General features: G+C 44.3%; 1 protein-coding gene across 1 annotated transcript; it reads right to left on the reverse strand.

The window, feature by feature from the left end:
- Positions 1-2,092: 2,092 nt before the first annotated feature.
- LOC141171657 (sialic acid-binding Ig-like lectin 14) lies at positions 2,093-32,386 on the reverse strand. Its single transcript, XM_073655322.1, has 8 exons — positions 32,374-32,386; positions 31,008-31,454; positions 22,148-22,414; positions 16,819-16,854; positions 15,947-16,204; positions 14,095-14,223; positions 4,803-4,852; positions 2,093-3,057 (listed from the first exon to the last, which is right to left on the reverse strand). Exons 1-8 carry the CDS (start codon positions 32,384-32,386, stop codon positions 3,007-3,009), a joined length of 1,251 nt encoding a protein of 416 aa, XP_073511423.1. The 3' UTR covers positions 2,093-3,006.
- Between the last annotated feature and the right edge of the window lie 38,954 nt (positions 32,387-71,340).

Consider the following 71,340-nt stretch of genomic DNA (forward strand, 5'->3'; position numbering starts at 1 on the left):
GATAGAATGTATGCAGTAATATTACAGATATGTATGATATGTATTTTTTTTCCATACAACTTATTTATATTTTAATAGGAGTGGGTGTGATTCACATTTTTATGCTTTTTTTTTAACTTTTTACTTTGTTTTGTAGTCTCCTTTGTAGACTCGAACCTGCAATTGTCTGAATATTTAGTGCTATATATATTTAGTTTATGTTATAGTATTGCAGTATGAATAAATGGTACAGCTTGTCAAGGCAAAAAGTGGATACATTAAAAAAAAAAATGTATATATACAGGGAGGAAAGCTGTCCACCCTATCTCCACTCCAGGGAATGGTTTAGGGGCTGTAAAAAGCCAGTTTTTTGACTCAAGAGGGGGTTCAGTATCTGGAGGCCATCAAGAGAATGCCAAGAGTGTTCAAAGCAGTCATCAAAGCAAAAGGTGGCTACTTTGAAGAACCTAGAATATAAGACATATTTTCAGTTGTTTCACACTTTTTTGTTAAGTATATAATTCCACATGTGTTAATTCATAGTTTTGATGCCTTCAGTGTGAATGTACAATTTTCATAGTCATGAAAATACAGAAAAATCTTTAAATGAGAAGGTGTGTCCAAACTTTTGGTCTGTACTGTATATATATATATATATATATATATATCTGAAAGAAATAAAAAGTTTTTCTGAAAGCAATCTGTAAATAGTTAATACAAGTAATATCTAAAAAACAGAAAAAGTGGATTAGTATAATATGATGAAGGGTTTGTACATTGATATTGTGTGATAAAATATAAGTGGATACAAACCAGCTGGACCTTGAATATAGTAAGAAAGTGGTAGTAATGATGAGCGCATGAGTTTGGACAGCCACAAGGGAGAATCAGGGGAGAAAAGAAAAAAGTGTAAGAGAAAAAGGAGAAAGAAAATCGTTGATTGGAAAAATAGAATAGATACCAATAATTGAGATACTTCCAATAGGTTGCATTGGAGTTCAAGTCCTCTTCTTCTCTGAAGAGGCAATTAGCATATTTAATTTCCCAGAGGAGCATGCATGGCTTATAAGTCTCCTCACCCTGGCATGCCTGGCTTGGCTGGTCAGTTTCCACAAGGAGAAACGTTACCTCTTAGATCCCAAGTCTTCAGCCTTTCACCTAGCCAAATCAGATCTCATACCTTGCACTCATGAGGGGCAAGCACCATGTGTGCAAATTGAGATTCTGGTTTGTCTTTTATCCTATATCATATTGCAAGACTGGATAAAGGGTCAATATTGACTTTTAGGATTGTTACTTCCAATAGGTGGCGCTAGAGTTCAAGTCTTCTTCCTCTCTGAAGAGGCAATTTGCTGAAGTGGTCTTTTTGGCCCCCTAATTTCAATGGGTATTTTATTTAAGTTTGTGAATGCAGCTGTATCTTGTACTTGTGTTTTGTCCTGATGAAGAAGTCGGATGAATTTGAAATGCGTCGATATCAAACAGCATACAAAATTCTTCGGCCCCTTAGATTGCTCTATTGGTCATCATCAGCAATGCAGTTAGCCCACAACTTCCCATTAACTGTTCTTCCTCTGATAACCAATGTGAGCTTACAGCAGATGACATTTTGGAGCTCCTACAGGCGTTGTGTTTGATGCAACCTCATCAGGTGAGAAATTTCTCGCACCCTATTATCCTCCATCACCGGATAAGTATCTATTGCACTTTCTATTGTTTGTCCACATTCGTCACTGAAAGAAAGACTATAGCCATGATTTACAAAGTTCTTAATTTGAACAATTCATATAAAGTCAGTTAAAAATGGGAAAATGCAGAAAGAAAAAAGGGCACCACCCAACAGAGGGATAGACAAAAAGTGCATCTGGTAAAACAGAAAAGGTACAATAGATGAACAAGTATCGCTCCCAGATATATAGAACTATATAAATAAATAATGTACAAAGAAGTAAAACCAAATGAACATGAAAGCTAGCTAAAATACATGGGCACCTTACATACACATAAAATCACATTTTCTAGATACAGTATGACTGACTTTAGTTGTTCAGTAGTTAATTTTTTAATGGTTAACTGAAAAGATGGTAACAAGTTGCAAGATTTCGAGACTACTCAGGTCTCTACATCAGGCATAGCATAACAAAAAATCTGAAGAGTCACATATTTATACACAATAGGACAAAGAAATAATGCAGTAGATGAGACAGGTGACGTAAAGCAGAGCTATTAGTATGGGAGAGAGATAGTTCTGGCTGTAAATATTTTAGCAGCTCATAGATAAGGAGTGTTAAAGTTTTATTGTCCTGTGACTGAGGTCTGGTCCAGGGTTGTGATGACCCCACAGGTCTGAGGACTCTCAAATCTAAATATTTTTTTATCTACTGGCTAACACAGTACAAAAATAAATATTTTCCCTGTATCAGTTGTTAATTAAATTTTTGACCGGTTTTGGTCAATTAGCGATGTTTTTGTTGGGCTTTTGACCCATACATTTTTTTTTAACAATTTTTTAAAATTCTTTACTGTAACAAGATGGCTTCTTTTATTGCCCATATGAACTTAGTTCTGTCGCCCTCTAAATTGTCTATAAGCATTTCCGAACCGTCAACGTTGATATTCGCTCCTCTCCGTCAATGATGGTAATTCTTCGAATAATTGTCTTGGAACAGCTGAAGGGCTAGTTAAAGTCTCATTCAGATGTCTGTGTATCATGGTCCAAGTATGGATCGTGATGAATGGAGCAGCTGTTGGTGTTCTGACCTGAACTTGGCCATCTATTATATGCCTATGAGGCTGTCAAGTTTGGCCAGTTCATGCATCAAGGTCCATAAATGGAATTTTTCTCCTCAAACGTCTGAATGAGGCTTTAGATTGCTCAGGGTTGCATCACATGAAATTAGAATTTAAACGTGGTTGTCAGCATTGTGGTCAAGTGATTCGCAATTTTGTTTTGCAGCACTGCAGTTCCAGCTTCAATTCTGACCAAGAGCAGCTCATGTTCTCATTGCGTTTTGTTGCATTTACTTCTTACTGCATCTTAAAGTTGTGGTAGACATCATTTTTTTGCCCTTTCAATTCCTAAAGAATAAAAATATATTAAAAAAATCATATATACATATATATGTATATACATATATATATATATATATATATATATACACTGCTCAAAAAAATAAAGGGAACACTTAAACAACAGAATATAACTCCAAGTAAATCAAACTTCTGTGAAATCAAACTGTCCACTTGGGAAGCAACACTGATTGACAATCAATTTCACATGCTGTTGTGCAAATGGAATAGACAATAGATTGAAATTATTGGCAATTATCAAGACACCCTCAATAAAGGAGTGGTTCTGCAGGTGGGGACCACAGACCACATCTCAGTACCAATGCTTTCTGGCTGATGTTTTGGTCACTTTTGAATGTTGGTTGTGCTTTCACACTCGTGGTAGCATGAAACAGACTCTACAACCCACAGAAGTTGCTCAGGTAGTGCAGCTCATCCAGGATGGCACATCAATGCGAGCTGTGGAAGAAGGTTTGCTCTGTCTGTCAGCGTAATGTCCAGAGGCTGGAGGCGCTACCAGGAAACAGGCCAGTACACCAGGAGACGTGGAGGGGGCCACAGGAGGGAAAAAACCCAGCAGCAGGACCGCTACCTCCGCCTTTGTGCAAGAAGGAACAGGAGGAGCACTGCCAGAGCCCTGCAAAATGACCTCCAGCAGGCCACAAATGTGCATGTGTCTGCACAAACGGCTAGAAACCGACTCCATGAGGGTGGTATAAGGGCCCGACGTCCACAGATGGGGGTTGTGCTCACAGCCCAACACCGTGCAGGATGCTTGGCATTTGCCACAGAACACCAGGCTTAGCAAAGTCGCCACTGGCACCCTGTGCTCTTCACAAATGAATGCAGGTTCACACTGAACACATGTGACAGACGTGACAGAGTTTGAAGACGCCGTGGAGAGCGATCTGCTGCCTGCAACATCCTTCAGCAGGACCGGTATGGCAGTGGGTCAGTAATGGTGTGGGGTGGCATTTCTTTGGAGGGCCGCACAGCCCTCCATGTGCTCGCCAGAGGTAGCCTGACTGCCATTAGGTACCGAGATGAGATCCTCAGACCCAATGTGAGACCATATGCTGGTGCGGTTGGCCCTGGGTTCCTTCTAATGCAGGACAATGCCAGACCTCATGTGGCTGGAGTGTGTCAGCAGTTTCTGCAAGATGAAGGCATTGAAGCTGTGGACTGGCCCACCCATTCCCCAGACCTGAATCCAATTGAGCACATCTGGGACATCATGTCTCGCTCCATCCACCAACATCACGTTGCACCACAGACTGTCCAGGAGTTGGCGAATGCTTTAGTCCTGGTCTGGGAGGAGATCCCACAGGAGACCATCCGCAACCTCATCAGGAGCATGCCCAGGCGTTGTAGAGAGGTCATACAGGCACGTGGAGGCCACACACAATACTGAGCCTCATTTTGACTTATTTTAAGGACATTACATCAAAGTTGGATCAGCCTGTAGTGGGTTTTTCCACTTTAATTTTGGGGGTGACTCCAAATCCAGGCCTCCATTGATTAATAAATTTGATTTCCATTGTTGATTTTTGTGTGATTTTGTTGTCAGCACATTCAACTTTGTACAGAACAAATTATTCAATGAGAATATTTCATTCATTCAGATCTAGGATGTGTTATTTGAGTGTTCCTTTTATTTTTTTGAACAGTATATATATGTTTTACCTGAACGCAGTGAACAATATACAACTTTAAGGCACTGTAAAAATTAAAAACTAAAGTAAGGTAGCTCATACCTGATATGTGCATTCTGTTCCTTGTGTTCCAGGGTCAGGAGATCGCATTGCTAAAAAACAGAGAATATTTTAGTCATACAGAAGAGCATCAAATGAATAATCTATTTCTAATTATTAGTACTTGAAACGTTTATTCCAACTTAACTAACTCTTTTCAGAAGTAGATAACTCCATATTTTCTCTGCAGTGACCACTATTAGAGAAATCTAGTATTACTAGAGATTGAATCAAGTTCACTTTGAATTTCACAAAAATAATTGTTATACTGTATATCCAAATATAGCAAGTATAACAATTCAGCCCCATGAGGAAACTCAATACTACAGGGCAAAGACAAAGTAGATATTGTATATCAATATATTTATTAACCATAGGATATTCACCTGCCATACAATTTTTTAAATTACTTATTTCAAATCTAGATAATCCAGTAGCACTAAATACAGGTAAAATTACATTCCAAATATCTAGAACAATATCACCACCTAGTGAGCTGAAAAAAGATGACGTGTCAGCTCTTATAAAGTACCAAAGACTAGTGTTGAGCGATACCTTCTGATATCGGGAAATATCGGATCGGATTGGATCGGACCTAAACCCAAAAAGTATCGGATATCGCCAATTCCGATACCGGAAACCAATGCAAGTAAATGGGACACAAATATCGGAATAAAAATAAACCCTTTCTTTCCTTGTAGGTTAATTCTACGTGAAGGAAAACAACTAAGAATAATGTAGAATGACATGAAAAGCCAGCAATTCATCAGCGGCATACACCGGTACCCGACAATTTACAACAGAAAGAATAGAGCTTCATACATAGATTAGATAGATAGAAACATGTCAGTCACATATATAAGAAGTACAGTGACAGTGTTGGTTACTGTACTTGTAATTTAATGTAAAGGATTTATAAAAAAAAAAAATAACAGTGTTTTCATGCACCGTCTCTTTAAAAAAGCCGTCCAGCAATTCAGCAGCGGTACCCGACAATTTAGAATAGAAGGAAGAGAGAATCATACATAGATTAGATAGATAGAAACATGTCAGTCACATATATAATAAGTACAGTGACAGTGTTGATTACTGTACTTGTCATTTAGTGTTAAAATAAAGGATTTATTAAAAAAAAAATTGGCGTGGGGTTTCCCGTAATTTTAGGCTCTAGCGGAGGTTAAGCAGACAGCTGGGGCAGATGTTTGAAGCCTGGCAAGGGGGTAATACCCACAGAGCTTCCCAGGCTACTAATATCAGCCCCAGGCTGAATACCTAGCCTTTACTAGCTATTAAAATGGGGGACCCCCAAAAAAATGGCGTGGGGTCCCCCCTATTTTAATAGCTAGCAAAGGCTAGGCAGACAGCTGGGCGTTGATATTAATAGCCCAGGTAGGGTGCCATGAATATTGGCCCCCTCCCAGGCTAGAAACACTAGCCCTCAGCCACCACAGAAATGGCGCATCCATAGGATGCGCCAATTCTGGCACTTAGCCTTGCTCTTCCCACTGCCCTGTAGCGGTGGCAGTGGGGTAATAGGGCTGGAGTTGATGTCAGCTTATAATGCCAGCTGACATCAAGTCCAGGTTAGTAATGGAGAGGCGTCTATAAGACAGCCCCATTACTAACCCCATAGTCAAAGTTAAAAAAAACCACAAACACCCAGAATAAAGTCCTTTAATTGAAATAAAGACACAATTCTTTATTGTTCTAAATTAGACCATACTTACCGTCACGCCCATTCCAGCTGAAGCCAACGATCTCCTGCAATAAAAATAAAATAATAAAGCAACCTCATCCTTACCTTTCCATGGTTCCCACGATGGCTCCAGCTCTGCTACATTCACATGACAGGCTGGATCGCAGCCGAAAGCTGCCATCCCGCTTGCCATGCTGCAGAGACGGAGAAGCGCAGGCATGCTTGCGCTCCTCAGTGTCTCGCTGTGACGGCATCCAGATGAGCCGAGTTCATGTCCAATGAACTCAGCTCACCTCATGCACGTCACTGACAGCGTGGGAAAATTCTCCTGCTCAAGCGCTGAGCACAGAAGAATTTTCCCACGCTGTCAGTGACGTGCATGATGTGAGCTGAGTTCATTGTACATGAACTCACCTCATGCACGTCACTGACAACGTGGGAGAATTCTCCTGCTCAAGCGCTGAGCACAGGAGAATTTTCCCACGCTGACAGTGACGTGCTTGAGGTGAGCTGAGTTCATTGGACATGAGCTCACCTCATGCACGTCACTGACAGCGTGGGAAAATTCTCCTGCGCTCAGCGCTTGAGCAGGAGAATTTTCCCACGCTGTCAGTGACGTGCATGAGGTGAGCTGAGTTCATTGGACATGAGCTCACCTCATGCACGTCACTGACAGCGTGGGAAAATTCTCCTACGCTCACCGCTTGAGCAGGAGAATTTTCCCACGCTGTCAGTGACATGCATGAGGTGAGCTGAGTTCATTGGACATGAGCTCACCTCATGCACGTCACTGACAGCGTGGGAAAATTCTCCTGCGCTCACCGCTTGAGCAGGAGAATTTTCCCACGCTGTCAGTGACGTGCATGAGGTGAGCTGAGTTCATTGGACTTAAGCTCACCTCATGCACGTCACTGACAGCGTGGGAAAAGGTAAGTAATGAGTTTTTAACCAAATGTTAGTCTTAATAAGAAAAAGTGTCAATAGCTTTGGTACAATCTTTCATATACAAGTGTAAAAATAAAATGTTCACACTTGGCAGCTTAGTACTTAACAGAAATGCTAAGCAGACCTAATGGGTAAAATATTATCTTAGCATATCTAGATCAAAAGGAAAAAGGAAGCAAAGTGATAAATAACATATAAAACTAAGAGTAAGTTTACCACTGATCCCTCTAACGCGCGTTTCCCCAATTGGCTTCTTCAGAAAGGGTGTCCCTGGTATTCGAGATGATCAAATCGATTTGACGTAAATCAAATTCATGTCAAATTTTATGTAATTCTCACCTCCCTTCAAATTTGAACAATTTACAATTAAATTTGCGCAAATTGCCATAGAAAAATCTTATGCAATTTTACACATTGCAGAAGATTGCATTAGTCAGAGGTTTACATGACCTCAGGCACAATTGCATGGGCTTCTCCATAATGCCTTGCAGCTATCACATCACGTCATATGGCACAACCAATTAGGAGGGACTATTACAGTCTGTATAAAAGCTAAGGCAGAGAATGCTGCATCCATTTCATTGTGATTTAGGATAGTGAAAGTATAACACAATTCCCATTTCAACAATTGAGATAGGAAGACAAGTGCTAAAACATTGAACAGATACTCCAGACATTATTTGTTGTACAACTGCAGCAGGGAAGAACATGAGAGTACAAGGCTGCAAATAATACAGAGATTAAATTGAGAAGGGGAAAGACATAGTAGAGGTGCTAGCAGCAGTGCCTGATTCAGTGTGATTTATCAGTGATATTGTGGAGCTGGTATCTGTCCTGCTGCATTTACATCTAAATTACACACTTTAGTTTCTTAATGCAATAGAATGCAGCAGCAAGCCACAGAAAAAAATGAAATCTATGCCAGTCTAAGAAACAGTGCATGCTAGTCACTTGTTTTTGCAAAGGGGGGAATATTTTTTTTTAAAGTACAAAATAAAACTCCCTAAAATCCAGACATTTAAAAGTTGGGCTTCAGGTAATATAACAGCACCTGAACCCGAATCCCAATCATATGAATGTGGTCCTCTGAACATCCATGGATTCCCATGATGTCATCTGCGTAACAGCGCGGGAAACAGAGGCTCTGATCGGCGGTAATGAGGTCAGAGCTCTGCGGTGTCATGTTGTCAGATGTCAGCGTGAGCCCGCAGCTGTGACTGTGATCCATGGTAAAAAGCTTACCATGGGTCACAGGCATCGGGTGATGAGAGTACTAATACTATCATCAGTCTACACCTGCTGTCACTGATAAGGAGCGCAGGTGCCGCTGATAGGAGTGGTCATCAGCCAGCACCTGTGCTTAAAGTAAAAAAAAAAGTTAAAATGAATAAATAAATATTGAAATAAAAGGCACAGTTACACTGGAGAAAAATAGTATTTAGTCATCCACCAACTGCGCAAGTTTTCTTCACTTAAAAAGATGAGATAGGCCTGTAATTGACATCATAGGTAGACCTCAACTATGAGAGACAAAATGAGAAAACAAATCCTGAATATCACATTGTCTGATTTGTAAAGAAATTTTTTTCAAATTTTGGTGGAAAATAAGTATTTGGTCAATTACAAACAAGCAAGATTTCTGGCTCTCACAGACCTGTAACTTCTTCTTTAAGAGGCTCCTCTGTCCTCCACTCATTACCTGTAGTACTGGCTCCTCTTTCCTCCACTCATTACCTTTAGTACTGGCTCCTCTGTCCTCCACTCATTACCTGTAGTACTGGCTCCTCTGTCCTCCACTCATTACCTGTAGTACTTGCACCTGTTTGAACTTGTTATCAGTATAAAAGACACCTGTCCACAATCTCAAACAGTAACACTCCAAACTCCACTATGGTGAAGACCAAACAGCTGTCGAAGGACATCAGAAACAAAATTGCAGCCCTGCACCAGGCTGGGAAGACTGAATCTGTAATAGGCAAGCAGCTTGTTGTGAAGAAATCAACTGTGGGAGTCATAATTAGAAAATGGAAGACATACAAGACCACTGATAACCTCCCTCTATCTGGGGTTCCACACAAGATCTCACCCTGTGGGGTCAAAATGATCTCAAGAATGGTGAGCAAAAATCCCAGAACCACACGGGGGGACCTAGTGAATGACCTGCAGAAAGCTGGGACCAACGTTACACAGGCTACTATCAGTAACACACTACGCCGCCAAGTACTCAGATCCTGCAGTGTCAGATGTGTCCCCCAGCTTAAGCCATTACATGTCCAGTCTGAATTTGCTAGAGAGCATTTGGATGATCCAGAAGAGTTTTGGGAGAATGTCATATGGTCAGATGAAACCAAAGTAGAACTGTTTGGTAGAAACACAGCTCGTTATGTTTGGAGGAGAAAAAATGTTGAGTTGCATCCAAAGAACACTACACCTACTGTGAAGCATGGGGGTGGCCACATCATGCTTTCTCTGCCAAGGCACCAGGACGAATGATCTGTGTACATGAAAGAATGAATGGGGCCATGTATCGTGAGATTTTCAGTGCAAACCTCCTTCCATCAGCAAGGGTATTGAAAATGAAACGTGGCTGGGTCTTTCAGAATGACATTGATCCCAAGCACACCGCCAGGGCAATGAAGGAGTGGCTTCGTAAGAAGAATTTCCTCTATCCATCCCTCCATCTCTCATCCTGTGGCATGGTTATGATGTTTTTCCACATTGCAGCAATGCTTATTCTGTCAGAACTGTGTTCGCAACTTCCTCCTCCACCTCTTCTTTGTTATTCCACTGAGCTACCGCTGTCAGGTGTTAATGCCATTGTCAAGATAAAATATATATATTATAGAAAATCAATTAGTTTCTTTTAATAGATTACCTAATCAGTGTGAATCAAGATAGCGATGATGAAATAATCTATGTGTATGTATGCATGCAAATGTGTATATGCACATGGATTATGTTAATAGTTAATGAATATATAACTAACAGCTTCTGTTCTAATCTGTAGACATGAACAACTAAATGATTTCCTGGGAATGATGTATGCATGTGCATGGCTGATAACAGAGAGATTCATGTCAAGTTAGCAATGATGGCGCTGAGAGGCTAACTCACCCCCTCCATTGGAATTCCTAAGGCGTTACTTAAACCAAGAGATACATAGATGAACGAATTACAGTGTGCCGAGTTATCAGAAAAGAGCAATAAATTTTACTAATCCCACGGAGAAGGAGAATACTATATAACCCCATGTCTATGTAATAAAGTATGCCATTTTGCCTGGTTCAGTTTCTGAGTGAAGTTTTTCAACCAGATTAGCAGATTTGGTTAATTAGCTTCTCTGCATGCACTCAGACATCTTTAATTTGGAGGAGAGCAGTTACCTAGTGTATCTTAAATTGGTGTAACCTTCACACCATCAGTATTTACTGCATAAGCGTCTTCTTGTACTGACGCATTTTTAGATCCCGCACCACTGATGGAAGCAGTGATGGGATGTTGTCCTTGTAATGGGGATCCAGCAGGGTGGTCACCCAATAATCCTCACTGCTGAAAATACGAATACGGGCAACTCGGCTGTCATTGCGCAGGCACCGCAGCATGTATTCACTCATGTTTTTAGCTGCCCAAAGGCTATGACAGGTTGTGTATGGTGGTAGGTGTATAGGCTGGCTAGAATTTAAAGGGAAACCCTACATCAATTATTTTCTGGAGTACCCCTGTAAACTAGCCATTAAACGCTAATATAACAGCTGTGAGCTGTTATTAATAGCCAGGGAATATTTGGGCCTAAAGGCCCCTTTCCCTGGCTAGTAATATCAGCCCACAGCAGCCAGCTTTGTCTCTGCTGGTTATAACTAATTGGCATTAGCCGTAGCTGTTTTTTATTTAATTCTTTATTTTACACGTAATGTACACTGTGAGTGTTGTTTCAGGGAGACCAGGTGACAATGATGTGTGCGGCACTCAGAACCCAGCGCATGTCCAGCACTCGGCACTCCAACATTAAACAGTCTGGCACTACAGCTAACGTGAGACCCGGTGGCTTGAACTCAGGTAACCTTACCAGAGTTCGAAGCCACCGAGTCTCCCGGCAGCTACGAGGCCTCATGGGAAACTTTGAGGGACATTTTAAGGTTACTGAAGTTTTCAGCTGCTGGGACACCTGGAGGCTGTTGTGACGCCTCAAAGTCTTCTGTAAGCCCCTTACCCTGGGAGATGGGGGACTCGGAGTCGGGTCCTGTGATGGAGAGATGGGGTGCAGCCGTGGCCCGGACCCGCTCCGTGCCCAGGGCCATCACATTAAAAAGGATGGTATGGGCTTATCCGGGTTGAGTGGCTGATTACGACTATGCCACCTGTGGCACCTGGTGAAGACCACCAGCGCTGCTGCAGTCTGCCGAGGCATGGTGTTTTGGCAGCCGACGTTGTTACTACTCCCCACAGGCGGAGCAGGGCCTCAGCGCAGAGGAACAGGATGGAGGGGGTAGTAGTCCAGGAGGTCTGGTGCTGCGTAGTGTGGTGTAGTGCAGAATAAAGAGTACGGAGGCCATATGGGTGAACTTCCAAGGCTTTACTCACGGAAGAGATGGCAGTAGGAAGGCGACTCCCTGCTGCTCGCGGGGTTCTGCGGTCACCAGAGACGAAGGGGACCGACAACCTCCAAGTAAGTCCAGTGTTAAGTCAGGACCCTGCACCAGAGTGTTCCTAGACTTCAGACCGGGTCCTTTCCTGTCTGTGTGTGTGTAGATAGGCCAGGTCTCCCTCTGAACTTCACTCAGAAAAAGGGTACGGGTGGCAGCGCCATTCCTTCCGTTACCCGGTGGGACCCTCAGGGCCTACTGGGCCTTCCTGACCAGGACGTGGAGTAGCAAGGTCGGGTGTCGGGGGCCGGTACCCCTCTTGCAGCCAGAATCCCTATGAATAGATCAGGTTGGCGAGGACAGGTGGTGTACACCGCTCCGTCTGCATCCTAACTGGGATCCATTTGCGGTGGAGCTACACTTTAAAGCTCGGGGCCTTCTTGGTCATGGTCCCTGACCGGGCTGAGACACACATTATCTGCAGCCTACCCCTCGACCCAAGGCCAAGGTACGAGGGCTGTGTCTCCATCCGATGCAGGCCCACACAGGATCTGCGTCCAGGATAGGAGGTCACAGTAGAACAGTCAAAGAACCATCAAAAGACAAAAGACCAAAGTCCAAGATGGCTGGGTATTAAATATGAATTATTAAGTGTCACTAAAATGTGAGTCCTCCACCCTCACCCACTAAATGGTTCCCCTATCTCTTGGTTCCCCAGTCTCCCGATAACCAGGAGGGCAGCACCTAGTGCATTCTAGCCCCCTCTGGTGGGAGAAGTGTGGTGTTGGATGTGGAGGAAGGGTCCTGACCATCGCACTGTTCTTACCTCAGAGGAGGAACACTACACTCCATTAGAGAAGTGCAGCATTCCTGTGGCGGTCGAACCCTCAGGGGCGCCACACTGTGAACTAAGGTTACCTTGGGTGTGTATTTTACTGTACTTGTTAATAAAAAGTAACAGGAAAAAAAAGGCGTGGGGTCCCCCATAATTTTCATAATGCACATGGGTAAAGCCATCGGCTGAGGGCTGAGGTTAATATTCTGGGAATGGGCTACAGGTTCCCAGGCAATTAATATCAGCTGATAGGTGTTTGCTTAGCTTTTACTAGTTATTATAGGGGAGACCGCACAAAAAATTACTAGCTAGGGAAGGGGCCATGGACATTAGCCCCCTCTGAGGCTAATAAAATCAGCACTCAGCTGTCTCTCTCAGCTGGCATCCTGCCAGCATAGCTGTGCTCTGCCAACATTACAGTGCAGAGAGTTCATTCCAGTAAGTAGTGTTATGCCTATTTGCTGATAACTATAGTGAAAGATATACTGCAGGATGGGCTGCATACTGGTTACCAAAATAGGATATACTTCAGGATGGGGCTCTGTATACATGGGCTGAGATTAGTTAAGATGTGTTTGTTAATTGCTGCTGAAAGACTGGTGATGATCATCTGCTATCATTGATCTATTTATGGCAGAGGATTATCTTCTGACATATGCATCAACAGAGCAGCATTTGCAGGCTCAAAAAACTGATCTGCCAGCAGCAGACAATAAACACAGTGCTGCACTGTCTTCATGGAGGACAGCAGGGGAGTTGAACTCTTCTATAACCAGATTTAGCTACCAATTATGTAAAACCACACAGGGAGCTATACTGATGTAGATGACAGAAGATACAATTGGTCAGGCAGGGTGCTGTACTGGAGCAGACAGTGTACAGACGCATAAGATGAATTCTACACTTAGATAAACTAGATGATAACGCAGAGAAGTGAAGCTATTTTGCAGCACACAGGAGAGGGGGGGAAGGGTCTGCAGCACTGAGGAGGAGCAAGGGATTGCTGAAAAATGTTGGTTTAACAGATACCAATTGTACTGCCCATTCAGCTAGGTGACACTATGTGCACAGAGCCACAAATAGTGAAGAAAAAGGACACTAAGGTTAAGGAATAACTTTATGCTGGGCTACTTGGTATATTAACAATAAGTTCTCATTTATTGTGCTTTATGAATAATAATATAAATCTAGAAATAAACCTTTATGGAATCAAAATAATATAAAGTATATTCTTACCTAATTGTCTCTTTTCCATTTTTCTCTTCATAAAGAAATTGATTCCCACAAAAATGAGGATGAGGACCACAATATTACTAATTACCATCCCAATAATGATTGTAGAATTCATGGTTATATGAGTAGAATCTATAAAATAATAATGTAACAATTAATGACGTATTATCTCCTACATAATGTAGTTTTGTACTTTCGACACCATGTCCCCTCTAATTCCTCTTTATTCTCCAATGTGTTCACTAAAAATGACTATGTAACAGAAATATCTAATAGATATAGAAAAACAATGGTGTGCTTGGTTTTAACATAACTTTATTCTTTCATGAGTTTTTTACAAGTTTATGACCACTTATAAAATGTGTTCAAAGTGCTGCCCATTGTGTTTGATTGTCAATGCAACCCTCTTCTCCCACTCTTGACACACTGATAGCAACACCGCAGAAGAAATGCTAGCATTTTATAACTGATCATAGACTTGTAAAAAACTCATGAAAGAATAAAGGTACTTTAAAACCAAGCACGCCATTGTTTTACTTATGAAATTCTCAATAAGTATGATGTGTCACATGACCCTCTTCCCATTGAAAAAAATAAAGTTGGATCCAATATGGCTAACTTCAAAATGGCCGCCATGGTCACCACCCATCTGGAAAAGTTTTAACCCTCCCATATACTAATGTACCACAAACAGGAAGTTGATATCACCAACCATTTCCATTTAATGTAGGTGTGTCCATAATAATGGCCCACCCTGTATTATTATTAATTGTTATTATTATTAATTAATATTATAACGCCATTAATTCCATGGCGCTTTACATGCGAAAAAGGGTATACATAGCAAGCAACAAGTACAATAGTTTTAAAAAAAACAAGTCACCGACTGGTACAGGAGGAGAGAGGACCCTGCCAGCGAGGGCTCACAATCTACAAGAGGGGGTGAGGATACAGTAGGTTAGGAACAGCTGGTCGGGCAGCGAGGGCTACTGGAGGTTGTAGGCTTGTTGGAAGAGGTGGGTCTTTAGGTTCCTTTTGAAGGTTTCTACGGTGGGCGAGAGTCTGATGTGTTGGGGTAGAGAGTTCCAGAGTAGGGGGGATGCACGGGAGAAATCTTGTATGCGATTGTGGGAAGAGGAGATAAGAGGGGAATAGAGAAGGAGATCTTGTGAGGATCAGAGGTTCCATGCAGGTAAGTACTGGGAGACTAGATCACAGATGTATGGAGGGAACAGTTTGTGGATATCTTTGTATGCCAAGGTTAGGGTCTTGAACTGGAGTCTCTGGGCAATAGGGAGCCAGTGCAGGGATTGACAGAGGGGAGAGGCCAGGGAACAGTGGGAGGACAGGTGGATTAGTTGGGCAGCAGAGTTTAGGATAGTTTGCAGGGGTGCAAGAGTGGTAGATGTGAGGCCACAGAGCAGGAGGTTGCAGTAGTCGAAGCGGGAGATGATGAGGGCGTGCACTAATGTTTTTGCGGATTCGTGGTTGAGGAATGTGCGGATCTGAGAAATATTTTTGAGTTGGAGTCGGCATGAAGTGGAAAGGGCTTGGATATGAGGTTTGAAGGAGAGATCAGAGTCAAGGGTTACCCTGAAGCAGAAAGCTTGAAGGACTGGGGAGAATGGACAGCCATTGACTTTGAAAGATAGGTCAGATGGGGGGGCTGAGTGAGATGGTGGAAAGATGATTAAATTATTTTTATCCATATTAAGTTATTTCTGTTTCCTCTAACACTCTGCACCACAGGGGCTATTCAGCTAGACTTGATGGTAAAAATAATTATATTTATATAATAATCTATAAAACATAGTTGTATAATATTAATCAATTATTGCATGATAGTAATACTTACATTGCACAATTAAGCTGATATTTGTGCTTTTTATCACATTTACAGTCATAATCGAACACGTGTAAACACCAGTATGTTCCATCGTTATGTTGTCTAGTCTGAGTTCTAGCTCTTTTTCAGTTCCATGCTGGAGAACTTCATTTTTCTTATCAGTCCAGGTTACATTAAGAAATAGGCTACTATCTACTGAGCATTTCAATATCACTGATGATCCTTCTTCAGCTCTGATAGCATTGTCTGGTTTATTTCTTCCCTTTTCTGTAAGAGAAATAAAAACTTTGCAACCTAAAAATGTTATGTAACAGAATAAACAGCAAATAAGTGTCACAGAAATCAGAAGTAGTTAAGAGCGAGTATGTTCTGTTAACCCTTTCGGCGAGCATGCTCGGGTGCTCGCCGAGTATTTTCAACGTGCTCGGGTGTTATGTTTGAGTCGCCCTGTGCGCATGATTTGCTACTGTTTGACAACTTTAATATATATGAGGAATGCCTAAGAAACAGTTGCAAATCATGCACACAGCGCGACACAAACATAACACCCGAGCACGCTGAAGATACTCAATACTCAGGAAATACCCGAGCATGCTCGTAAATGTCGAGTAACGAGCATGCTCGCTCATCACTAATCAGGAGGCTACTATATGAGTGCATTGAGCATGGAGAGGGAAGGTCAAGCCAAGGCCACCAGACTGTCCTCTCTAAGAACCTGACGACTGACAGTCAAACATGTGGGAAGTTAAGTTATCCAAGGTTTGGGATAGAAGGTATATCTTCTATAACATTTTTAATATTTTATTGTTCACTGAGATATACCAGCACATAACATGGAAAGTAAATTGGAAAATTCTGTACTGCATGTTATTTGGTCTTACCTATGATCTCCCCTGTGATTGCTATACACGTAGGACCTGCAATATATTAAATAGGAGACATTAAAAAGTAATCCAAGACTTGATAAACTTTCACATCATGCCCCAAACAGTCTCACTTTCCAAAATATAAAAACTAGTTAATACTATCTCCTTCATTTGTAGTCTTGATTAAACTAGAACTACTGATGGAGTCATTTTGACTCCTTTCGTTTTTTATTTCTCTTCTGTGACTACATTTTTCAGAATTCCGGCTTGAAACTCGGTGACTTTTCCTCAAATATGATGTGAAAAAAGATTTTGTGAGAATAAATAATTTTGGTGAAAAATTTGCGCGTTTTTTTCAAAATTTACCAAGAACTACTGAAGGGAGTCATTTTGACTCCCTACTATATTTTGAGGTCCTTTTGTCACTAAATGTTGCTATAAAGTTTTGTGCATAATTTTTTCACTCTGTCTTATTTACCCTGATGTTCATATAGATGTAGTTCAATTTACATGTCAACTTTTCACATTTTCCTTGTGTTTTACCTGCTTGTATTACTGTGTAATGCTGAACAAAATAGCTTGTTTACTCTAGGCTCTTATCTTATGCTAATGAAGGGTGGTGTTTTTCTAAGGTCCTAGCAGGAGACAGTATTCTGGATAGTAACTTTACTTTCAGTTCAGCTGAAGAGACAAAGAGAACAGACGCAGACATACGAGCTCTGAAGACTCATAGAGGTATGAATTGTTATGAAATAGTTTAGCTGTCTGTCAACTGATTCAGCCCACCTACTTTTGAAGGTGGCAGAACAGTTATTATTTCTTTTAGTTTTCATTTCATTTCTATTTTTCAGCAGGGAACTATATAGAATTATGGAATTTGTGAGGAATATGGAGAGAAGACGTTTGATAAAGCCTCAGGATATTCTGGCTACTTTGCAATCCATACCGGAGGATGAATCGGAATCCGAATTGCAGGAACATGTATTTGATTCTGACAGTGATGAAGATTTCATTCCTCAGAACATATCAAGTGAATCTGAAGACTCAGAAGGAACAAATCCAGAAGGTAAGTAGTTATGTGTATTTATTTGTTCTTCCACACACTGAGTTAGGGCCTGTGCACACTAGCAGAATTCTGGCTGAATAGCCATCTGGATATTCTTGCCGCAATACAGGCCGTACCTGCCCGCTCATGCCTGAAGCTCCGCTCCGAACCCCGGGCTGGAGCCGCTGTCAGGGACAGAGCAGCGCTTGCTTATGCGCGAGCACGGCTCCGTCCCAGACAGCGGCTCCAGCCCGGGGTTCGGAGCGGAGCTTCAGGTATGAAACTCCGCTCTGTACCTGAGCGGGCAGGTACGGGCCGGATTGTGGTGAGAATATCCGGTCGGATATTCCGCTGCTAATCCAGCCAGTGTGCACGGACCCTTACAAAACAAAAATTCTAAATATTCATCAACTTTTTTACAGATATTCCAAGCACATCAACTGGGGATCGGGCTCATGCAGTTATGTTGCCTCGTGACCATCCTCCTGGTCGTGGACAGAAAAAATCTGCAAAACGTCCCAGAAATGAAAGAACAACAGATAACGATGGCGGCGAAGGTAATGCAACAACAAACACCAGAGAAGGCGAATCTGAAGGAATACTAGTTTCAGCGGATGGCATTCAATGGAAACCTGTTGAAATTGGAGAACACTTGCCTGGTAGGCGTGACAGCCAAAATATTCTTCGAGAAGCACCTGGCCCTACAGGATACGCCAGAAGAAATATCATTATCGATAGTCCTTTGAGCGCATGGCGTTTATTTTTTGATTCATATATATTGACACATATAAAGAACTGTACGCTTGCAGAAGCATGCAGGAACAATAATTTACAGTTTACTCTATCTGATGAGGAGCTAGATGCATTCATTGCGATATTCTATGCTCGTGGAATATCTGGCACGAACCGTCACTCGATTAGCAGTATTTGGTGTAATGACTGGGGAATACCGTTTTGCAAAGCGACAATGTCTAGGGACCGCTTTGTTGAAATTATGAAGTTTCTCATATTTGATGAGAAATCTACTCGATCGGAGAGACTGCAAACGGACAAGTTTGCTCTATTTTCTACTGTGTGGGACAGGTTTATTGAAAATTGTATTGCGTGTTACAAACCTGGCCCATACATAACGGTGGATGAGCAACTTTTCCCAAGCAAAACTAGGTGTCCATTCACGCAGTACATGCCTTCCAAACCAGATAAATATGGCCACAAATATTGGCTAGCTGTTGATAAGAGGAGCAAATATCTGGCAAATGGCTTCCCTTATCTAGGCAAAGATGACACACGCCGTGCTGAGGACCTTTTAGCTGACCATGTGGTAATGAAGCTATTGGACCCGTTTTTGAAAAAAGGTCGCAATGTTACAACCGATAATTATTTTACTTCAGTAAAATTAGCTAAACAGCTAAAAAGCAAAGGAACAACCATCGTGGGAACACTGAACAAGATAAGGCGAGAAGTGCCTAAAGAAATAAAATCCATGAAAGAGGAATTGTACAACACTAAAGTGTTTAGAAATGAAGACAATTTTACACTTACAGTATATCAAGGAAAGCCCAACAAAAATGTTGTCATTTTGAGTTCCGTCCATCCAGATGTTGTTGTTGCTTCTGATTCCGCTAAAAAAACTCCAGAAACGGTAAAGTTTTACAATGAAACAAAATATGGAGTAGATGTAGTGGATCACATGGCACGAAAATATACCACACGAACATGCACAAGGAGATGGCCTGTTCATGCATTTGAAAATGCCTTAGACTTTGCGGGTATAAATGCATGGATAATATTCAAGGAGATTACCCACCAAAAAATGTCACGCAAGGCATTTTTGCAAACGCTTGTGAGAGAGTTGAGTGGTCCTTATGTCACAGATAGGGAAAAGGGTTCCACATCCCAAGTTTCTACATGCTCAGAAGTGATGGTTCAAACAAAATTTTGCCAGATCAAAGAAAAGTGCAAGAAAAATAGATCTGTCGGAAATTGTAAGACTTGTGGTAAGTCTTTGTGTGGGCAATGTACTGCCATAAATCAAAGGCAATGCCTAAAATGCGAAACACCAAATGTTTAGAAGGTGAATTCTGCGCCATATTTTCATTTTTATGCTCCTCCACCTACATTTTCTCTGCTTTTTGTTCTTCAGTTGTTGTTTATATGTGTGCACTTGAATAAAAAAAAATGTTTGAAAAACGTCTATTATAATTATTGTTATTTTCTGTAGAAAAATAAGAAAAGCAGAAAAAAAACTATCAAAAGCATTACTGTTGGATCTCACAATAATAATACATTACAAAAAATATAATTATTAATAAATAACCACAAATGAAACTCTAAAAATAAACGAAACCAAGCAAGGAGTCAAAATGACTCCTTTCAGTAGTTCTAGGCGGGGTCACGAGTCCAGTAGTCCTAGTGTTAACTAAGCATTTCAGTGCTAGGCTATGGTATTTATGGGAACTGAAGGAGTTGGATCATGAATCCGAAGGGTGGATAATACCTTGCTAATCTCTGTTGGTCAACTGCAGGAACCACCGCCATCCTGAGAATGGGGCTCTGGAATTCCCAATGTGAATAGAATTCTGTTCTTAGGACTGGTGCTTAAGAACAGTGCTTGTCTATCTGTAGCAGTCCAGAAAGTATGGACTAATTGTGTGTGTGCTCGCTGTACTATCACTCCATTCAAGTGAGGCATTCCCAAGCAGTACACCTTCAGCTATAATTAAATTATCCCCTATTTTGTAGATAAGTGACAACTTACATTTATAGGTCAACCCCTTTAACAAGATTGGATGCTGCAGTATGATACTTTTTCAATGCAGAGGAAATAAAGAGTCCATCGCTCTTTCCTCTTGGGATAATGATCTCAGGGCTCTTTTCTTATCATAAGAAGAATCCCTGCTATATGTCATGGATTTATTAATCATATATTTATTAAATCAGTCAGGCCCCTGGCAAATAGGTATGGTTTTATACTGTATCTTGAGGATTCGTGCAATAAGGCCATGTAGCTCCTATGAGGCTCCTTCAAAGAGGGAGCCCAGTCTATGGTTGGATTTACGTCTTGGTTTACTGACTGCTGAGAACTTTGCTGGGGCTTCTTTTCCATAGAATTACAAAGTTAGCAAACAAGAATCAAGGAATAGAGGTGAAGAACCAAGATCCTTTGGTCATGTTGGTAACCAGCCCTCAAAGTTGTCTAATTTTAATTTTTCGCTCTATGTCTATGTCATCTCTATTTAAGCCACTAGAAGGACTTGCTTTCTTTTCTATGTTTTTACCAGAAAGAGGAATAGATGCCTTCTCTGATACCGAGTACTTGACAATTTTAGTTATCTCAAATGTATGAAACAAAAAAAATCCTACCTTTTTAGATACTATCGCTCAATAAAGATATGAACTGGATGAACAGTTTCCATCACTTGGTGTTCATTACTGATGGAAACCAGAGATGTGCAAATAATAGCTTTGAAACAACTTGAATTTTCGTCAAATTTTACACATCAAATTTAGATTTGCAAGAATCCATTTTTTTTTGCAATTTTATTTATTCAGATCCAGTTAGTTACACTTTTGCTAAGCTTAGAAGTGCCAGGAAGGTGATAAGAAATAAAAAATATTAATTCACACATGGCCCTCACCGGTCTTCCATGGTCAATGCTGTTGCCTTTACTGGGCCATCTACTCGCACTGAGCTTCTGAACTTATGTTGCAATCTGTTTAGTGCAGAAGGCCTTAAAGGTAAGTTGTCAAAGATGGTCAACCAAAGAACATATCAGCGACCGGACCAAAGAAGACAAGCGAGGTTTTCCTGTGGGACAGGTGTGTGCCAGAGGTGTAGAGAATCAGAGATTTTGTTTATTTAAATTTTTTTATATGTGTTTATTATGCTCTGGGGTCTGGATAGAGCATGAATATGTACATCATATTTGCATTGCATTAATTTGTGGCCAAATTCAATCAATCTTCTTTATTAATCACTAATGGAGACGTAAATAGAAAGGTTGCGGAATGAAAGGACGAGCTCAGACTGAGTTCCTTCGAGCCTACTTGTATTTGCTTCATAAAGTGTGTAATTATTCTATGGGACCAATCATAAATCATATCCATTGTTGGAGAATCATCCCAATAGAGATAGACCCAATTGGCAAGTGATTGATTCCAAAATGAAGTCTTAATGAGTTTGTCTTCTTCTGAGCCATTGGGGCTCATTATTGAGTATAAGTATGGGGCCACCAGATGATTTTTTTGTTGGGCCTTTTTAACCCTAACAATATATTTGTAAAACCAATAACTACTTACAGCAAACATCAAGAAGAACAGTTTTTCTAGTTGTCCTCCCTCTGGAGTTTGTCATTTCACAAGTGATGTTTTCATGATGATCCTTTATAGATGGGGTAAATGTCACAGTAGATGAATTCTTCTTCCAGACATCGGCCACGTTACTCTTCTTCCATTGGAAATGTAATGATGTTGCAGAGCAATTTCTTGGAGGATAGCAGGTCAGGGTCTTATTGACACCAGTAATCAGTGTCCCAAGATCTGAGATGACCGGTTCTTCAGTGAGATCTTCAAAACAATATAAGATTTTGTTATGATTCCTGTCAACTATCTACACGATTGTACTCAATAATTGGGCATTATGTTTTAAATAACCGATCGCATGACTATAAAACAAAGCAACTACATATTGTTTTACTAATTTGATACCTGAGTTTCATCATACTAAATTTTACAAGTAATTTAGATATCATTAAAATAAAAAAAAATTGTTTCCAGTAATAAATGGGAGATAGAAATCTTGCCAATATTGATTAAATGTTTAAGGAACAATGGGGGCTCTAAGCAAAGAAGAGAAAATGACCCTACTTTTGAATAAAAAATGAGAAATCGTTAGGGTTCTATGATCAATCCAACCAAGACTGACCATTGGATTTCTGTTGCAGATGTGCAGATTGATTTGCTGTGAACCTGCACGAGAATTATTCAAAGATGCCCAACGTACATGGGGCTAATAAGTGTCGGCTTTTCTATATGGAATACATGATAATAACCATTATGTTACCCATTTTTGTGGATTTTTTTTTCTACAGACAGTAATCTACAGTACACAGATTATTTTCAAGGGCAGGTGAACAGAGTTACAAATACTCTACTTTGCTCCTTTGTCTTGTCTCCATTGGCAATGGTTTGTGAAACTGTTTTTGGCAGCTGTTGGGCTAATGAAAACTCGCAGCTCACATGGAAAAGTTATAAAATTGTGGTGGCCACTACACTGATAGTTCTATAAGAACTGATAGTTCTATAAGAAAAAAGTCACAAAATTGAAGTAAACAAATATGGCTCGCACATTACGACACAGGATTTTTTTTATGTATATTAATAGATATTGACTTAAATAAGTAAAAATACAGTCAAGGAATCAAAATGACAATAAAGTGGAAACGAATATCTTCAGTAAATTTCCACTATAGATGTAGACCTGTTGCAAATACCCATAGAACTAGCTAAACTATCATTGAGGACCTTGCTACTTACTAAATACTTTTCTAGCACTGAGCATCCATTTTTGTCGATCTTATTTTTGTGTTTTGTTAGAAATTTGCTTGCTGTGTTTTGTGATTTGATTGCTCATCAGTTCAACCTCAGATATCAATTCCATTCAGTGACATTATCTCAGGTGCCTTGGGCCATTGTTCTCTCAGCCAACTGACCCCTTATGTAGATGGAAAGAGTGGACACAGTGGTGCCGTCACCACAGAAGGTTTTACATGCAGTCTCAGGTGAAGGATCTTGGAATATTCTTCATTGTTTCAGCTAAAGTAAATGCTTAAGGGGAATGGTGTCATCACTTCTGACTTTTGGGAGGGGGCTGACCCCAGGGAGGAAAACAGACATGCTTTAGTGAAGAGAGTGTGGAAGGATGCTGAAGGGAGAGGATCTATGGCTATGGACATTTTGCTGAAGGATGGATGGCTTATGGATTGTGGGAGATCAGTTACCGACTAAGCCGAATAAATGTGCTACAGTTGTGGATATGTTGTTTGGATTTACATTTTTTTAAAAGGACTGTTTCTGCTAGATACTTTTGCTTCCATCATTTTATCTGTCATCTGGAGTATCATCTATACTGGCTGGAGATACGAAATCTGTGGTCTAACCAAAAGTTGGGAGACAGTGAGTATCGCCTGGCACACAGTCAGTGGTACTACTGATCCCAGGTTGGGAACTTGAGGACTGAGAGTACTGTATTTTGGCCATTTACCTGGAATTGCTTTATTACCATGGATGTAATTAATAAAATATTGTTGCATCATCAACCTGCCGAAGGTGATTACTTACAACCCACAACCTCAGATCTTTACACTATCTTAAGTATGTCTAGGCAGCCATTGATTCGAGAGGGGCAGTTTGATCTATATTAAAAAAACAAACATACATATATATATATATATATATATATATATATATATATATATATATATATAGTACAGACCAAAAGTTTGGACACACCTTATCATTTAAAGATTTTTCTGTATTTTCATGACTATGAAAATTGTACATTCACACTGAAGGCATCAAAACTATATATATCATCAAATCATTTAAGAAAACCGTCACAATAGTAGGTAGTGCACAATGCATAGTGGGGGTGGTAATGATAATTATTGAAAAAAAGGAAAAAAGCTTATGCTAGAAAAAGGCACATCCCAAAGGATAAAAACAACATTTTATTGAAATACTTTGTGTACAAAAAAATACCTATGCATAAAAAAATAAATAAATAAAAGCGTGCAATGTGACCAATGGAAAGAACAGTCTAGCCTCAAATAATGAGACAATTGACCCCCTCACAGGATATGTAAGCAAAATGAATTTTGCATAGAAGACCCCTATGACCACAAGTAAAAGGTACTGTATAAAATAAGATAAAAAAATGTAAAATTATAAATGTTCTATTCCTTAAACACACACACACACATATATGTAAGGAGTAGGAGAGCAACAAAATTCACATGAAGAGTGACAATAGCGAAAAAAGAAAAATTTATATATATACAAATATATATATATATATATACAGTTATATGAAAAAGTTTGGGCACCCCTATTAATCTTAAGCTTAATGTTTTATAAAAATTAGTGTTTTTGCAACAGCTATTTCAGTTTGATATATGTAATAACTGTTGGACACAGTAATGTTTCTGCCTTGAAATGAGGTTTATTGTACTAACAGAAAATGTGCAATCTGCATTCAAACAAAATTTGACAGGTGCATAAGTATGGGCACCCTTATCATTTTCTTGCTTTAAATACTCCTACCTACTTTTTACTGACTTACTAAAGCACTTTTTTTGGTTTTGTAACCTCATTGAGCTTTGAACTTCATAGCCAGGTGTATGCAATCATGAGAAAAGCTACTTCAAGTGGCCACTTGCAAGTTGTTCTCCTGTTTGAATCTCCTCTGTAGAGTGGCATCATGGGCTCCTCAAAACAACTGTCAAATGATCTGAAAACAAAGATTATTCAACATAGTTGTTCAGGGGAACGATACAAAAAGCTGTCTCAGAGATTTAACCTCTCAGTTTCCACTGAGAGGAACATAGTAAGGAAATGGAAGAACACAGGGACAGTTCTTGTTAAGGCCAGAAGTGGCAGGCCAAGAAAAACATCAGAAAGGCAGAGAAGAAGAATGGTGAGATCAGTCAAGGACAATCCTCAGACCACCTCCAGAGAGCTGCAGCATCAACTTGCTGCAGATGGTGTCACTGTGCATCGGTCATCTATACAACGCACTTTGCACAAGGAGAAGCTGTATGGGAGAGTGATGCGAAAGAAGCCGTTTCTGCAAGCACGCCACAAACAGAGTCGGCTGAGGTATGCAAAAGCACATTTGGGGAAGCCAATTTCTTTTTGGAAGAAGGTCCTGTGGACTGATGAAACCAATATTGAGTTGTTTGGTCATACAAAAAGGTGTTATGCATGGCGGCAAAAAAACACAGCATTCCAAGAAAAACACTTGCTACCCACAGTAAAATTTGGTGGAGGTTCCATCATGCTTTGGGGCTGTGTGGCCAATGCCGGCACCGGGAATCTTGTTAAAGTTGAGGGACGCATGGATTCAACTCAATATCAGCAGATTCTTGACAATAATGTTCAAGAATCAGTGATAAAGTTGAAGTTACGCAGGGGATGGATCTTTCAGCAAGACAATGATCCAAAACACCGCTCCAAATCTACTCAGGCATTCATGCAGAGGAACAATTACAATGTTCTGGAATGGCCATCCCAGTCCCCAGACCTGAATATCATTGAACATCTGTGGGATCATTTGAAGAAGGCTGTCCATGCTCGGCAACCATCAAACTTAACTGAACTGGAATTGTTTTGTAAAGAGTAATGGTCAAAAATACCTTCATCCAGGACCCAGGAACTCATTAAAAGCTACAGGAAGCGACTAGAGGCTGTTATTTTTGCAAAAGGAGGATCTACTAAATATTAATGTCACTTTTCTGGTGAGGTGCCCATACTTATGCACCTGTCAAATTTTGTTTGAATGCAGATTGCACATTTTCTGTTAGTACAATAAACCTCATTTCAAGGCAGAAACATTACTGTGTCCAACAGTTATTACATATATCAAACTGAAATAGCTGTTGCAAAAACACCAATTTTTATAAAACATTAAGCTTAAGATTAATAGGGGTGCCCAAACTTTTTCATATAACTGTATATATATATATATATATATATATATATATATATATATATATATATATATATATATATGCAAAATTAAATAAATTCTATCCCAGCAGAAAAGAGTAATAGAGTAAAATATAAATGTATAGAAAAGATCCCTGTGAAGGGCAGGAGAAACTCAATAATGCACCAGCTCAGCAGTGCATCAGTACAGAGTCAGCTGCCAGTCAGTGCCGTAGGTATAGTTACAGCCACCACTCGCTATGTATCGAGCAGTGACTAGGGATGAGTGGACCCATGGAGGTTTAGGTTTGGCCAAACTTCAGTCCAAAGTTTGTTTCCGGTACCAGAACTTGACCCTGAACTTGACCCCGTACCCAAACTCCATATCAGTCAATGGTAATCCGAACTTTGGTGCTGTAAAATGGTCATAGTAAGGGCTAGGGGGCTGAAAGAGGACGCAAGGGGGCGTAAGGGCAGGACAATTGCCCTGCAAGCAAATGTAGATCGGGAAAATTACTTAAAACAACATAAAATAAAAAAATATAAAAAATAATGATCTTGAACCAGGAGGGAAGAATGGAGCAGTGCTTTGCACTATATTTGTGTCCAGCCAGGTACAGCAGGCAGGAACGGGCTGCCCCCAACCACCAGCTGCCTATTTGTACCTGGCCGGACACAACAATATAGGGAAGCACTTTTTTTCTTTATTATTTCATGAATTTCATGAAATAATTAAAAAAAAAAATACGCGGGGCTTCTCCCTATTTGTGTGTCCAGCCAGGTACAACTAAGCAGCTGGGGGATGGAATCTGCAGCGCAGGGAGACCCAAGCTTTCTGCCCCCCCCCCCGCTGCAAATTGCAGTCCGCAGCCACCCCGGAAAATGGCGCGTTCATAGAAGCTGGATGCTGTACCTGGCTGGCATACAAAAAATGGCAAAGCCCACGTCAAAATTTTTGGGAAAAATTAATTAAAAAATAAATAATAATTTAGGGACTGCATCTTTATTAACTCCTCAAATGTCATTTAGTGTTAAACTAAAGGATTTATTTAAAAAAAAAATTGGCGCGGGATCCCCCATAATTTTAGGCTCTAGCGGAGGTTAAGCAGACGGCTGGGGCAGATGTTTGAAGCCTGGGAAGGGGGTAATACCCACGGAGCTTCCCAGACTACTAATATCAGCCCCCAGCTGAATATCTAGCCTTTACTAGCTATTAAAATGGGGGACCCCCCCAAAAAAATGACGTGGGGTCCCCCTATTTTAATAGCTAGCAAAGGCTAGGCAGACAGCTGGGGGCTGATATTAATAGCCCAGGAAGGGTGCCATGAATATTGGCCCCCTCCCAGGCTAGAAACACCAGCCGTCAGCCGCCCCAGAAATGGCGCATCCATAGGATGCGCCAATTCTGGCACTTAGCCTCGCTCTTCCACGCTGCCCTGGTGCGGTGGCAGGGGGTAATAGGGCTGGAGTTCATGTCAGCGCCAGCTGCCATGAAGCCCAGGTTAGTAATGATGGGCGTCTATAAGACACCCCCATTACTAACCTACAAAGTGTTAAAAAGAAAAAACACACTACACCCAGAAAAAATAATTTATTTGAAATAAAACACACCATTTTTATTTAATTCTTAGTTTACTAAAAGAAAATAGTTACCTGTCCACGTTCCTGCGCTGATCTCCCATGCACAGCTGTCACATCTGGAGATGGTGACAGCTGTGCATGGCTGCTGTAAGCTCACGCTGCCGGGAACACATTCACTCCCGGCAGCGGGAGCCACTGACTGAGGTCACTGGAGTGCATTCAGTCAGCGCAGCTCCGGAGACCTCCTTTACGGCACTGCTGTACCGTGGGAATTTCTCACGATACAGCAGGGCCGTAAAGGAGTTGACCGGAGCAGCGCTGCCTGAACTCCGGCGAACCCGCTTATGCAATGACGGGGCTGCTTTACGGCCCCATCATTCTAGCGGCGGCAGCGGTTCAGAGCGGTCACATTCTATGTGGCTGCTCTAAACTGGAGATCATCGTGGGACACTCGTGGACTACTACGAAGGGGTAAGGATAAGGTTGTGGTTTATTACTTTATATTTTATTACAGGAGATCGATGGCTTCGGGGAATTAGGTGTCTAGGTGAGTATAGGTGTAGGTTATTATTTTTTACTTTATTTTAGGTGGCGATCGGCGGGGGCAGGTAATGTGTGAACTAATTTATTGTAGGTAACCACTGGCCACCAATGACATGTATTTAAAATTTATTGGGGACACAGTAGGGCAATTTATATAGCAGGATCAGGCTGATGGGAACTACTGCTCCCATCGAGCTGATCCTGCTGGCAGGAGTGGACGGGGGACAGACATAGGCCGATGGGAGTAGTAGTGTCACATCGGCCTATGTCTGCCTGCACGCACACACCCGCAGACATCGCACAGACACCGCGCACACCCACACACATCGCACAGACACCCACACACACCAATCATGACGGGCTGATCGTCTGGGAGGTGAGGCTGACCTGTGCGACCGTGGGAAAGTTCATGTGAGTTCATGCAATGCAGTCAATCATGAACTCACATGAACCCTCTGAGGGCACCGCGGCGACTTCAAATGAACAGCTGATCGGCATCACCTGATACCTCAGCTGTTCATTTGAAATAACCAGCGGGAAAGCGCAGCACAGAACGGGAAGGCCGGCGGTGAAGTCTTTTCACTGCCGGCTTCCCCGCCCGGGTACTTCGCTCCCCGCTCCTTGGTGCTGTGCTCCCCGCCCGGTCCTAACTTACGATCAGGATGGGAGGTGGCGAGGGGAGAGGAGGATCGGGGTGGGAGGCTGCGGGGAAGCAGTATGGGGCTGTGTGATTGTTTAAAAGCCGGCGGCTTTTTACCGCCCGCTGGCTTTTACACAATCAGGAGAATTCTCCCACGCTGGGATGGCATTCTGATGACAGGCTGGATCTCAGCTGAGCGCTGCCATCCAGCTTATCATCCTTCAGAGACACTGCAGAGCGCAGGCATTATGGGAACTTCCGATTCCGGTATTCGATATTGTAAAAGTATCGGAATTAAGTATCGGAATTCCGATACCGCGAATATCGGCCGATACCCGATATTTCAGTATCAGAATGCTCAACACTAGTGGTAATACATTAGGCCTACATTTTAAACAAATATCGGAGGAATTAATTTCTGCACCTTAGATGAGTATCTTAGGGTGTCGATTGTGCCCAGAGGTTTGAGGGTTCAAATATTCCCAGCATGGGAACCAACACCAATTGTGATTTTTTTATCACATTGCTTGGCTATTTACACGTAGATGTGAGCGAACTTTAAGGGTATGTTGACATATTCAGTATTTGGTCAGTGTTTTACATCAGTATTTGTAAACCAAAATCAGGAATGGAACAATCAGAGGAAAAGTATAATAGAAACACGTCACCACTTCTGCATTTTACACCCACCCCTGTTTTTGGCTTACAAATACGGATGTAAAATACTGACCAAATACTGAATGTGTGAACTTGGCCTTACACTTAAAATCTGCAAAAACACATCTAAACTGAGAGTTTGGTTTAGCTGCTACTGCTTCAATAATCTATGACCAGCCAGCCACTCCAGCTACACTTAGCGCCCATATCGAAGGGCCGATTAGGGATGATGTACTGTGATAAGAACTCTGCCCTTAAGTGGATGGATTTTATAGCACAGTTACAATCCTAGGATGGACAGGCTATCATCTAGTATTATAAATGCATGTAAATGTGTGTATGTATATGCAGGTGGGCGTGAAAGGGAGAAAGAGGGGGGCAGACACTAGTCCGACATAAGGGCCTTTCACTGTTGGTCTCTGCTCCTTGGACAGAGGTAACACAAAGCTGCAGAGCATGGTCATGCAAAGGTTTGTTAGTCGTCTAACTATAGGGACACATTGAACTGCAGAAAAGCTGCAAAGAACAAGGTTTTATTATTTTTTATTTTTCAGGATTGTTTGTGTCTTAATTCAGATGTGATGGATTAACATGGCTGTAATGTGGAGGATGAAGCCTGTAAATATTTCATCAGGGGCGTCACCTTCTATTTATAAATTATTAGATCTTATATAACATTGTTGTACAGTAACAAGAGCCAGTGTCGAATGGGGGTGCCAAGGTCCCACCAGTAGCATTGACTTTGAGGGGCCCAATTTTCACCTGCATGCAAATATTACACTTCTCTTGGTCACAAATGTACTTATACCTCTCTATAATAATAAACTTTGTATTTTTTTAAATTAACTATGATATACAGATTTTTATTCTGTACAAAGTGAATTATGCCATGTACTGCCTATACAGTGATGTTGGGGGTCCATGTCTGCACAGGGGCCCACCGGGGGATTCCCCTGTTCCCCAATATGTCAGTCAGCGCCTGCATAGAGCACATAAACATCACAGTCATATCTCACCAGATACACTCACACTTACCAGTCACATTAATGGTTGTTGCGTCTCTGTTATAATTATATTTCACTTTACTCTTCTTGCTTTCTAAAAACGAGAAGATATCCGTCACCTGATCTTCTTTTCTGGCATCCACTTTACTGTCTTTAGTTTCTTCAAATCTGAAGTAATACCTCCCCTCATCTTCTTTCTTGGCGCCAGTGATTGTCAGGGTGCAATCTCCATTATCTAGATTTCCTGTCAGGTGGAAGTTTGTTTTATTCACATCACTGGATTTATTATTTGTAGCTACGATATAATAAGGAGATAAAGGTTCCTTCTTCCGTATCTGTATCCAGTATCCAGTGGAATTACTGAATGTATTTCTATAATCAGCTGTGAAGGTGCAAGGAATCGTCACACAGAGACCCTCCTGTACACCGACATCAGGGGGCACTCGGATAGAATAGCCTGCCGCATGGCAAGTGATACCTGTAAAAGGAAAAAAAATGTCATTGTTACATTTTGGTAACTATATGTATCAAATAATTCAAAGACACTGATATACTGATTTTTTTTCTTAAAGGAAGATTGTAAGCACAGAATTACATTTAGACATCGCTCAGATTTGAGAATAAAAAAATCAGTGCTTCTCCATAAAAGTAGGACGAGTTACAGGCGATTGTCATGCGTATCTCATTTCGTATGTTATGCAAGTGTGCGATTTTTTTTCTCACTTAACATCTGTATGCAATGAATTTTTAACATCATCTTTTACATACTATAATGTTCTATGCAATTTAAAGCTAGTTTACAAAACTAATAAAGCATTCTTACATAAAGATTGGTAATGAGCGAGCATTCAATTCTCGGGTACTCGTTGTTTGAGTAGAGTAAATTGGAATGCTTGATTGCTTGATCCAAACAGCGAGCCCAATGTAAATCTATGGGAAACTGAAGCATTTTTCCGGCGGACCCTTCCCCGCAGGTCTGCAAAGGGCCTAAAAATTGTCGAAAACGATGGGAACAGTGCTCAAATGACATGGGAACAGTGCTCAAATGACATGGGAACAGCATGGGGAAGACCCCTGGTAGCATCTCTGACAACAATGTTGTCATAGTATTACGCCACTTTTACGGACTCATAATAAAACATACAAAATCCAAAACCAAAATGGATTTTCCTAAGAAAAACATTAAGGAACATCCTTTCCAGGGTAATGACTTGTACATAAGGCAAAATAAATCCCAAAAAAACAAAAATGCTTCTCCACACCTTGGACTACGTTCACATGTAGCGTTTTTGATGCATTTTTACACTTTTGCATTGGTTTCAATGGTGAAAAATGCATTCACCGGCAAAAGTAATTTTAACATCTTATAAGGTAATATGTTAATTTTAACATATTACCTTTTCTGGCCATGTTGTGTGCGAGACATGATCAGACACATCCTGTTTCATTTATGAAGGAGGGATTCTGAAAGTCACAAAGCCAATTTTTATAGGGCTATCAGGTGGCCCTTACTATTCTTAAAGGGTCAGCAGTCGGCCCTCACTATTGTTAGAGAGCCATCCGCAGGCTATGCTTTGTTGTTCCCATTATTAAAGAGTCGGTCTCTTACACTGTTTTTGCGTATACAGTGACTGCAAGGGCTGCCAAAAATTCGGACACACCCAAATACCCCTTTGAAGAGACATAGACAAGGGCCTCAGTAAAATAAATGTTCCCATTATAACGGAGTGGGTCTCCTATAATGGTAATGCCAATGCAGTGACTGCAAGGGCTGCCTAAATGTGGGAAAAAACACAACACCAATTTAAAGACACAAAGAGGTGGGCCTCAGTAATGACATGTTCCTTTTAGAAAGGAGCGGTTTTGCTATGCAGTTTTTGCGTATTCAGTGAGTACAACGGTTGCCTAAATTTGGGAAAAACCGTAATACCTATTTAAAGACACGTAGAGGTGGGCCTCAGTAGCGACATGTTCCCATTAGAAAGGAGCGGGTCTCCCATACTGTTCTTGCATATGCAGTGACTGCAACAGCTGCCAAAAATTTGGATGCAGGAGGACAAGAGCAAATAGACAAAATCAGGAAGCGTATACCCATGTCTGGGTGTAAAGAGGTGCATGGGAATAGAGCTCCCAAAAAAGACTCTAGATTTGAGTTTATATTACGCTGCTATCATTCGGTGGTGTTGAGAAGTCTGGCCCAATCCAGCCCTTGTTCATTTTTATAAGAGTCGGCCTGTCAGCATTTTCAGTTGACAGGCGGATGCGCCTATCATTTATAATTCCCCTGGTGGCACTACAAACCCGCTCTGACAAAACGCTAGTGGCAGGGCAGGCCAGGATCTCCGAGTCGAAGAGAGCCAGTTCATGCCACGTGTCCAGCTTGGATGCCCAATATGTATAAAGCGCAGATGAATCACGGAGGGCGTTGGTACGGTCGGCAAGGTACTCCTTCAGCATCTTCCCAAACTTTTTCCTCATTGTGAGATGACCCCATGCATCAGGTCTTATACGATTGGAGGATCTGAGAAAACTGTCCCAGAACTTTGACAGTGTTCCCCTGCCTCTGGTGGATTGGATTTGTGTCTCTCTCGCCTGTACTCCTTGGTTGTCCAGTGAATTGAGACCTCTGCCACCAGTGTTTTCAGATGGGAATTTTTTTCATAATCCTGCAACAAGGGACTTCTGGTACTGCCCCATTTCAGCAGACTTGTCCGCCATGGGAATAAGAGATATAAATTTCTCCTTTCAGCGTTGGTCTAGAAGTGTCACCAACTAGTATTGACTGTCGCCCAAAATTTGGAGAATGAGAGGGTCATGGAAAAAGGCAGCGGAGCCGCCACCAGGTTTTGTCCATTGTCACACACAACCAGCGGTGTCAGCCACTGATCTGCCTGCTCTTTCAGAGCTGTCCACAGCTCTTCAAAGGTTTGTCACCTAAGCATGTTACCTTCAGCACAGTCTGTTGCTGCTTGGCCGAGGCAGTGCTGCAGTGCTTCCAGCTTGTGACTCATGTGGTCATTTAGGAGATTGAGACTGAAGAGAAGGATGAGGTGCAGGAGCTGTAGAGTATAGGGGCAACCCTGAAAGACTCAGAACCCTTAATCCTCAATGTCGGGAGGATGTGTTCCATCCCAAGGTCCGATTGGATTCTGACTTCACTATATTAACTCAGTGTGCCATCATTGAGATGTATCTTCCCTGCACAAAAGCACTTATCCACAAGTCCGTGGTTAGGTGGACCTTCCCAGTATCTGCGTTGTTGAGGGCATGGCTAATGATCTGCTACACGTGCTTGTGTAATGTGGGGAAGGCACATCGGGAGAAATAGTGACGGCTGGGGACCGAGTACTGAGGGATGGCCACTGCCACCAGGTTGCGGAAAGCTTCCATTTCCACAAGCCTAAAAGGCAACATTTTGAGCGCAAGCATTCGCGAAAAGTGTGAGTTTAGTAGTGTGGCCTGTGCGGCGTTGGCTGCGCTTGCGTTCCAAGGACTGGGGTAGGGACAACTTAACGCTGCGTGTGACAAGGATGTGAACGTGTTTGCTGATGGTGCTAGTTGAGAGTGTGCAACAGCAGGTGCAGGGCGGGAGACATCTTCGCATGTGCCATGGACAGGGGATTGGCGTGCACACATAACAGCGGAACAAGCAGTGGTGTCAATCGCAGACACTGTTTCTGGACCCTGGGGTTCTGCACACTTAGTCGGGTGCTTTGCTTTCATGTGCCTGATCATGATGGTTGTGGTCAGGCTGCTAGTTTTGCTACCCCTGCTAATGCTGACCCAGCAGATGGTGGAAATGTCCTTTATGGGGTTATCTGCAGAGTCTTTATAAAAGAACCAGACTCGGGAAGACCTAAGAGTTGCACTGGCAACTTCCGACGTGTTGGTGCTCCAGGTAACTGTTGCCTGCCTTGTGTTTGTGGCCACCACACTACTTCTTCCTGCCTGTTGTGGTGCTATGCCTCCCTCCCCCTGTGTGCTGCTGTCCTCGCTCTGCTTGTCACCTTGCCAGTTTTAGCTAGTGACTTCATCGTCCACCACCTCGTCTTCCACTTCCGCACGCTGGTCCTCCTCCTGACTTTCTGGCAATTGTGTCTCATCATCATCCACCTCTTGCGACAGTATTTGCATTTTCCCACCGTTGCCTTCGTGTGACCTTGGCTTCTCAAATATTTAGGCATCACTACACGCGCTCTCCTCTTGTCCCAGTTGAAGTTGGCCTGACGAGAAGCCCGAATCTATAAATGGAAAAGTGAACAGCTATTCAGACTGTCAAAGTGAAGGATCAGTTGTATCTGGGCACTCAGTATGGTGGAAGGAAGGAGGATCAGGATGAGGAATATGTGGTCCAGGCTACTGAGACTAGACCGTGTGGATGACAGGGTGGTGGTAAAGTGACTGGAAGCATTATCTGCTATCTAACCAACAACCTTTTGACACTGCTCTCGCTTCAATAAAAGGTGTGCTGCGGTCCCCTAGCAATTGGAACCGGAAGGTCGAGCGACAAGATGTGGGTGTTTGTTGTGGCACAATTTCAGCTTGCCCACGGCCTCGGTCTCTGCATGCATCATCACCGTAATGTCCACTTCCCGGTCTCTTGCCACGCACCTTGCCCATTTTAAATGGAGGATAATATTTTCCACATTCTCTACAAATGGCTGGATTTGAACAGCAGTTATATGTGATACGTCTGATGGACACCAACAGTTTTAAATATCGGCCCTGTAGTTTCCTATTCTTGGCAGCGACCTCGTGCAAATAGCTTTATTGACACACTGCTACAAACTCTAAATGGAGGACAATATATTCCAAGTTCACTACAAATGGCTGAATTTGAACCGCAATTATATGTGATACGTCTGACAGACACCCACGGTTTTAAATAGCAGGGTTGTAGTTTACTATTCTTCACAGCGACCTTGTGTGAATAACTTCACTGACACAAAAAAAAATTAGCCCTGGCCCCTGATATCTAGGGCTATGTCTACGGATATCTGTAACAGCAGCAGAAGACAGAACTTGCAATGGACCCTCTTGTGCTGTATACCCTGCCACAAACCCTGCCTGCCTGTCTAACTCCTGCTATCACCACTGAATATATGCAGCTGTATTAGTCCTCAGAAGGACTGTTAGTTTACATTGATAAATATATATATATATATATATATATATATATATATATATATATATACATATATATATATATGCAGTACAGACCTAAAGTTTGGACACACCTTCTCATTTAAAGATTTTTCTGTATTTTCATGACTATGAAAATTGTACATTCACACTGAAGGCATCAAAACTATAAATTAACACATGTGGAATTATATACTTAACAAAAAAGTGTGAAACAACTGAAAATACGTCTTATATTCTAGGTTCTTCAAAGTAGCCACCTTTTGCTTTGATGACTGCTTTGCACACTCTTGGCTAGAGATGAGCGTTGTTCTACTCGAACTGTTCGCCAATCTCAAATTCGAGCTGTTTTGGGCGGTGTTCGAGCCGTTCGGCGAACACGAACAATTTGAGAAAAATTCGGCTGTTCGAGGTTATGTTCGATAACTGTTCGTGCACCAAAATCATAACTGGATTTTTTCTCAGTAATGATGAAAATTAATGTTAATACGCAGTTTGAGTGTACAGCGGGGTGGGGGGAGGGGCAGGGGATGGATCTCTGCAGGAACAATGAAGATCTCCATTTTTTTTTTCTCTTTCCCGCATTTACAGTGGGGAGGTGCAATCTGTCAGCCTATCAGCAGCGCACACACGGAGTGAAGTGCTTTTTTTCACACAAGCAAGGGCATGTGTCATTGGCAGTGTATGTCACATGTCCTTGCCCTATAAGACCAAGCCATTTTCCCCGTCGCCACCATTTTCTCACTGCTGCAGCTGCGTGTTAGACGGCACCGCTGTTGCTGTGTGCGCTATACCTTGTTAATTTCAAGCCAATTTTCGCACAAATATACAGATAGCTTGGGAGTAGGGAATAGTTGTGATTGCAGTCCTTTTAAGGACTAGGTTACAGCATTTCCTACGACTTTTATCAGGCAGGTCTGTGCTCTTAAATAGATAGATTGTGGGAGTAAAGACTAATTGTAATTGGAGTCCTTTTCAGGACTAGGTTACATCAGTTCCTATCAGTTTTTGCCAGGCAGGTCTGTGCCAGTGCTGTGCAAGTTTTTTTCACAGCATTTGGCTGAATCTAGCAAAGCTAATCCTTTTAGGCCTATTGCAGAGTGTGTTAGTCAGTGGAGTAGCCTATCTGTGTTGCAAGATATACCACCTGTGTATAGAATACCAATTTTTTTACTGCACCTAGTGAAGTAAAATCTTTTGGGCATAGCATCATTCTATTAGTCCATCTATACTGACCTCCATCAGGTTGCAAATTGAATATAATTTTTTTCTGCATATAGCTCTGAAAAAATATTGGGCTTCTAGCTGTGTGTGGGACTTGTTGTATTAGTCCATCTATACTGACCTCCATCAGGTTGCAAACTGCATATATTTTTTTCTTCATCTACCTCTGAAAAAATATTGGGCTTCTAGCTGTGTGTGGGACTTGTTCTATTAATCCATCTATACAGACCTCCATCAGGTTGCAAATTGAATATAATTTTTTTCTGCATCTAGCTCTGAAAAAATATTGGGCTTCTAGCTGTGTGTGGGACTTGTTGTAATAGTCCATCTATACTGACCTCCATCAGGTTGCAAACTGAATATATTTTTTTCTGCATCTACCTCTGAAAAAATATTGGGCTTCTAGCTGTGTGTGGGACTTGTTCTATTAATCCATCTATACAGACCTCCATCAGGTTGCAAACTGAATATATTTTTTTCTGCATCTACCTCTGAAAAAATATTGGGCTTCTAGCTGTGTGTGGGACTTGTTGTATTAGTCCATCTATACTGACCTCCATCAGGTTGCAAACTGAATATATTTTTTTCTGCATCTACCTCTGAAAAAATATTGGGCTTCTAGCTGTGTGTGGGACTTGTTCTATTAATCCATCTATACAGACCTCCATCAGGTTGCAAACTGAATATATTTTTTTCTGCATCTACCTCTGAAAAAATATTCGGCTTCTAGCTGTGTGTGGGACTTGTTGTATTAGTCCATCTATACTGACCTCCATCAGGTTGCAAACTGAATATATTTTTTTCTGCATCTACCTCTGAAAAAATATTGGGCTTCTAGCTGTCTGTGGGACTTGTTCTATTAATCCATCTATACAGACCTCCATCAGGTTGCAAACTGAATATATTTTTTTCTGCATCTAGCTCTGAAAAAATATTTAGCCTTCTAGCAGTGTGTGGGACTTTCTCTATTAGTCCATCTATACTGACCTCCATCAGGTTGCAAATTGAATATAATTTTTTTCTGCATCTAACCCAGCCAATAGTTTTGGCCTAATACCACAGTTTGGCCACTCAGCTCTGCTCGGTTCCCATCCATTGTTTTTTTGTGCAAACAACTCCAGAGTTGTTAATTAGTTAACCACCAAAATGAGTGGAAAAAGGCCTGCTGCTGGTGGAAAGGGGAATAGGCGTGTTGGGAAGGGAAAAAAGGTTGTGTCCGTGGGGTAGGTGTTAAAGCAACAGTAACATCTGCAGAAGAAAGACCATCTTCCAGCCAAACTAAAATGTCTACTTCTTTTAGCGGACAATGTGATAAGATCCCTTTCTTACGGCCACGCCAATCGCTACAAATTCCAGATGAGGCACAAAAACAGCAGGTGCTTCAACGGATATCAAGTGCTCCTTTAAGTGGGCTCTCCTCCACATCAACTTCAACATCACAAATACTCCAGTCCTCAAAGGTGTCACCCCAATCGCACTTGCTTCCTCACAGCTCCCAAATCTCCAGCTGCCCGTCTGAGTATGAGGTAGAACAGATGGTTGAGTCTGCAGAGCTGTTTACTCATACTATAGCCTGGGAATCAGAGGTCGACTGCAGCGCTTCTGTGAATCCAGACGAGGAAATGATCTGCACTGATGCCCAGAATCTTTATGAGTCGGATCCAGGACCAGACGCAGAAGGTTCTGACCATAATGTAGACCCTCATTCCCAAACTGTAACTCCTGTTGGTGGAGACAATGAGGAAGACGATGATAAGACTCAAATACCTGATTGGAGCGACAACTTTAGTTTTTTGTCAGGGCAGGAACAGGTTGGCTCTGAGGACGACGGGTGTGATAACGCACAGGGTGATGATGATGAGGTTGGAGATCCCACTTACTGTCAACCCACAGTCAGCCAAGAGATGAGATCAGCAGAGGAGGTGGAGGAAGATGCTAGTGACGACGAGGTCAGGTTGCGCCTTCCTGGACAGAGACGTAGTACTGGAAGCACGTCAACAACTGCATCCTCAAACACAACTCTGCCTCTCACCACAAGTCGTGGTGGCTCTTCAGGTCGCATGGGTGCTAAGCCTTGCATAGCCTGGGCATTTTTTCAGATCGATAAAGATGACCCAACTCGTGTTATCTGTAACATTTGTCAGCAAAAGCTAAGTAGAGGCCAAAAAATACATAGTTTGAGTACTTCATGCATGAACCGGCACATGGACATGAAGCATAAGTTGCAGTGGGAAGCTCAGTGTGCTACAATGCGGCCTAGCCGGCCGGGCCAACCACCGTCTGCCATATCTTGTGCATCCGCGGCCTCTTCATCCTCTGTGACTGGGGGGACAGCAGTCACACCTGTTTTGGGGCGCAGACCTGCCACCTCTTTACCCGCAACAGCCAGCGTGATTGGCAGATCATCATTTTCTTTGGAGGTGGGAACACCAGCTGGTGTTGAGCGCTGTCCGACATCGATAGCACCACCTTTGGATCAAGGCAACCTAACATGTCCGCCTGCATCTTCCTCACAGACAGTTTGCCGGGAACACCCTTATCAACCCCGTCTAAGCACAATAGCCAGCCCTCGGTCCCTCAGATGTGGACAAGTAAAAGACCATTTCCTCCTAGCCATGAGAAAGCTAAGAGGTTGAATTTCACCATCTGCAAGCTCTTGGCTACAGAAATGCTGCCTTTCCGCCTGGTGGACACAGAGGATTTTCGAGACCTTATGTCCGTCGCATTGCCCCAGTACCAGATGCCCAGTCAGCACTACTTCTCAAAGAAAGGTGTGCCTGCGCTCCACCAGCATGTCACACACAACATCACCGCTTCTTTGAGAAACTCTGTGTGTGACAGGGTGCATTTCACCACAGACACTTGGACGAGTAGGCATGGACAGGGGCGTTACATGTCGCTGACTGGGCACTGGGTAACTATGGTGACAGCAGGACAAGGGGCTGCTGTCCAAGTCTTGCCGTCCCCACGAGTTGTGCGTCAATCCTCTTTATGTCAAAGTTCCTCCACTGCTTCTGCCTCCGCAACCTCCTCTCGGTCTTCCACCTGCACCCAAAGCCTGTCTGGTCATGCCACAAGCTTTCTAACTGCGCAGAAGGGATCCTGCACACCTCCTTACTATGCTGGCAGTAGGGCTCAACGTCATCAGGCGGTTTTTACATTGAAATGTCTGGGAAATGTGAGTCACACAGCTGAGGAGTTGTGGTCAGCTCTGGAGAACCAATTTCATGAATGGTTGTCTCCACTGGACCTGAAACCAGGGAAGGCCGTGTGCGACAATGCTGCAAACCTGGGTGTGGCCCTTCGCCGGGGCAATGTCACACACGTGCCTTGTATGGCTCACGTGTTGAACCTGGTTGTCCAGCAATTTTTAGCCCACTATCCCAGACTAGATGGCCTTCTGCAGAGGGCACGGTCGCTGTGTGCTCACTTCCGCCGTTCGCATCCCGCAGCTCAGCGACTTACATCTCTACAGAAGTCGTTGGGCCTGCCACTTCACCGGCTAAAATGCGATGTGCCTACCCGGTGGAATTCAACTCTGCACATGTTGCAGCGACTGTGGCAGCACCGACAAGCCCTGGTGCAATACGTTCTGACGTATAGCCTGGGCCAACGAGATTCAGAGGTGGGGCAAATCACGCTGGAGGAGTGGTCTCAGATCAGGGACCTATGCACCCTTCTGCACAGTTTTGAAATGGCGACGGAGATGTTTAGTGCTGACGATGCCATTATCAGCATGACTATTCCGGTGATTTACATGCTGGAGCACATGTTAAACAGAATTCGGAGTCAGGTGGTGGCACAAGAGGAGGTGGAGGAAGTAGAGGAGGAGGAGTTGTATGCGGAAGGGCTAACATCTGCAAGGTCCAGACGGTCGGCAGCACCAAGGCGGCAGGCATGTGAGGGTGGGGGAGATGGTTTTACCAGGGCGCATGGTAGCAGCCAAACTAGTGAGGAAGGTGCAGGAGCCCAGGAAGAAGTGGAGGACGAACTGATGGAAGACTCATCAGATGAGGGAGACCTTGATCACATTTCTGTTGTGCGAGGTTGGGGGGAGAGGACAGAGGAAGGAAGCATGATTGTTACCTCGCCACCAACACAACAGGGACTTGGTGCTCCTGGATGCGCAACACACATGAGTGCCTTCTTGCTGCACTACCTGCAACATGACCCTCGAATTGTGAGAATTAGAAATAATCCTGACTACTGGGTTGCCACACTGTTAGATCCCCGGTACAAAAGTAAATTTGCAGAAATTATTCCTGCCATAGAAAGGGATGCACGCATGCAGGAGTATCAGCAGAGACTGTTGCAGAATCTTACATGTGCTTTTCCACAAAATACCAGTGGTGCACGTAGTGAATCTCACAGTTCCAACTTGCCAACCGTGGGACCGTCAAGTGTTCAGCACTCAAACCGTAACAGAACCACAGTATCTGCTGGTAACATCAATTTTGCGGAATCATTTCACCACTTTTTTAGCCCATCCTTTGCAAGGCCACAGGAGACAAGAAGTCTGACACATAGTCAACGCCTAGAGACGATGGTACAGGAGTATCTCCAAGTAAACATTGAAGCCACGACTGTGTCACTGGACCCTTGCTCTTTTTGGGCTTCCAATCTGGATAAATGGCCGGAGCTAGCCACTTACGCCTTGGAGATCTTGTCATGCCCCGCAGCCAGCGTTCTGTCTGAACGTGTGTTCAGCGCTGCTGGTGGTGTGCTGACAGATAAGCGCACGCGGCTCTCCACTGATAATGTAGACAGACTCACGTTCATAAAGATGAACAAATCATGGATCCGAAACGACTTTTCTACCCCTGTGTCATCCTGGGGAGAGTAAAAGCTTGATGATTGGTTAAAATCACCCTACCAACCGTTTTAAGCTTTCAAATTACTAATCATGTTTATCTGTATCTTGACTGGAAAATAATTTGGGCTTTGTAGCAGTGTGCAGCACTGATCCTATTAGGCCATCTATACTAAAGCTTCACCAGATTTAAAATTAAAAATAATTTTTAGCTGCATCTAGCCCGGAAAATAATTTTGGGGCTCCGAGATGCGCAAGGCACATAAGTGCCTTCTTGCTGCACTACCTGCAGCATGACCCTCATATTGTCAGAATTCGAAGTAATCATGACTACTGGGTTGCCACACTCTTAGATCCCCCAAACTTTTCGATCAACCTTTTCATTTTAATAAAGACCAAAAAAATGGTCATTTTTGAAATTATAAGCATTAGCAGGTTGTTAGAAACTGAAATCAAACAGTTTTCAACTCAAAACTTTATTCTAGGTGATGTTACATTTTCACATAGGACCCCTTGTTCGAAAGGAGCTTCTGAACTCTCTCGTCCATTGAATTTGTCAGGTTTTGGATGGTTTCTGCTTCAATTGTTTTGCATGAGGACAGAATACCCTCCCAGAGCTGTTGCTTAGATGTGAACTGCCTCCCGCCATCATAGACACTCCTTTTAATGATGCTCCAAAGGTTCTGAATGGGGTAGAGGTCAGGGGAGCATGGGGGTCACACCATAAGTTTGTCCCCTTTTATGCCCATATCAGCCAGAGATGCAGATGTTTTATGTGCAGCATGAGATGGTGCATTATCATGCAGAAAAATGATCTTGTTGTGAAATACACGGTTCTTCTTCTTGAACCATGGCAGGAAGTGCTGTTTGAGAAAATCCACATACATTATGGAGTTCATCTTTAGCGCCTTCAGGGATCCTAAAGGGGCCGACAATCTCTCTCCCCATGATTCCAGCCCAAAACATTACTCCACCTCCTCCTTGTTGGCGCTGTAGCCGTGTTTGCGTGGGTTGTCCATCAACCAGCCATCCTCCACTCCATCCATCTGGACCATCGAGCGCTGCACGGCACTCATCCGTGAACAAAACAGTTTTGAAATCAGTCTTCATGTAATGTTTGGCCCACTGGAGCCGTTTCTGCTTGTGTGAAGTGGATAGAGGAGGTCGACAGGATGGCGTATGCACAGCTGCAAACCTCTGAAGGACCCTGCATCTTGTTGTTCGGGGACGTTGGAGGCACAAGCAGCTTCAAAAACTTGTCTGCTGCTATGACAAGGCTTTTTTGCCGCTGCTCTTTCAACCTGACGTAATTGCCTGTAGGAAAGAGCCCTCAATTTGCCCTTATCAGCACGCACACGTGTGTACTGTGAATCAGCTACATACTTCTTGATTGCCAAGACACTTCATCCTGATCATCGCACAATGTTGATTGTAGTCATGCCTTGACCTAAACACTCCACAATTTGTTGCTTCTCAGCAGCCGACACATCCTTTTTCTTTCCCATTTTGGCAGAAAATGTAGGCTGCTTAATAATGTGAGAGAGGCTTCTTAAGTAGTCTTGCCTTTCATTGGACACACCTGCCAAACTAATTAGCACAGGTGTCTGCAATTGCTTACAGTGATATAAAGAGCCCTGACACACATCACCATCAATGAGTTTAACTGACAAACAAAAAAATTCTTCCCTTATCACTCCTAAACGCTTTTTGCATAATAATTTGGAACGCAGTGTACATGTGCTTTTCCACAAAACACCAGCGGTTCACATAGTGAATCTTACAGTTCTAACTTGCCAACCGTGGTCTGTATGGAGTTGTTCAATAAAGGGCCCAAAATTAAGATAACATAGATGGGAGAGGTCTCTATGAATAGGAATTCCTAAGTATTTGATACCCTGTGAGGGCCAGGCAAAGGGAAAGTTGGACTGGATGGAATCCTATATGGATTTGGGGAGGGAGACATCGAGGGCCTCAGACTTCGCTGCATTGATTTTAAAATTTGACCATGTAACAAAGTGATCTATTTCAGCCATAACAGCATGGATGGATATATGTGATTGAGTGATATATACTAGGACATCATCAGCAAATAGAGAGCACTTGTACTCGGTGCCTCCCACCTCAATCCACCTAATATTGGGGTTATGGCGAATTGATGAGAGCAGGTGCTCCGTCACTAGGATGTATAAGAGAGGGGACAGAGGACATCCCTGCCTTGTCCCATTGGTGATTGTGAAAGGTGATGAAAATGTTCTGACGCACCCCCTGGGCCTTGGGACACCCGGAGCCGGACCCTTTTTGGTGGATGCTGATGGTTGTAGTCTTCGTGGCGGCGACCCGGTTCCGTGGCTCAGGGCGGTCAAACCAGTGGCGGAACTATTTATGTGGTTTTGATGTTTAAATGTACGACTACGCCACCCGTGGATTGCGGTCAGAGTGAACCGCCGCTACAGGGCAGACCGCTGAGGCTGGTGTTGTGGGTGCAGCAGAGCATAGCATAACTCCCCACGGGAGGAGTATAGCCTCAGGGCAGTGTATGCGGAGGATGGGGGTGATGGTGCAGGGCAGCAGCAGTAACGACACGGAGTCAGTGATGCAGTTCAGGGCCTTTACTCACAGTTCTTATTATCCAGACCACGTCTGCAGGTAACGGCTGCCCACGTCGTACTGTGCTCACCAGGTGAGGGGCTCAGACAACTCCCAGATAACTTTGGAGCACTTCACAGGACCCCCTTTGTGTGTCCTTTGTCTGGCCTTTCTTACCAACACTTCTGTCCGGCTGCCTTGGGCCTCCTCTTGGTAAACTTGGCGCCAGTTTCCCTGACCCTATGTGGTGCCTTCCTAGTGGGTGTATCGAGGGGCTGCGCCACATAAAATGTCAGAGCCTCCGGTTTCTAGCTGAGGGTCGTTTCCTGCCTCCACTAGTTCGGGGACCGGTCTCCCCCTTTGGCCTGACCCCTCCACGCAGGTGGATTCGGGTGTGCGGTGGCGACTCGCCCGTCCGCACCCCTGGGATCCCTTCATTCCTCATTCCTGGAGCCTTCTCCGCTCCTCTTCCTTCCTTCTCCCTCTTCCAGGCCTGGGCCTCTGTTACTAGGCCCGCCTCCGGAGCAGAGCTCATGCAGAGCCCCTGCTCCCTGCCACTTCTGCTCAGACTTCTCTGCACTGAACTAAGATGGTGCCCACCTTTTATACTCCCTTCTCAATGCACCCAGGAACTGCTTCCTCCCTGCTCCTGCACTACAGGGTTCCCCTTCCTCAGTGTTCCCTCCCCCCACTTCAGCCAGGGACAGGGACTGTCGTGCCCATCTCAGGGGCATATTGGTCGCCCTGCCCCACGGCAATGTGGTGTAATGCATGCAGGTGTCGGGTCCTGATCCACACTCCATCCTTACCTGAGAGTGAGATATCACACCTCTGGGTGAGGTGCAATACGTCTGTAGCAACCGAGCCCTCAGGGTGCTACAGTTCCATTTATCTTCAGCCTAGGTGACGTATTGTGATACAGGGCCGTGATTTTGGCTATAAAAGGGTCCCCTAGACCCCTACCCCAAGCTTTTTAAGAGAATCATATATGGCGTGCCAGGAGACTCTATGGAATGCTTTCTCAGCATCCAACGAGAGTATCTAATTACAAATTTTTAACTGCATCTAGCCCAGGAAATACTTTGTGCCTAGTAGCAGTGTCTGCTAGTCAGCGGATTATCCCGGCTGTTAAGCAAGCTACACCACCTGTAGCTTAGACACTTAATTTTTTCAAAGGAAATGCTTCGGGACCGTGGGATACTTAGTGAAGAGCATCAGGAGGCACCCCAAGGCATAGGGGCTGGGACTGGCAGTAGGATGCCTTGCGGTGGACAGCCGAGCTCGATCCTTATAAAAGCTTTTTAACTGCAGCAGCTTTAGTGGACGCTACTGGAGCTGGAATTACGCGGCTGCTGGCATGAGACTTGCCCTCCAATAGATCCTTGTAAATGGATTTAAAGTGTATTCATTCAAATTAGAGAGACAATTTAAATTAAAAAGCTTAGAGCTGCCTCCACCACAGGGGGGCTCGCTCGACCCACCAGCGGACAGGCACCAGTATTGGGAGAGGGGGGCTGGCCATCAGGGTTCACCGCGGCTCTGGCACAAACCCGGCGACACGGAGGTGGCACGGGCAGGAGCGGACTGGCCGTGTCGGCTTCTCACTTTTTGGATTTTAGAAGGGCATGACATGCCTATATCTGTGTCTCCCCCTCCTTTTACTCCTCCACCTCTTTTATTTTCGCATGACTATATGTACTTGTCACTTTTCCATGTGTTAGTTATGTCTTCTGAGCAGTTTGTCAGCTTTTGGACACCTTTGAAGGTGTTTTCTATGTGTTTCTATGTGTTTTTGTTTGCCTGCCATTGGTTTTAATGGTGTTCGAAGGTGTTCGACGAACAGTTCGACGAACAGTTCGGCGAACACACGGGTGTTCGACGAACCGAACCGAACTCGAACACTACGGGGGTGGCTCAACACTAGTCTTGAAGAATTTTTTTTTTTACGTTGAAAAAGGTGACCGTCCGACGCCGAATCGCGTTGGTGCAATTAAAATTTAACTTTATACCATCGAGGATTTTCTTCATTCCAGCTCAGGTACTGTGATATCTCCACTAAAGTAAATGGCTATCTGGAAGAAATTCTCCTCCTGCCACATGGTTGCAGCCATGGATTCTAAGGTCCTTATAATTATTGTGTCCATACACTACTTCCCCAGGTGAGCACCACCTTCCCTTTCACCCTCTCTTATTTCTCTTGCGGTCTTGCCCTATTGTGCGCCAAACCAGACCTCAGCATAAAATCAATTTAAATCCATGTATCTACTGATTTGATAAAAATATATTCTTAAAGGAGTTCTCCACCTTCGGAGATAATTTATTCATTTTTTACTTAAATGCATGTATTTGTAGCTAAAAAAAGTCATTTTTGCAGTTGGGTTGTGTGGAGACATGGGGGTCAGTAGGTGCTCTTGTCCGCTGGCCTGGTTGTCTTTAAAAAGATTGCATGGACGAGGGCTCATCCTACTGAATGCCCGTTCTCTTTTCCCATGGGCAGAACAATATTCAGGCAACACAGGGTGAGGGTAAAACAGTGTGGCAATAATTTATTGAATAACCAACAAACAAAAGCATATAGAACAGTCCCAGTCTCAAGATAGTGCAAATTTCAGAGTCTCACCCTTCCGCTGACTCACAGGGATTAGAGCAGCTGTGATTTCTGTGCTTTCAAGGCCGACTACCCACACCAATGGCACCCCGCTTTTGGCGGGCACCCACAGAGAGGAGGTAACTGCAAGCTTAGGAAACTAACCGAGAGCAATGAGGTATGTGGCTAGGTGACCTGATTGTCCCCACCAGGATTTCTTCAAAATGTCTCTGTGGGTTCAGCAATGGTCAATGGAGAAGATCTGAGTTCTTTCAGCTGGGGCCGTGGTGCCCTAAACTGACATCCTGAAGAGTAACACGGAACAGAAACAGAGACCCCTTTATGTAGTTCACAACTGTCCTTCAAGTCACCCTCCACAGGTCCAGGATAAGGAATGATAATATTAAGTCACATTGCCCTAGTATCCACAGATCATCTCCCAATGTTGACTTGCAAACAATGAAGGATAAACTATAACCACCCAACCAATGCAAGTCAACAAACTGCAAGGCCTGGTATAATGTGCAATCAGCATATTAGCAAACAGCTTTGTTCAATATTCTTGCATCCCTGTCTTGCAAAAATAACAGGACAATAAACTGTAGGAGCTGATTTAAGAGGTAAATAACAGCCAGTTATCATCTTACAAATACCAAGTCAACCTACAAGAAGACTTAACATCCAGACTCACAAATAATAGTTATGTCTCTGGGCTTAAATTTTTCTCTACCTAAAAAAAGCCTAAATATGAAATCTATCTTTTGCTTCTTACTTAAAAAAAATTACAGGGGTAAGAGATATATGAACACTTTGAATCTGGCAGCTAAGACGCCACTCAATCCAGAGAATGAGCAGTTATGACCACCATTACTTTAGACAATAAAGGGAACAGTGGTCACACATGATCACATTCATTCCATTTGCACAAAGGACTTTGAGTTCAACTTCCAGAGTCCTAGTGGTTGGTCATATATTTATTAACTATCCTCTGATATATGTTGTTACGGAACAACCCCATTAGCTAAGAATTTTGGCTGAAAACCACCAGAAGCCATTCTATTTTGATCTCTTAGATTTGGTAGCTACTAGTTACATCACTATCTAAAGGTGTCAACCAACTTTATAGATGCAAATCAGAAATTTTACCAATAAGCTTAAACTGCGAGTACTCATTAGAACTTGGTCAACAAAATCTGGTGATCAGAGTTGGGTCAGTTGGTTTTACAACACTTTCCTAAGATCTGATCCTAGTCTCCTTCCAACCGTAATTGATTTCATTCATTCTATCACACTTGGAACATTTACCTTGAGATGAAATGAATATTTCTGTAATTCTTACATCTAATCTTCAATGGCATTCAGAGTGTTTCAAAATATTATACTTCGCATTAGACAGAGACAAGATCAATTAACAGATGATGCACTAATAAAACAAACCCAACAATGTATTATTTTTAGGAGTACGGCTTTAGGAGGTGCAGAAATATTAGCCGTATCTGGGCTTTCGTTCCTGAGGAGCATCAAAGGTGCTCCTCAGTAGGTGAGGACCTTGGTACAGATTTTGCATGGGAGCCCAGGAGCTTCATTTTTTGTCTCTGATAATATTATTTAGCAGAAAGCAACATAATAAAGGCTTCTACCTTTTCTTCTCTTTGTGTTCTTTAGTCCAAATTTACATTCTCGACAACTTCTCCTTTATGCCATTTCCCTTTTCTATACACGGATAACTGTATTGTCACATCTCTTATCTATTCATATCTCATATGAGTAAAATATAATTTCTCATAAGATGATTTACCGTATGTATTAAATGTTACAATGTAGCATACATTAATCGGAACGTTCATTGTGCGCTGCACTGATAATTCTTAGAAATAGTTGAGATATTCTGTTCTACGAATGTGCGACTTTAGAAAAAGGAAGATGGTATTTTAAGCAGTTGTCTGGTTTAGAACATTCTATTACATAACACTGAGTCAATAGATGGAGGATAATGACTCAGTAGAGAAGGGTGTAAATGATACAGACACTATTTCACTGTAAGCTAGAATATTTATTGAAGTTCTCATGATGAGGCTCAGTGCTTCATGGTTGCAGTCACTTTAAGTGGTAAAAGTAGGGACACTAAGCTTGGTGGTTACACTCACACTTTGTAGGCACAGTGACATGAACACTACCTGGAATGATGTGGACCCATATGGTTGACAATGGACTAACGATGGGCTAAAGCAGGATGGGAGGCTTAACTCATTACCTACTTTTTAACCATTTAATTTTCATATGAATATATGTAGTTTCCTGAAAGAATCTTTAGTCCATTTCACACATAGTCATCTCTGTTAGCAATGTTCGCTAATGTGACTTTGAATAGAAGACATCAAGACAAAACACCATGGCAGTAAGCTAAAGCATAGTTAGGGGGCACAAGTCAGCGCTGCCAGAGAGTAATATGATATGGTGGATCAGGAGTAGAGATGAGCGTTGTTCTACTCGAACTGTTCGCCAATCTCAAATTCGAGCTGTTTTGGGCGGTGTTCGAGCAGTTCGGCGAACACGAACAATTTGAGAAAAATTCGGCTGCTCGAGGTTATGTTCGATAACTGTTCGTGCACCAAAATCATAACTGGATTTTTTCTCAGTAATGATGAAAATTAATGTTAATACGCAGTTTGAGTGTACAGCGGGGTGGGGGGAGGGGCAGGGGATGGATCTCTGCAGGAACAATGAAGATCTCCATTTTTTTTTCTCTTTCCCGCATTTACAGTGGGGAGGTGCAATCTGTCAGCCTATCAGCAGCGCACACACGGAGCGAAGAGCTTTTTATCACACAAGCAAGGGCATGTGTCATTGGCAGTGTATGTCACATGTCCTTGCCCTATAAGACAAAGCCATTTTCCCCGTCGCCACCATTTTCTCACTGCTGCAGCTGCGTGTTAGACGGCACCGCTGTTGCTGTGTGCGCTATACCTTGTTAATTTCAAGCTAATTTTCGCACAAATATACAGATAGCTTGGGAGAAGGGAATAGTTGTGATTGCAGTCCTTTTAAGGACTAGGTTACAGCATTTCCTACGACTTTTATCAGGCAGGTCTGTGCTCTTAAATAGATAGGTTGTGGGAGTAAAGACTAATTGTAATTGGAGTCCTTTTCAGGACTAGGTTACATCAGTTCCTATCATTTTTTGCCAGGCAGGTCTGTGCCAGTGCTGTGCAAGTTTTTTTCACAGCATTTGGCTGAATCTAGCAAAGCTAATCCTTTTTGGCCTATTGCAGAGTGTGTTAGTCAGTGGAGTAGCCTATCTGTGTTGCAAGATATACCACCTGTGTATAGAATACCAATTTTTTTATTGCACCTAGTGAAGTAAAATCTTTTGGGCATAGCATCATTCTATTAGTCCATCTATACTGACCTCCATCAGGTTGCAAACTGAATATATTTTTTTCTGCATCTACCTCTGAAAAAATATTGGGCTTCTAGCTGTGTGTGGGTCTTGTTCTATTAATCCATCTATACAGACCTCCATCAGGTTGCAAACTGAATATAATTTTTTTCTGCATCTAGCTCTGAAAAAATATTTGGCCTTCTAGCAGTGTGTGGGACTTGTTCTATTAGTCCACCTATACTGACCTCCATCAGGTTGCAAATTCAAAATAATTTTTTGTATGCATCTAGCTCTGAAAAAATATTTGGCATTCTAGCAGTGTGTGGGACTTTCTCTATTAGTCCATCTATACTGACCTCCATCAGGTTGCAAACTGAATCTAATTTTTTTCTGCATCTAGCTCTGAAAAAATATTTGGCCTTCTAGCAGTGTGTTGGACTTTCTCTATTAGTCCATCTATACTGACCTCCATCAGGTTGCAAATTGAATATAATTTTTTTCTGCATCTAACCCAGCCAATAGTTTTGGCCTAATACCACAGTTTGGCCACTCAGCTCTGCTCGGTTACCATCCATTGTTTTTTTGTGCAAACAACTCCAGAGTTGTGAATTAGTTAACCACCAAAATGAGTGGAAAAAGGCCTGCTGCTGGTGGAAAGGGGAATAGGCGTGTTGGGAAGGGGAAAAAAGGTTGTGTCCGTGGGGTAGGTGTTAAAGCAACAGTAACATCTGCAGAAGAAAGACCATCTTCCAGCCAAACTAAAATGTCTACTTCTTTTAGCGGACAATGTGATAAGATCCCTTTCTTACGGCCACGCCAATCGCTACAAATTCCAGATGAGGCACAAAAACAGCAGGTGCTTCAACGGATATCAAGTGCTCCTTTAAGTGGGCTCTCCTCCACATCAACTTCAACATCACATATACTCCAGTCCTCAAAGGTGTCACCCAAATCGCACTTGCTTCCTCACAGCTCCCAAATCTCCAGCTGCCTGTCTGAGTATGAGGTAGAACAGATGGTTGAATCTGCAGAGCTGTTTACTCATACTATAGCCTGGGAATCAGAGGTCGACTCCAGCGCTTCTGTGAATCCAGACGAGGAAATGATCTGCACTGATGCCCAGAATCTTTATGAGTCGGATCCAGGCATAGACGCAGAAGGTTCTGACCATAATGTAGACCCTCATTCCCAAACTGTAACTCCTGTTGGTGGAGACAATGAGGAAGACGATGATAAGACTCAAATACCTGATTGGAGCGACAACTTTAGTTTTTTGTCAGGGCAGGAACAGGTTGGCTCTGAGGACGACGGGTGTGATAACACACAGGGTGATGATGATGAGGTTGGAGATCCCACTTACTGTCAACCCACAGTCAGCCAAGAGATGAGGTCAGCAGAGAAGGTGGAGGAAGATGCTAGTGACGACGAGGTCAGGTTGCGCCTTCCTGGACAGAGACGTAGTACTGGAAGCACGTCAACAACTGCATCCTCAAACACAACTCTGCCTCTCACCACAAGTCGTGGTGGCTCTTCAGGTCGCATGGGTGCTAAGCCTTGCATAGCCTGGGCATTTTTTCAGATCGATAAAGATGACCCAACTCGTGTTATCTGTAACATTTGTCAGCAAAAGCTAAGTAGAGGCCAAAAAATACATAGTTTGAGTACTTCATGCATGAACCGGCACATGGACATGAAGCATAAGTTGCAGTGGGAAGCTCAGTGTGCTACAATGCGGCCTAGCTGGCCGGGCCAACCACCGTCTGCCATATCTTGTGCATCCGCGGCCTCTTCATCCTCTGTGACTGGGGGGACAGCAGTCACACCTGTTTTGGGGCGCAGACCTGCCACCTCTTTACCCGCAACAGCCAGCGTGATTGGCAGGTCATCATTTTCTTTGGAGGTGGGAACACCAGCTGGTGTTGAGCGCTGTCCGACATCGATAGCACCACCTTTGGATCAAGGCAACCTAACATGTCCACCTGCATCTTCCTCACAGACCGGCAGTTTGCCGGGGACACCCTTATCAACCCCGTCTAAGCACAATAGCCAGCCCTCGGTCCCTCAGATGTGGACAAGTAAAAGACCATTTCCTCCTAGCCATGAGAAAGCTAAGAGGTTGAATTTCACCATCTGCAAGCTCTTGGCTACAGAAATGCTGCCTTTCCGCCTGGTGGACACAGAGGATTTTCGAGACCTTATGTCCGTCGCAGTGCCCCAGTACCAGATGCCCAGTCGGCACTACTTCTCAAAGAAAGGTGTGCCTGCGCTCCACCAGCATGTCGCACACAACATCACCGCTTCTTTGAGAAACTCTGTGTGTGACAGGGTGCATTTCACCACAGACACTTGGACGAGTAGGCATGGACAGGGGCGTTACATGTCGCTGACTGGGCACTGGGTAACTATGGTGACAGCAGGACAAGGGACTGCTGTCCAAGTCTTGCCGTCCCCACGAGTTGTGCGTCAATCCTCTTTATCTCAAAGTTCCTCCACTGCTTCTGCCTCCTCAACCTCCTCTCGGTCTTCCACCTGCACCCAAAGCCTGTCTGGTCATGCCACAAGCTTTCTAACTGCGCAGAAGGGATCCTGCACACCTCCTTACTATGCTGGCAGTAGGGCTCAACGTCATCAGGCGGTTTTTACATTGATATGTCTGGGAAATGTGAGTCACACAGCTGAGGAGTTGTGGTCAGCTCTGGAGAACCAATTTCATGAATGGTTGTCTCCACTGGACCTGAAACCAGGGAAGGCCGTGTGCAACAATGCTGCAAACCTGGGTGCGGCCCTTCGCCGGGGCAATGTCACACACGTGCCTTGTATGGCTCACGTGTTGAACCTGGTTGTCCAGCAATTTTTAGCCCACTATCCCAGACTAGATGGCCTTCTGCAGAGGGCACGGTCGCTGTGTGCTCACTTCCGCCGTTCGCATCCCGCAGCTCAGCGACTTACATCTCTACAGAAGTCGTTGGGCCTGCCACTTCACCGGCTAAAATGCGATGTGCCTACCCGGTGGAATTCAACTCTGCACATGTTGCAGCGACTGTGGCAGCACCGACAAGCCCTGGTGCAATACGTTCTGACGTATAGCCTGGGCCAACGAGATTCAGAGGTGGGGCAAATCACGCTGGAGGAGTGGTCTCAGATCAGCGACCTATGCACCCTTCTGCACAGTTTTGAAATGGCGACGAAGATGTTTAGTGCTGACGATGCCATTATCAGCATGACTATTCCGGTGATTTACATGCTGGAGCACATGTTAAACAGAATTCGGAGTCAGGTGGTGGCACAAGAGGAGGTGGAGGAAGTAGAGGAGGAGGAGTTGTATGCGGAAGGGCTAACATCTGCAAGGTCCAGACGGTCGGCAGCACCAAGGCGGCAGGCATGTGAGGTTGGGGGAGATGGTTTTACCAGGGCGCATGGTAGCAGCCAAACTAGTGAGGAAGGTGCAGGAGCCCAGGAAGAAGTGGAGGACGAACTGATGGAAGACTCATCAGATGAGGGAGACCTTGATCACATTTCTGTTGTGCGAGGTTGGGGGGAGAGGACAGAGGAAGGAAGCATGATTGTTACCTCGCCACCAACACAACAGGGACTTGGTGCTCCTGGATTCGCAACACACATGAGTGCCTTCTTGCTGCACTACCTGCAACATGACCCTCGAATTGTGAGAATTAGAAATAATCCTGACTACTGGGTTGCCACACTGTTAGATCCCCGGTACAAAAGTAAATTTGCAGAAATTATTCCTGCCATAGAAAGGGATGCACGCATGCAGGAGTATCAGCAGAGACTGTTGCAGAATCTTACATGTGCTTTTCCACAAAATACCAGTGGTGCACATAGTGAATCTCACAGTTCCAACTTGCCAACCGTGGGACCGTCAAGTGTTCAGCACTCAAACCGTAACAGAACCACAGTATCTGCTGGTAACATCAATTTTGCGGAATCATTTCACCACTTTTTTAGCCCATCCTTTGCAAGGCCACAGGAGACAAGAAGTCTGACACATAGTCAACGCCTAGAGACGATGGTACAGGAGTATCTCCAAGTAAACATTGAAGCCACGACTGTGTCACTGGACCCTTGCTCTTTTTGGGCTTCCAATCTGGATAAATGGCCGGAGCTAGCCACTTACGCCTTGGAGATCTTGTCATGCCCCGCAGCCAGCGTTCTGTCTGAACGTGTGTTCAGCGCTGCTGGTGGTGTGCTGACAGATAAGCGCACGCGGCTCTCCACTGATAATGTAGACAGACTCACGTTCATAAAGATGAACAAATCATGGATCCGAAACGACTTTTCTACCCCTGTGTCATCCTGGGGAGAGTAAAAGCTTGATGATTGGTTAAAATCACCCTACCAACCATTTTAAGCTTTCAAATTACTAATCATGTTTATCTGTATCTTGACTGGAAAATAATTTGGGCTTTGTAGCAGTGTGCAGCACTGATCCTATTAGGCCATCTATAATAAGCTCCACCAGATTTAAAATTAAAAATAATTTTTAGCTGCATCTAGCCCGGAAAATAATTTTGGGGCTCCGAGATGCGCAAGACACATAAGTGCCTTCTTGCTGCACTACCTGCAGCATGACCCTCATATTGTCAGAATTCGAAGTAATCATGACTACTGGGTTGCCACACTCTTAGATCCCCCAAACTTTTCGATCAACCTTTTCATTTTAATAAAGACCAAAAAAATGGTCATTTTTGAAATTATAAGCATTAGCAGGTTGTTAGAAACTGAAATCAAACAGTTTTCAACTCAAAACTTTATTCTAGGTGATGTTACATTTTCACATAGGACCCCTTGTTCGAAAGGAGCTTCTGAACACTTTTGTCCATTGAATTTGTCAGGTTTTGGATGGTTTCTGCTTCAATTGTTTTGCATGAGGACAGAAAACCCTCCCAGAGCTGTTGCTTAGATGTGAACTGCCTCCCGCCATCATAGACACTCCTTTTAATGATGCTCCAAAGGTTCTGAATGGGGTAGAGGTCAGGGGAGCATGGGGGTCACACCATAATTTTGTCCCCTTTTATGCCCATATCAGCCAGAGATGCAGATGTTTTATGTGCAGCATGAGATGGTGCATTATCATGCAGAAAAATGATCTTGCTGTGAAATACACGGTTCTTCTTCTTGAACCATGGCAGGAAGTGCTGTTTGAGAAAATCCACATACATTATGGAGTTCATCTTTAGCGCCTTCAGGGATCCTAAAGGGGCCGACAATCTCTCTCCCCATGATTCCAGCCCAAAACATTACTCCACCTCCTCCTTGTTGGCGCTGTAGCCGTGTTTGCGTGGGGTGTCCATCAACCAGCCATCCTCCACTCCATCCATCTGGACCATCGAGCGCTGCACGGCACTCATCCGTGAACAAAACAGTTTTGAAATCAGTCTTCATGTAATGTTTGGCCCACTGGAGCCGTTTCTGCTTGTGTGAAGTGGATAGAGGAGGTCAACAGGATGGCGTATGCACAGCTGCAAACCTCTGAAGCACCCTGCATCTTGTTGTTCGGGGGACGTTGGAGGCACCAGCAGCTTCAAAAACTTGTCTGCTGCTATGACAAGGCTGTCTTGCCGCTGCTCTTTTAACCTGACGTAATTGCCTGTAGGAAAGAGTCCTCAATTTGCCCTTATCAGCACGCACACGTGTGTACTGTGAATCAGCTACATACTTCTTGATTGCCAAGACACTTCATCCTGATCATCGCACAATGTTGATTGTAGTCATGCCTTGACCTAAACACTCCACAATTTGTTGCTTCTCAGCAGCCGACACATCCTTTTTCTTTCCCATTTTGGCAGAAAATGTAGGCTGCTTAATAATGTGAGAGAGCCTTCTTAAGTAGTCTTGCCTTTCATTGGACACACCTGCCAAACTAATTAGCACAGGTGTCTGCAATTGCTTACAGTGATATAAAGAGCCCTGACACACATCACCATCAATGAGTTTAACTGACAAACAAACAAATTCTTCCCTTATCACTCCTAAACACTTTTTGCATAATAATTTGGAACGCAGTGTACATGTGCTTTTCCACAAAACACCAGCGGTTCACGTAGTGAATCTTACAGTTCTAACTTGCCAACCGTGGTCTGTATGGAGTTGTTCAATAAAGGGCCCAAAATTAAGATAACATAGATGGGAGAGGTCTCTATGAATAGGAATTCCTAAGTATTTGATACCCTGTGAGGGCCAGGCAAAGGGAAAGTTGGACTGGATGGAATCCTATATGGATTTGGGGAGGGAGACATCGAGGGCCTCAGACTTCGCTGCATTGAATTTAAAATTTTACCATGTAACAAAGTGATCTATTTCAGCCATAACAGCAGGGATGGATATATGTGATTGAGTGATATATACTAGGACATCATCAGCAAATAGAGAGCACTTGTACTCGGTGCCTCCCACCTCAATCCACCTAATATTGGGGTTATGGCGAATTGATGAGAGCAGGTGCTCCGTCACTAGGATGTATAAGAGAGGGGACAGAGGACATCCCTGCCTTGTCCCATTGGTGATTGTGAAAGGTGATGAAAATGTTCTGACGCACCCCCTGGGCCTTGGGACACCCGGAGCCGGACCCTTTTTGGTGGATGCTGGTGGTTGTAGTCTTCGTGGCGGCGACCCGGTTCCGTGGCTCTGGGCGGTCAAACCAGTGGCGGAACTATTTATGTGGTTTTGATGTTTAAATGTCCGACTACGCCACCCGTGGATTGCGGTCAGAGTGAACCGCCGCTACAGGGCAGACCGCTGAGGCTGGTGTTGTGGGTGCAGCAGAGCATAGCATAACTCCCCACGGGAGGAGTATAGCCTCAGGGCAGTGTATGCGGAGGATGGGGGTGATGGTGCAGGGCAGCAGCAGTAACGACACGGAGTCAGTGATGCAGTCCAGGGCCTTTACTCACAGTTCTTATTATCCAGACCACGTCTGCAGGTAACGGCTGCCCACGTCGTACTTCCCTCACCAGGTGAGGGGCTCAGACAACTCCCAGATAACTTTGGAGCACTTCACAGGACCCCCTTTGTGTGTCCTTTGTCTGGCCTTTCTTACCAACACTTCTGTCCGGCTGCCTCGGGCCTCCTCTTGGTAAACTTGGCGCCAGTTTCCCTGACCCTATGTGGTGCCTTCCTAGCGGGTGTAGCGAGGGGCTGCACCACATAAAATGTCAGAGCCTCCGGTTTCTAGCTGAGGGTCGTTTCCTGCCTCCACTAGTACGGGGACCGGTCTCCCCCTTTGGCCTGACCCCTCCACGCAGGTGGATTCGGGCGTGCGGTGGCGACTCGCCCGTCCGCACCCCTGGGATCCCTTCATTCCTCGTTCCTGGAGCCTTCTCCGCTCCTCTTCCTTCCTTCTCCCTCTTCCAGGCCTGGGCCTCTGTTACTAGGCCCGCCTCCGGAGCAGAGCTCATGCAGAGCCCCTGCTCCCTGCCACTTCTGCTCAGACTTCTCTGCACTGAACTAAGATGGTGCCCACCTTTTATACTCCCTTCTCAATGCACCCAGGAACTGCTTCCTCCCTGCTCCTGCACTACAGGGTTCCCCTTCCTCAGTGTTCCCTCCCCCCACTCCAGCCAGGGACAGGGACTGTCGTGCCCATCTCAGGGGCATATTGGTCACCCTGCCCCACGGCAATGTGGTGTAATGCATGCAGGTGTCGGGTCCTGATCCACACTCCATCCTTACCTGAGAGTGAGATATCACACCTCTGGGTGAGGTGCAATACGTCTGTAGCAACCGAGCCCTCAGGGTGCTACAGTTCCATTTATCTTCAGCCTAGGTGACGTATTGCGATACAGGGCCGTGATTTTGGCTATAAAAGGGTCCCCTAGACCCCTACCCCAAGCTTTTTAAGAGAATCATATATGGCGTGCCAGGAGACTCTATGGAATGCTTTCTCAGCATCCAACGAGAGTATCTAATTACAAATTTTTAACTGCATCTAGCCCAGGAAATACTTTGTGCCTAGTAGCAGTGTCTGCTAGTCAGCGGATTATCCCGGCTGTTAAGCAAGCTACACCACCTGTAGTTTAGACACTTAATTTTTTCAAAGGAAATGCTTCGGGACCATGGGATACTTAGTGAAGAGCATCAGGAGGCACCCCAAGGCATAGGGGCTGGGACTGGCAGTAGGATGCCTTGCGGTGGACAGCCGAGCTCGATCCTTATAAAAGCTTTTTAACTGCAGCAGCTTTAGTGGACGCTACTGGAGCTGGAATTACCGCGGCTGCTGGCATGAGACTTGCCCTCCAATAGATCCTTGTAAATGGATTTAAAGTGTATTCATTCAAATTAGAGAGACAATTTAAATTAAAAAGCTTAGAGCTGCCTCCACCACAGGGGGACTCGCTCGACCCACCAGCGGACAGGCACCAGTATTGGGAGAGGGGGGCTGGCCGTCAGGGTTCACCGCGGCTCTGGAACAAACCCGGCGACACGGAGGTGGCACGGGCAGGAGCGGACTGGCCGTGTCGGCTTCTCACTTTTTGGATTTTAGAAGGGCATGACATGCCTATATCTGTGTCTCCCCCTCCTTTTACTCCTCCACCTCTTTTATTTTCGCATGACTATATGTACTTGTCACTTTTCCATGTGTTAGTTATGTCTTCTGAGCAGTTTGTCAGCTTTTGGACACCTTTGAAGGTGTTTTCTATGTGTTTCTATGTGTTTTTGTTTGCCTGCCATTGGTTTTAACGGTGTTCGAAGGTGTTCGACGAACAGTTCGACGAACAGTTCGGCGAACACACGGGTGTTCGACGAACCGAACCGAACTCGAACACTACGGGGGTGGCTCAACACTAATCAGGAGAGGTGAGAGCAGGCAACTGAGAGTAAGACATGGCCAAAAATAGGCTAGGACAAAGCCAAAAGCAAGAGTAGCAGAATACAACTTAGCTTAATACTGAAACCGTATCGCTTATACCCAAAACTACTCCAAGAAAATCGGGCCAATTTGTATGTATAAGCAAATACAGCCAGGGGTCATTTAGGAAGATGGATGTCATGTGGAAATGCGAATAACATAGATCAGATATGGCTACAATGACCTCATCTCCGACTACCTGGGTCCAACACAACTCATTTTTTGCTGCTTCGATAAGTAAGGAAATGACGCAGATGTCACTTCTTTACGCCGCCGCACGTGACGTCAACTCCGGAGCGCCACACCTGGAAAGCAGTCATCCAGATTTTTTGCCACTAAAATGTCGTTATCCTGCACAGTCCTAGGTGCTGTCACATTCAGATTGGCGTGTTAATAGAATACAGCCACCTGGATCTTCTGTTACGCACATGTCACTTCTGGTTTATGCCCAAGGAAGTGGGGTAGGAATTTTGTGTTCAATTTCTCCAGCCCAGGGAGACATGGGGTGTGTATTTATGAAGATCTAGGGGGCATGTGATCAACACATCCACCTCACTATTATTTAGGATAGGAGTATCTCAACCCCTATTAATACCTCTGTTACGCCGCCAACTTCTAAATGCAACCCTACTGATCGCGTGTTTCGCTTAGCTTCACCCAGTACCTGAACATCATTCTGTAATGCTTTGCACTTCACTTCCAGCTCTGTTGCTTGTGAGTCATAGGGGGGCACTCTGCGGGAATTTGTATCCATTCTGTCCTGCAATTTTCTATTTCTCAGGTCCATCACCTGCCAGCAGGTGATATATCAGGCAACTCCATCACCCAATTCCTCGCCTGAACTTTGGTTCCTATCAGTTCAGTCTTGACTTCCTATATTGGCGTATTCCTGTTTTGTCTCTAAAAATGCAGCCTTTGTGATAAAAAAAAGTACACACAATGACCGGAATGACCCAATCTATAAAACCGGCACGTTATTTATTCCGTTCGATGAACACAGTAAAAAAATGGCACCCCAGTATGTGACCTTTTCATGGCTAAACTGGAGAATGACATTTTATCATCCTGCTCCAGCAAACCCTCGGCCTATTTCCATTACATTGATGACATCTTAATAATCTGGATTGAGTCTGAAGAAGAACTTATAAAATTCCATGAAACATTCAATAACTTTCATCCCACCATAAATTTGACAATGTACCACTCAAATACAGAAATTTACTTTCTGGAGACCACCATAAAAATTCTAAATTGTTCAATCCAGACATCCATATATTGGAAACCAAATGTCTTACTACAAAATCTGAGGAATCTGCTCCAGAGACAGTGAGGGCATCAGGTCTAGGACAATAAAACTTTCACACAACTTATCTAAGCTAAAGAAAGATTCATTCTCTGAGCTCAGTTTGTTTGTTTTTTAAAATGTCCATCTATTAAGTCATGTCTCTGATCTTTTTGGGCATATATTTGTGTTTCTTCACATACTTTGTCATACCATGCCTAAGGAGGAGACCTAAGTAGTCTCGGAACTTGTTTTGTAACATCACTTATTTTATTTTTGTTAGCTATTAAAATCTATCATAGCCATAAGATCATTATTTTGCTTCTCCCACTGAGAACAACCAATGTGTGGTTTCACCCAAGCACTCCATGTCGCACTGACATGTTGCTTTGTAAATTACCTCTTTGGTGTGACTCGCCCCCAGGGCTGTGGGGTACTCGGCAGCCGGGCCTTATGGCTGCTTTTGGGGGATATCACGGAGGCTGGCCCAGGGCAGTCAGTGCACAAAGGGGTATCACTTATTAGTAAAAGTTCAGAGAGTTCGTGACGCCACCTGTGGTGTCTGGTGAAGGTCACCAGCGCTGCAACAGTCCTCTGAGGCAGGTGTCAAGGCAGCTAAAGATGGTACAGCTCCCCACAGGTGGAGCAGGCCTCAGGGCAGTGTAGATAGATAGATGAATAGTGAAAGGTGCGCTGGGCGTTGTAGTGCAGGGAGGGAAATGGCACCGGCGAAGGAAGAGACGGAGGCCATTCAGTGCAGTCGTCCAGGTTTTTACTCACAGTTCTTTTAGGCAACCCACAAGTGCACGTTACAGGTGAAGGCCTCCCTCGTCGCACTGCGTTCACCAGGCAGGGGTTCAGTCCTTCCTCAGGCAGCTTAGGAATGCCTGGCAGAACCTCACTTTCTCGTGTTCCTAATTTGACCATCTTCACACTTGGTCCTTCTCCCTGCTGCCCTGTGCTGCCCACTCTCAATCCCGCTCGGGTATGCTGAAGTCCTTCCCGTACGGTGGATCCGGGACCAACCTGACCCACTGGGGATTAGAATGCGGCAACCGATCCCTCTGACACCTGGCAAATTCAGGGCGTACGGGTGCCGTCCTGCACGCGCCTTACCCCCTGGGATCCCTTCTTAGAATGGAGCCTACTCCCTGCTGCCCTACTGGGCCTCTCCAGCTAGGCCTGCCTCTGGAGCAGAGCTCTTGCAGAGCCTCTGCTCCTCTCACTTTCCTCCTCAGACTGATCTGACTGAGCCCAAGATGGCTTCACTATTTATATCTATCCTATCAGTGCTCCTATGAACTATTTCCTCCACCCACACCCACTACTGGTTCCCCCTACCTTTGGGTTCCCCCCACTCCAGCCAGGGTCAGGGCTCAGCAGCTGCACTCTGCATGTTACCCCTCCAGCCGGCCTGGAGCAGTGTAGTGTTGGATGCAGGTGTTTGGGGTTCTGTGCAGCACTCCCTCCTTACCTGAGTGAAGGGAGGCACCACACCTCGGGGTGAGGTGCAGTACCTCTGTGGCGACTGAACCCTCAGGGGCACCACAGGGGCAACAGTTAATTAACGACTTGATGTCAAGTTTCTCTTTAGTCACTGTGCCCGAAAAGGTTTTTTCTGTGGTGACAAATAGACATGCACAACCACTACATCTATAACACTCCTTTATGTCTGATGTAAACCTTGTAGTTTTCTTGGGAGGAATATATTGGCTATGTACAAGTCTGTCCCTCAAAGATCTTCCCTTTTTCTATGTTATTAATGGACGTGAGCTAACAGACTCTCCGATATCTCTGTCCACTTGGACTATAGACCAATGTTGTCACACTATCGACCTCATTTCAGAAGCAACATTATCAAAAATGGTGATGGCAAAAATGTACCATCTTTTGTTTTTGTAGGGGTTGGCATAAGTAAATGTGACTTTTCTCTCCTCTTAGCCTCCCCATATGCCTTTTTCAAAATCTTTTCTGGATACCTAACTCCAAAAAAATGAGTCCTGAGGTTCCCTGGCTGTTACCTAAAAAATCATTATCTGAGCAGTTCCTTTGGATTCTCAAATATTGTCCTTTGGGAAAATTGTCCTTTGGGAATTCCCCTTCTAAGTGGGGCAGGTTGACTACTCTTCAGCACAAAAGTGAATTTGAGGACGTGGGTTTTCTGTAGGTTTTGGAAACCAAGGCCCCCCTTTTGAATAAGAATTTCCAGAAAAGGCAGTTCTAATTCATTTGTTTCAAACGTAAATAAGAATTCCTAACAGTACTTATTCAATTCCGCCACAAATTTAGCAAATCCATTATAGTCACCTCCAGGCAACAAATACATATTGTCTATGTATCGTGACCAAAATACAATCTGGCCCACACCTCTAAATAGAACATCGCAAAAGACTAAAGTCTCCTCCCATCAGCCTTGGAACAAATTCATGTATTAGGGGGCACAAGGGCTTCCCATCGCAGTGCCACTGAGCTGATAGTAGTAGGTACTATCTAACAGAAAGAAATTCTTGTTCAGATGGAACTTTAGGGTTCTTAATACAAACTTATTATGGGTTACGCTTTGATACCCTCTGCTTTTTAGAAAACAATTCCACCGCTTTGAGACCTTTACTGTGTGGAATTGAGGAGCCACAGCCAGGTTTGTCTCTATCCAAATTCTGATGGGTCTTTTGTTTTTTCTTTCCTTTCCTTGGTTTGCTTCTATTCAGGTGCCTCTCAATTTGGTTCTGTCCTATCACTTCTTTGGAGGGATTATTTATACTTACCTTGCACCTGCATCTTTGTTGACTATATTTCAAGACAGAAGGTGTTTGGAGATCCAGTTCCTCAGCTGGGGATTATTTTAACTGGTAATCTACGTTGCTTTTCCTATGGTTTGTTTGTGTGTCTTTCTCCCCAGAACCCTTTCCTTTCTTTTATGTTTGGGGTCTGGGTGGTCTACCACACATATTCCATTGTTGTGTGGTTCTTCTTATTTTCTTGAATCTTTCCTGCATCTGTGTAAACACGTCCATAGGCCTGTGCCTTTTCCTCAGATTTTTGTGTATTTCACTTTATAGTTATTGTTCTAGTGTTGCATATTGTTTATTGAGAGGGTGCAGTTAAGGACATTCAGAGTAAGTCGACATTGTGTATACCTAGGGTGCCAGCCTCCGCAGTTAGAAAGGGACAATTCAGGGTTAGATTAGGGACTTTCCTTGTCTGAACAGGGAACTGTTGGGTTCAGGTGTTTGTCTCTCTTGGTTTGTACATGACCCATGTGAGTGTTCTTATAAAGTCATAACAGTAATACCTTTCAGTTTCCTTAAAAAGTCTGTTGTGTCACGTGTCTATGAATTAAGGGAGATAACAAACGGCTTCTAATCCCTTGTCATCTAGAGACAGCGACCTTCTACTGTCTTCCAAAGATCCATAAGGGATTGATACCCCTGAAGAGGAGACCCATATTCTCAGGTATAGGTGGCCTTTGTCAGAATGTAGGGGTTTACTTGAATCACATATTAAAACCATTTCTTATCGCCCTTAAATCTTACACGAGTGACACAACGGACCTTTTAAGGAAACTGGAGGGTATTACTTTGGAGCCAGACATAATTCTGTGTTTTTATGTGTCTTTATTAGTGTTGAGCCACCCCCATAGTGTTCGAGTTCGGTTCGGTTCGTCGAACACCCGTGTGTTCGCCGAACTGTTCGTCGAACTGTTCGTCGAACACCTTCGAACACCGTTAAAACCAATAGCAGGCAAACAAAAACACATAGAAACACATAGAAAACACCTTCAAAGGTGTCCAAAAGCTGACAAACTGCTCAGAAGACATAACTAACACATGGAAAAGTGACAAGTACATATAGTCATGCGAAAATAAAAGAGGTGGAGGAGTAAAAGGAGGGGGAGACACAGATATAGGCATGTCATGCCCTTCTAAAATCCAAAAAGTGAGAAGCCGACACGGCCAGTCCGCTCCTGCCCGTGCCACCTCCGTGTCGCCGGGTTTGTGCCAGAGCCGCGGTGAACCCTGATGGCCAGCCCCCCTCTCCCAATACTGGTGCCTGTCCGCTGGTGGGTCGAGCGAGCCCCCCTGTGGTGGAGGCAGCTCTAAGCTTTTTAATTTAAATTGTCTCTCTAATTTGAATGAATACACTTTAAATCCATTTACAAGGATCTATTGGAGGGCAAGTCTCATGCCAGCAGCCGCGGTAATTCCAGCTCCAGTAGCGTCCACTAAAGCTGCTGCAGTTAAAAAGCTTTTATAAGGATCGAGCTCGGCTGTCCACCGCAAGGCATCCTACTGCCAGTCCCAGCCCCTATGCCTTGGGGTGCCTCCTGATGCTCTTCACTAAGTATCCCATGGTCCCGAAGCATTTCCTTTGAAAAAATTAAGTGTCTAAACTACAGGTGGTGCAGCTTGCTTAACAGCCGGGATAATCCGCTCACTAGCAGACACTGCTACTAGGCACAAAGTATTTCCTGGGCTAGATGCAGTTAAAAATTTGTAATTAGATACTCTCGTTGGATGCTGAGAAAGCATTCCATAGAGTCTCCTGGCACGCCATATATGATTCTCTTAAAAAGCTTGGGGTAGGGGTCTAGGGGACCCTTTTATAGCCAAAATCACGGCCCTGTATCGCAATACGTCACCTAGGCTGAAGATAAATGGAACTGTAGCACCCTGAGGGCTCGGTTGCTACAGACGTATTGCACCTCACCCAGAGGTGTGATATCTCACTCTCAGGTAAGGATGGAGTGTGGATCAGGACCCGACACCTGCATGCATTACACCACATTGCCATGGGGCAGGGTGACCAATATGCCCCTGAGATGGGCACGACAGTCCCTGTCCCTGGCTGGAGTGGGGGGAGGGAACACTGAGGAAGGGGAACCCTGTAGTGCAGGAGCAGGGAGGAAGCAGTTCCTGGGTGCATTGAGAAGGGAGTATAAAAGGTGGGCACCATCTTAGTTCAGTGCAGAGAAGTCTGAGCAGAAGTGGCAGGGAGCAGGGGCTCTGCATGAGCTCTGCTCCGGAGGCGGGCCTAGTAACAGAGGCCCAGGCCTGGAAGAGGGAGAAGGAAGGAAGAGGAGCGGAGAAGGCTCCAGGAACGAGGAATGAAGGGATCCCAGGGGTGCGGACGGGCGAGTCGCCACCGCACGCCCGAATCCACCTGCGTGGAGGGGTCAGGCCAAAGGGGGAGACCGGTCCCCGAACTAGTGAAGGCAGGAAACGACCCTCAGCTAGAAACCGGAGGCTCTGACATTTTATGTGGCGCAGCCCCTCGCTACACCCGCTAGGAAGGCACCACATAGGGTCAGGGAAACTGGCGCCAAGTTTACCAAGAGGAGGCCCGAGGCAGCCGGACAGAAGTGTTGGTAAGAAAGGCCAGACAAAGGACACACAAAGGGGGTCCTGTGAAGTGCTCCAAAGTTATCTGGGAGTTGTCTGAGCCCCTCACCTGGTGAGCACAGTATGACGTGGGCAGCCGTTACCTGCAGACGTGGTCTGGATAATAAGAACTGTGAGTAAAGGCCCTGAACTGCATCACTGACTCCGTGTCGTTACTGCTGCTGCCCTGCACCATCACCCCCATCCTCCGCATACACTGCCCTGAGGCTATACTCCTCCCGTGGGGAGTTATGCTACGCTCTGCTGCACCCACAACACCAGCCTCAGTGGTCTGCCCTGTAGCGGCGGTTCACTCTGACCGCAATCCACGGGTGGCGTAGTCGGACATTTAAACATGAAAACCACATAAATAGTTCCGCCACTGGTTTGACCGCCCTGAGCCACGGAACTGGGTCGCCGCCACGAAGACTACAACCACCAGCATCCACCAAAAAGGGTCCGGCTCCGGGTGTCCCAAGGCCCAGGGGGTGCGTCAGAACATTTTCATCACCTTTCACAATCACCAATGGGACAAGGCAGTGATGTCCTCTGTCCCCTCTCTTATACATCCTAGTGACGGAGCACCTGCTCTCATCAATTCGCCATAACCCCAATATTAGGTGGATTGAGGTGGGAGGCACCGAGTACAAGTGCTCTCTATTTGCTGATGATGTCCTAGTATATATCACTCAATCACATATATCCATCCATGCTGTTATGGCTGAAATAGATCACTTTGTTACATGGTAAAATTTTAAAATCAATGCAGCGAAGTCTGAGGCCCTCGATGTCTCCCTCCCCAAATCCATATAGGATTCCATCCAGTCCAACTTTCCCTTTGCCTGGCCCTCACAGGGTATCAAATACTTAGGAATTCCTATTCATAGAGACCTCTCCCATCTATGTTATCTTAATTTTGGGCCCTTTATTGAACAACTCCATACAGACCACGGTTGGCAAGTTAGAACTGTAAGATTCACTACGTGAACTACTGGTGTTTTGTGGAAAAGCACATGTACACTGCGTTCCAAATTATTATACAAAAAGTGTTTAGGAGTGATAAGGGAAGAATTTGTTTGTTTGTCAGTTAAACTCATTGATGGTGATGTGTGTCAGGGCTCTTTATATCACTGTAAGCAATTGCAGACACCTGTGCTAATTAGTTTGGCAGGTGTGTCCAATGAAAGGCAAGACTACTTAAGAAGCCTCTCTCACATTATTAAGCAGCCTACATTTTCTGCCAAAATGGGAAAGAAAAAGGATGTGTCGGCTGCTGAGAAGCAACAAATTGTGGAGTGTTTAGGTCAAGGCATGACTACAATCAACATTGTGCGATGATCAGGATGAAGTGTCTTGGCAATCAAGAAGTATGTAGCTGATTCACAGTACACACGTGTGCGTGCTGATAAGGGCAAATTGAGGACTCTTTCCTACAGGCAATTACGTCAGGTTGAAAGAGCAGCGGCAAAAAAGCCTTGTCATAGCAGCAGACAAGTTTTTGAAGCTGCTTGTGCCTCCAACGTCCCCCGAACAACAAGATGCAGGGTCCTTCAGAGGTTTGCAGCTGTGCATGCGCCATCCTGTCGACTTCCTCTATCCACTTCACACAAGCAGAAACGGCTCCAGTGGGCCAAACATTACATGAAGACTGATTTCAAAACTGTTTTGTTCACGGATGAGTGCCGTGCAGCGCTCGATGGTCCAGATGGATGGAGTGGAGGATGGCTGGTTGATGGACACCCCACGCAAACACGGCTACAGCGCCAACAAGGAGGAGGTGGAGTAATGTTTTGGGCTGGAATCATGGGGAGAGAGATTGTCGGCCCCTTTAGGATCCCTGAAGGCGCTAAAGATGAACTCCATAATGTATGTGGATTTTCTCAAACAGCACTTCCTGCCATGGTTCAAGAAGAAGAACCGTGTATTTCACAGCAAGATCATTTTTCTGCATGATAATGCACCATCTCATGCTGCACATAAAACATCTGCATCTCTGGCTGATATGGGCATAAAAGGGGACAAACTTATGGTGTGACCCCCATGCTCCCCTGACCTCTACCCCATTCAGAACCTTTGGAGCATCATTAAAAGGAGTGTCTATGATGGCGGGAGGCAGTTCACATCTAAGCAACAGCTCTGGGAGGGTATTCTGTCCTCATGCAAAACAATTGAAGCAGAAACCATCCAAAACCTGACAAATTCAATGGGCGAGAGAGTTCAGAAGCTCCTTTCGAACAAGGGGTCCTATGTGAAAATGTAACATCACCTAGAATAAAGTTTTGAGTTGAAAACTGTTTGATTTCAGTTTCTAACAACCTGCTAATGCTTATAATTTCAAAAATGACCATTTTTTTGGTCTTTATTAAAATGAAAAGGTTGATCGAAAAGTTTGGGGGATCTAAGAGTGTGGCAACCCAGTAGTCATGATTACTTCGAATTCTGACAATATGAGGGTCATGCTGCAGGTAGTGCAGCAAGAAGGCACTTATGTGCCTTGCGCATCTCGGAGCCCCAAAATTATTTTCCGGGCTAGATGCAGCTAAAAATTATTTTTAATTTTAAATCTGGTGAAGCTTTAGTATAGATGGCCTAATAGGATCAGTGCTGCACACTGCTACAAAGCCCAAATTATTTTCCAGTCAAGATACAGATAAACATGATTAGTAATTTGAAAGCTTAAAACGGTTGGTAGGGTGATTTTAACCAATCATCAAGCTTTTACTCTCCCCAGGATGACACAGGGGTAGAAAAGTCGTTTCGGATCCATGATTTGTTCATCTTTATGAACGTGAGTCTGTCTACATTATCAGTGGAGAGCCGCGTGCGCTTATCTGTCAGCACACCACCAGCAGCGCTGAACACACGTTCAGACAGAACGCTGGCTGCGGGGCATGACAAGATCTCCAAGGCGTAAGTGGCTAGCTCCGGCCATTTATCCAGATTGGAAGCCCAAAAAGAGCAAGGGTCCAGTGACACAGTCGTGGCTTCAATGTTTACTTGGAGATACTCCTGTACCATCGTCTCTAGGCGTTGACTATGTGTCAGACTTCTTGTCTCCTGTGGCCTTGCAAAGGATGGGCTAAAAAAGTGGTGAAATGATTCCGCAAAATTGATGTTACCAGCAGATACTGTGGTTCTGTTACGGTTTGAGTGCTGAACACTTGACGGTCCCACGGTTGGCAAGTTGGAACTGTGAGATTCACTACGTGCACCACTGGTATTTTGTGGAAAAGCAGATGTAAGATTCTGCAACAGTCTCTGCTGATACTCCTGCATGCGTGCATCCCTTTCTATGGCAGGAATAATTTCTGCAAATTTACTTTTGTACCGGGGATCTAACAGTGTGGCAACCCAGTAGTCAGGATTATTTCTAATTCTCACAATTCGAGGGTCATGTTGCAGGTAGTGCAGCAAGAAGGCACTCATGTGTGTTGCGCATCCAGGAGCACCAAGTCCCTGTTGTGTTGGTGGCGAGGTAACAATCATGCTTCCTTCCTCTGTCCTCTCCCCCCAACCTCGCACAACAGAAATGTGATCAAGGTCTCCCTCATCTGATGAGTCTTCCATCAGTTCGTCCTCCACTTCTTCCTGGGCTCCTGCACCTTCCTCACTAGTTTGGCTGCTACCATGCGCCCTGGTAAAACCATCTCCCCCACCCTCACATGCCTGCCGCCTTGGTGCTGCCGACCGTCTGGACCTTGCAGATGTTAGCCCTTCCGCATACAACTCCTCCTCCTCTACTTCCTCCACCTCCTCTTGTGCCACCACCTGACTCCGAATTCTGTTTAACATGTGCTCCAGCATGTAAATCACCGGAATAGTCATGCTGATAATGGCATCGTCAGCACTAAACATCTTCGTCGCCATTTCAAAATTGTGCAGAAGGGTGCATAGGTCCCTGATCTGAGACCACTCCTCCAGCGTGATTTGCCCCACCTCTGAATCTCGTTGGCCCAGGCTATACGTCAGAACGTATTGCACCAGGGCTTGTCGGTGCTGCCACAGTCGCTGCAACATGTGCAGAGTTGAATTCCACCGGGTAGGCACATCGCATTTTAGCCGGTGAAGTGGCAGGCCCAACGACTTCTGTAGAGATGTAAGTCGCTGAGCTGCGGGATGCGAACGGCGGAAGTGAGCACACAGCGACCGTGCCCTCTGCAGAAGGCCATCTGACGCGCCCCCTGGGACATATTCCTTTTTGAGGGGAATACCCGGCACCGGATCAGATGGGGGGTTGTAGTCTCCGAGCGGCTGTGACCCGGTCCCGTGCCCAGGGCGTCAAGCTCAGTGTGATGTGGCAGTTCTATAGATGTTACTAAAGTTCTTTTGTGTCGACTACGCCACCCGTTGTGATGCGGTCACTGTGGCCGCCGCTGCAGCAGGGTCCGCTGAGGCTGATGGTGGGTGCGCAGCTTGGTGGGATCACCCCCAACGGGAGGGGTATAGCCTCAGAGGGGACAGGCGCAGAGGATGGGGGTTGTGGTGGTGCGGTGCAGCCGGCAATGAAGACAGACTCGGGTTGTGCAGTTAAGGGTGTTTACTTACTGCAGATGTTGTACTGGTCACTCCAGCTGCTAGTGACCACCCGAGCCGTGCTGCGTCCACCAGGTCCTGGATCCAGCCAACCCCCAAACAAGTCCGGAGCGTGGCCCTGAGCTCTCCCTCTGTCCTTTCTTCAGCCGTCCCCACCAGTGATCCACCTAGGTCCAGCTCCCTCGGGCCTTCTGTTGGGACACCCTTGGCCCTGGGTTCCCTGACCCTTCATGTGGTGTGCCTTCGGGGTGAATGTGATGGGTGACCGTGACAGACACTGCCCACGGTCTCCGGTCTCTGGCTGGGGATTGTTTTTACCCCCACCAGCTTGGGTTCCGGTACCCTGATGCTGACTCCTCACCCGGTGCTCTGATTTGGGTTCTTGGGTCCTCTCTGTTTTCCCCTCTGGGTACTCCTTCTCTGCTCCTCTCTCACTCAGGGTCTCTCTCTTGCTGCAGGCTGACTTCCTCTCTGCTTGCTGTCTGCTCCTCTGCAGCTGTCTTGCTGTCTGCTCCTGACTTGTTCTCTGCATCTGACCCTGATTCTAGTTGGTGCCCACCTTATATACACCCTC

This window comes from Phyllobates terribilis, unplaced genomic scaffold, assembly GCF_046119375.1.
Source record: "Phyllobates terribilis strain yellow unplaced genomic scaffold, ASM4611937v1 Scaffold_12__6_contigs__length_324123572, whole genome shotgun sequence".
NCBI classification, from domain to species: Eukaryota; Metazoa; Chordata; class Amphibia; order Anura; family Dendrobatidae; genus Phyllobates; species Phyllobates terribilis.

Excerpts from the sequence above, each read along its gene's own strand:
- LOC141171657 (XM_073655322.1), bottom strand. Across the intron at positions 22,415-31,007 it reads AACAACCATTAATGTGACTG|ATCTCACTGAAGAACCGGTC; the intron begins GTAAGTGTGAGT and ends ATTGTTTTGAAG. Across the intron at positions 14,224-15,946 it reads TATCAGCTTAATTGTGCAAT|ATTCTACTCATATAACCATG; the intron begins GTAAGTATTACT and ends ATTATTTTATAG.